At 46.9% G+C, this 69,580-nt stretch overlaps 4 protein-coding genes across 5 annotated transcripts; 1 reads left to right on the top strand and 3 right to left on the bottom strand.

Annotated features, from left to right (window-relative positions):
• Nucleotides 1-13,282: 13,282 nt before the first annotated feature.
• Nucleotides 13,283-19,999, bottom strand: Cd320 (CD320 molecule). The gene is made up of 5 exons (XM_051173006.1): nt 19,851-19,999; nt 16,809-16,959; nt 15,340-15,573; nt 14,908-15,069; nt 13,283-14,771 (listed from the first exon to the last, which is right to left on the bottom strand). The coding sequence occupies exons 1-5, from the start codon at nt 19,944-19,946 to the stop codon at nt 14,629-14,631; spliced, it is 786 nt and encodes a 261-aa protein (XP_051028963.1). The 5' UTR covers nt 19,947-19,999; the 3' UTR covers nt 13,283-14,628.
• Nucleotides 20,000-22,923: 2,924 nt separating this feature from the next.
• Nucleotides 22,924-33,166, bottom strand: Ndufa7 (NADH:ubiquinone oxidoreductase subunit A7). The gene is made up of 4 exons (XM_051173004.1): nt 33,081-33,166; nt 32,280-32,329; nt 27,242-27,391; nt 22,924-23,132 (listed from the first exon to the last, which is right to left on the bottom strand). The coding sequence occupies exons 1-4, from the start codon at nt 33,129-33,131 to the stop codon at nt 23,042-23,044; spliced, it is 342 nt and encodes a 113-aa protein (XP_051028961.1). The 5' UTR covers nt 33,132-33,166; the 3' UTR covers nt 22,924-23,041.
• A 91-nt stretch (nt 33,167-33,257) lies between these two features.
• Rps28 (ribosomal protein S28) lies at nt 33,258-35,137 on the top strand. The gene is made up of 4 exons (XM_051173005.1): nt 33,258-33,327; nt 33,419-33,466; nt 34,851-34,984; nt 35,071-35,137. Exons 1-3 carry the CDS (start codon nt 33,289-33,291, stop codon nt 34,971-34,973), a joined length of 210 nt encoding a protein of 69 aa, XP_051028962.1. The 5' UTR covers nt 33,258-33,288; the 3' UTR covers nt 34,974-34,984; nt 35,071-35,137.
• Nucleotides 35,138-36,105: 968 nt separating this feature from the next.
• Kank3 (KN motif and ankyrin repeat domains 3) lies at nt 36,106-49,823 on the bottom strand. 2 transcript variants are annotated; one of them, XM_051172999.1, is made up of 10 exons: nt 49,765-49,823; nt 42,419-42,492; nt 40,489-41,739; nt 40,308-40,407; nt 39,898-40,098; nt 39,717-39,801; nt 38,937-39,153; nt 36,617-36,762; nt 36,330-36,530; nt 36,106-36,249 (listed from the first exon to the last, which is right to left on the bottom strand). In XM_051172999.1, the coding sequence occupies exons 2-10, from the start codon at nt 42,450-42,452 to the stop codon at nt 36,130-36,132; spliced, it is 2,355 nt and encodes a 784-aa protein (XP_051028956.1). In that variant the 5' UTR covers nt 42,453-42,492; nt 49,765-49,823; the 3' UTR covers nt 36,106-36,129. The 2 variants fall into 2 exon arrangements, with proteins under 2 accessions (XP_051028956.1, XP_051028957.1); XM_051173000.1 differs by lacking the exon at nt 49,765-49,823 and adding an exon at nt 49,274-49,699.
• Nucleotides 49,824-69,580: the final 19,757 nt, after the last annotated feature.

The following is a 69,580-nucleotide window of genomic DNA, read 5'->3' as shown; positions in this document are numbered from 1 at the left end:
TGAATTCTGTAAACCTAGTCAAAAGCCCATCCCTAGGTGGTGGGAATGAGTTGGAGAGATGGCTCTGTGGTTCAGAATACATACTGCTCTTACAAAGGACTCACGTTCAGCTGGAGGTTGGGCACACACCTTTAATCCCAGCACTCAGAAGGCAGAGGTAAGTAGATCTCTGTGACTGTTCTACATAGCAAGTTCCAGGCCAACCCAAGGTTATATAGCAAGACCATGTCCAGAAGAAGGAGGAAGAGGAGGGAGGAAGGAAGAGGAAGAAGAAAAGGAAGAAGAAAAAGAAAAAGAATAGAAGGAAGAGAGAAAGAGGAGGAGGAGGAAGAGGAGTAAAAAAGAGGACACAGAGGAGGAAGAAGAGAAGGAAAAAAACAAACTACCCAAGTTCAGTTCCCAGAAATGTCAGGCAGCTCACAACAGCTGTAACTCCAGCTCCAAGGCTTGCATACATATGCACTCACATGCACAAACCCACACAAATATATGTGTATATATATATATATATAATTATGTATGTATATATATATATATATATATACACATAATTAAACATAAAACAATTGGTTGAGCATGGTGGTGAATGTCTTTAATCTCGGCACTTGGAAAGCAGAGGTAGGAAGATGTTCAAGGCCTTGCTGATCTACATAGTGAGTTTCAGAACAACCAAGGGCTACACAGTGACATAGTAAGATCCTGTCTGCAAATAAAACAAAAGATCTTTTTATTTTTTTTTCAAGACCATGACGAGGAAGATCATATTATTGCGGTGGGTTTTTGTTGTTTGCTAAATGAAAATGGTGTCAAAGTGCCTTCTAAATATTCATGTTTATGCCAGATTCGTGTTTTGCTCAATCTTCGTCAGAAAAGCTTCTTTTAGAAGTGGGTACAGCCGGGCGTGGTGGCGCACACCTTTAATCCCAGCACTCAGGAGGCAGAGGCAGGTGGATCACTGTGAGCTTGAGGCCAGCCTGGTCTACAAAGCAAGTCCAGGACAGCCAAGGCTACACAGAAAGACCCTGTCTCGAAAAAAAAAAAAATAGAAGTGGGTACAGTTAATGTGGAGATTCATGGCTGTTCAGTGAGATGAAAATAAGCAACTGTTAAATGCTCAACCTAAATGAGGCATCTATATGTACTTTTCCAAGACTCTAGGAATATCATCAAAGAAGGGGTGAGAAGAATATAATAATAGCCAGATATGGATGCTATAAAATGCTATCCTCATCCTGGGCAGTGGTGGCGCACGCCTTTAATTCCAGCACTCAGGTGGCAGAGGCAGGAGGATCTTTGAAGAGTTAGAGGTCAGTCTAGTCTACAAAGTGATTCTGTGACAGCCACAGCTACACAGAAAAACCATGTCTTGGGAAAAAATGCTGTCTGTCCTATAGGTACTGTAAAGATGGTTCAGTGGTTAAGAGCACTGGCTGCTCTTGCTGAGGATCTAGGTTCAATACCCAGCACCACCATGGCAGCTTACAATCATCTATGACTCCAGTTCCAGGAATTAAAAGCCCTCTTCTGACCTACAAGTAGAACATTATGATAGGCAGATTTGGGCCCAAGGGTCCCGCTCAAACTAAGGCACCAGCCAAGGACAGTACAGGCGGTAAACTTTAAACCCCTACCCAGATCTAGCCAATAGACAGGACATTCTCCATAGTTGAGTGGAGAGTGGGGTATGACTTTCACACGAACTCTGGTGCCTCACATTTGACCATGTCCCCTGGAGGGGGAGACCTGGTGGCACTCAGAAGAAGGACAGCAGGTTACCAAGAAGAGACTTGATCCCCTATGAGCATATACAGGGGGAGGTAATCCCCCTCAGGAACAGTCATAGGGGAGGGGAATAAGGGGAAAATGGGAGGGAGGGAAGAATGGGAGGATACAAAGGATGGGATAACCATTGAGATGCAACAAGAATAAATTAATAAAAAAAATTTTTTTTAAACCAAAATAGAAAATAATCAGAAAAAAAAAGCCCTCTTCTGGTCTCTGAGGGCATTTACTGGAGGTGATGCATATGCATACATGCAGGTGAACACTCACACACATAAAATAAATCTTTTTTTTTTTAATTATGTCTTCTGGATATGACATGGCCATTGTATCATGAACTCACAGCAGCTGTAGTTGTGGGAGCAAGGCCTAAACAAGATGGAGCCTTGTAAACATTCCACAGTGGGTAAGGGAAGGGGTTTATGAGGCCCTCCCCCCTACCAGAGATGACTTCTTGGAGGGAAAACTCATTTTCTTCAGTGGTATAACACTGTTTCTGTTGCCCCTATTTGAATAAACCAACCCCCACTCAAGCTCATGCAAACAACGCTAATTAAACTAAATTGTCATTACAGCTGGTGATAGTGGTACACACCTGTAATCTCAGCACTCAGAGAGCAGGGACAGGTAATCTCAATGAGTTTGAGGCCAGCTTGGTCTACATAGTTAGCTCCAGAACAGCCAGGGTTATGTAGAGAGACCCTGTCTTTAGGGGGGCAGGAAGTGGGTCACACACAGAAAACATGCTCTGGTAAAGGCACTCACTGCCATACCTGATAATCTGAATTCAATCCCTGTCACCCATATTCAAGAAGAGAATTGATTACAGCAAGTTGTCCTTTGATCTTTTTACAAGTTCTGTGACACTCATGTCCACATATACATATTTCACAAAATGAATAAAATATAATTTTTTTTAAAAACAGGTGAAAATAAGGAAGAGGACTTGTTACCAGGAAGAAAGGAAGAAAGGACTCAATCAAAGTGTGAGGTCTGAGGACAAGACAAGCTGCATTTTGAAAAAGAAACTCCACTTTGTGTTAAACTTGGCCAAGGGTTGAACCCAGATTCCAAGAAAAAACATAAAGTAGTCTAAACAGAAAAAAATTCCCTAGCACCACAATCAGCTCACCTTGGGAAAGTCCAAATATACTCTCAGTAGTCTGGCATATAGCAACAACCAATTAGGAGAAGCCAGGCCAAAGTTTTGTTTTGTTTGTTGTTGTTTGTTTGTTTGTTTGTTTGTTTTTCGAGACAGGGTTTCTCTTTGTAGCCTTGGCTGTCCTGGGCTCACTTTGTAGACCAGGTTGGCCTCGAACTCACAGCAACCCACCTGCCTCTGCCTCCCTAGTACTGGGATTAAAGGCGTGCGCCAGCACCACCTGGCTCAGGCCAAAGTTTCTAAGGCCCGCCCCCATGAGTGCTTCAACCAATCTTTTCTATAGCCCAACTTGCCCCACCTATTACCCAACCATGAAATGCCAACACTTGTAACTCCCTGCTTGCAGCTTTTCTGCCCAAATGCCATCCAATCATATACTGTAAAACCCATTTCTATGTCTAAAACCTATTAAAACCCTCTCAATTGAGACTCGGGGCTACTTCCCTGCATCCGCTGTGTCAGCGCACTGGAGGGGTGGCCTGGGCTCAAACCTGCAGTAAAGGCTTCCTTTCGATTGCATCTGGACTCTTGGGTTATCTGTTCGGGGAGTCTTTCGGAATTTGGGCATAACAGAGTGAGTGAGAGATCGTAATAGGGGATGAAGATGACTAAAGTTTGTTAAATACATGTATAAAATTGTCAAAGAATAATTAATGAAAACAGTAAGTTAATAAAGCAAAGACAAAAACAGTAAGGGGGCCAGGTATAGCAATACATACCTTTAATCTCAGCTCTTAGCAGGCGGAGGCAGGAACTTCTGTGATGTCAAACCCAGCCTAGTCTGCATAGTAAGTTCCAGGACAGTTGGAGGCGAATAGTAATACCCAGTCTCAAAAAAAAAAAAAAAAAAAAAACAGAGGAAACAAGAAAGCAAGTGGCAGTAACTTTTGGCAAGGAAGAAAGAGTTAACTTATTCGGTATTAGAGTATAAACTAGTACAACCATTACGAAAGTTAGTATGGAGGTTTCTCAAGAAATTTAAAAAGAAAACTACCATATGACCCAGTTACACTTTTCCTGTGAGAGCACCAAGAGAAAGTTGCACAACTGTGTTCATTGCTGCTCTACTCACAATAGTCTTCATGCCCATTAGGAGATGAACTGATAACGAAAATATGATACCTAGACACAATGGAATTTTATTCAACTGCAAAGAAAAATGACGTTATGAACCGGTACCCACTGCTGTAGCCTCAGCAATAGAAGCCAGTTTGAACATGCTGGCTAGCACAGGCAATCTTCAGTCCAACTTGGTGGCTCCTTCTCTATCTAATGCCTACAAAAACTGCAGAGTGGCTGAATTTCCGCCTCAAAATAAATCTCAGAACCCACCGTCCAGGCTCTGCATCCACCACAGCCACCCACTGATGCTCCGGCCACAACCAGTTCACACCTGCAGCTGGAACTATATTTACCCCTACCCACCCGCCATAACTGTTGCATTAATTACTTTTCTAATTTTGTGATTTTAAAAAAAAAACCATAACTGAGGAAACTTAGAAAAGGATTTGGGCTTATGGTCCCAGAGGGCTGGAGTTAGCAGCACATTAGCTGACTGCTCAATACCTCCAAAAGCAAGTAGGAGGCGTAGAGAAACCAACTCAAGTCTTCTGAAGACTCAAAGCCTGACCCTAGTGGCATACTCCCTCCAACAAGGCCATACCTCCTAATCCTTCCCCAGCAGTTCCAACTGGGTACCAAGCATCCAAGTGGTATGGGTCTATAGGAGCCACTGTCATTTAAACCATCAAAATAGTGCAAGCCTCCACAGAGCCCAACTGGACTTTACCAGCAGCTGTCTCCATGACTGGTGAAGACCTGATCATTTTAGAGTGAACCCTCCACTAACGAAAAACAAACACTGGGCGAAGTCCTCAGCAGGCTAAGTGCCAAGAAAGGGGCTAAACAACTGCAGCTGGAGACATGAGTTAAGGGGCAAAGAGCACTTTCTGTCTGGTTCCCAGGACCCATATCAGGTGGCTTACAACCTCCTGTAACTCTAGCTGTGGAGATCCAACACCCTCTTCTGGCCTCTGAGGACATTGCACATACACAGCATGCATCGCCCATACATGTAAATAAAATAAATAACGAAAAAGCTGAGACTAAGAAATCTGGGTGGGAATCCACCAAACAGAAAAACAACCCTCTCTCTCTCTCTCTCTCCACTGGGAGGTATTACAAAGGAGTACAGCTATGCCAAAACCAGCACTCAGCCAGCACACTGAAAGGTTCTCCGGTGAATGGGTCTACCACATCTCTTCAAAGGTGCCCTGTGGGAAACTGATTCCCATTCTAAAAGGCAGCAGGTGGACAAGAAAGCAAGGGTATCCTGACCAGGAAAGTCTAATAGGAAGAAGACTATGTCTATGTAAGTCCTCAGTGAAAGGACCCCGGCAAGATTAATTTAAACAGTCGACTCAGTCTAACAGGCCTCTCCCCTAAAAGGGTAAAGGGTGGCGTGGAAGAAACAGGAGAATCAAGAGCAGAAGAAACGTGAGACCAGACATCTGATGAGGTAGCTACACGAACTCCTACCGACGACCTCCTGCTCTCTCTACACCACGCTCTCTACTCTCTACCCTCCCTCCTCCCCTCCCTCCCCTCCCCTCCCTCAATCGCACCTCCCCTCACTACCGCCCTCTCTCTCCCCCCACCATCTCTCTCCCTCCCTCTCTCTCTCTCTTCCTCCCCCCCTCCCTCCCTCCCTCCCCTCCCTCTCCCTCCCCCTCCCTCCATCCCCTCCTCTCCCTCCCCCCTCCCTCCCTCCCCTCCCTCTCCCTCCCCCCTCCCTCCCTCCCCCTCCCTCCCTTCCTCTCTCTCTCTCTCTCTCCCCCTGCTCCCCTCCCTCCCTCTCCCTCCCTCCCTCCCTCTCTCTGTCTCTCTCTCTCTGTTTCTCTTTTTCTTGGTTTCTATGTATATTTTGGCTATGTAGAGCTGGGGAGGGTATTACATTTATTTGTATGTGTGTGCACATGTATGTAGACATGTCACCGCACACTTGTAGAGGGCAGAGGACAACTCCTGGAAGTCAGTTCTTTTCTTCTACCACTCACGCTTCGAAGGAGGGGTATAGCATTTCTGAGAATGGTGACAGATGCTGTCCCTGGGCCTCCACATGTATATACATACCACTCATAAACACACATGCATACATGCACAGAAACAGAGCTGCAGATACGGAGGTAACGGTCTCACAACAATGTGATATGCTTAATGCCAAAGAACTACACACACAAAAATATTTGTGTGGCTAAGATGTGTATTTTGTATATTTCATTGTAATATTTTGGTTCTTAATTGTTGTTTATTTTTAGCCATGTCTCAGAGAGTCCAGGCTGGCCTCAAACTCATTATGTAGCTAAGGATGACCTTGACCTCCTAAATCCCCCTGTGCATTCTCTGGGTGCTAGATGGCAGGCATGGGCCACAAAGATCAGTTTAGATGGTGATAGGATTGATGCGTGATACCCAGCACTCTACAGCTGAGATGCCTCCCTAGATCCTGTTTTCCATTTTCATGTTGTCCTGGTTTGTACATCTCACTTTATGTCCCAGGCTAGCCTCCAGTTCATTACATGGCCTAGGGAGACCTTAAACTCCAAATCCTTCTGCCTTTGCCTCCTAAATAGCTGGGATTCCAAGAAGAGACTATGACCATAGACAGGGGGAGGAGGTCCCCTTCAGTCACAGTCATAGGGGAGGGGAGTAAAGGAGAAATGGGAGGGAGGGAGGAATGGGAGGATACAAGGGATGGGATAACAATTGAGATGTAATAGGAATAAATTAATAAAATATGTTATTAAAAAATAAAAATGGATGCAAAGCAAAAAAATTATTTTAAAAATTAGCTGGGATTACAGGTGTACACTACCATGCCAGGCTCCCTTCTGTGTTTATGAATGGGATAAAACAGCTGAACTCATGAATGCACAGGGAAGATGCCTGTTGAGACACTCAATAAAGCCACACACGATAGGCTTGCCTGCCCCAGAATCACTACAAGTCCATAAGTAGGTGCTGCATTGTGACATGGACTCTTTGGTGTCACTAGAATAGGAAACTCATTCAGTGCTAGGCATAGCACTCAGGTCCCCCTGTGTGCCATGTAAGCATTCTGTGACTGAACCACCAGGTACTCCTTTTGAGGGCTAATCTTAGATGTCAGCTTAACTGTAATCAAGCTGGAATTGAAGCTGCTAAGTGCTCCTGTGAGGGATTTTCTTGATCACAGTATTTGAAGCAGAAATGCCCACCCTAAAACTGGGTGGCACTTTCTGGTGTCAGCCCAGACAAAAGGGCACGAAAGAAAAACTGCTTTTTGCCTGCTTGCCCTTCCAGTCTTACTGGAAAGTACATCGGCTTTACTTCAACAATATTAGAACTTCTTTGGATTCCAAAGTGGACTCAAGTCTTCCACTTTCCTTGAATCCTCTAGGCTTTTAGTGTAGATTGAGGCTGCTCAGACATTCAACGTCCCAGACTGAGCAACTGCTGGGTAGTTGGACTACGCAGACCACATCCTGTAAGATAATCTAATAAATCCCCTATATATACATTCTATCTTCCAACATATCTTCTTTTTTCCTTTGTTTTTTTGTTTGTTTGTTTGTTTGTTTGCTTTTTGTTGGTGGTGGTTTTGTCTTGGAAACAGGGTCTCCTGTATCCCACACTGGCCTCAAACTTGCTATAAACCCTCAGAATGGCCCTGAGCTCCTGGACCCTCCCGCCTCCATCTCCGCAATGCTGGGACCATAGATGTGTGCCAGTGTCCATGGTTTTAAGCAGTGCAGAGAACTGAACCCGGGGCTTTCAGCATGCTAAGCAAGCACTCCACCAACTGAGCCATATCCTCAGCTCCATTATACTTAGTGACCCCACACACAGGCCTTGCCTATGCAAGTTGGACTACTGTTGGTGGCAACTACAAAAACTATCTTCCTGATATCTACTTGCTTGACGATGCTGCCTGTCCTGCTACAGGCTTAGGTAGGCAAAGATGAATGCTGTCAGTATTATCAGGAGAGAGTAGTGCTTCCCCTCCCCAGCCCTTTAGAACACGGTGCAATGCAGTAAAAGGAAGCTAGATGGCACTCTTTCCTCTTTTAGGGTGTTAGTTGACTGGGTTCAGATTGTCCACTTGGCCTCTTTGGCCACATCTATCCCTCCAGCTTTATTTATTTGTCTTTATTTATGTGCCTTATGTATTTAAACCTTTCCCGCCTATTTCTGACAAGATTTTTCAGCTTTGTGCTTCTTTAATTGTAGAATAGACATATACATAAATATTATGCAGTAGTCATGTACCAAATAAGGACATTGGTTCCAATGGGTGACTGCATATGTGACTTGATTCACGACTGCAAGGAAATGAAACCAGTGTAGATGTCCATTAACAAAGAAAAGGACAATAAAAATTAGGTAAAGCATGGTGGCAAAAGCTTTTTATTCTAGCACTCAGGAGGCTGACGCATGCAGATCTCTGTGAGTTCAAGGCCAGCCTGGTCTACATAGCAAGTTCCGTGACAGCCAGGGCTACAGTGAAACACAGTATCAATCAATCAACAAACAAACAAACAAAACAAAAATCAGGAGTGTAAAACACACAATGGATTTTAATGCAGCTGTAAAGAAAAAATAATCATGGAATGTGCAGGAAAACTCACTATTGCTCTCAACAATATCAAGCAAAGTAATTCAAACTCAGACAAAAATCAATAGTCTCATGTACACAACCAAACATAGCTGGGCGCGGTGGTGCACGCCTTTAATCCCAGCACTCAGGAGGCAGAGGCAGGTGGATCGCTGTGAGTTCGAGGCCAGCCTGATCTACAAATCAAGTCCAGGACAGCCAAGATAACATAGAGAAACCCTGTCTCGGGAGAAACAAAAAAACAACCAAACATATACATGTGTCCATTAGCGAGGCTTAGTGTTGGTAGAGGCTATGAAACCAGAAAGGAGGTCACCATGGGGAAAGAAGCATTAAGGCATCAGGGAGGGCAGTGACCACCTGCGACGTGCAATCAGAAGGACGGTTCTGAGAGTAAGAAGGCACATTCAGGGCTTGGGGCAATGAGGGAAGACATGTGAACAGGATCAATAAAACAAACTTTGTTTGAAATGTCAAAATGAAGCTATGCTAATTTAAATTGTTTAACCAAAAAAATAAAAATTTAAAACTAAGCAAAGCAAGCTGGGGTGTAGCTGTTAGTAGAGCATTTGCCCAGCAATACACAAAGTCCTGAGCTCCATCCCCAGCACCACATAACCCAAGTATGGTGGTGCACCCTGCTATCTCAGCACCAGAGAAATGGAAACAAGAGGACCAAGAGTTCAAGGTTACGGTGGGAGAGATGGCTCAGAGGTTAAGAACACTGGTCCCAAATACCTCAAAGGTCCCGAGTTCAATCCCCAGCAACCACATGGTGGCTCACAACCATCTTTAGTGAGATCTGCTGCCTTCTTCTGGCACACAGGCACGTGTGCAGGCAGGACACTGTATAAATAATAAATAAATAAATCTTAAGAGTTCAAGGTTACACTCTGCTCTAATACCTTGCATCAACAAGGTCAGGAGGACATCCTGTCTCAACCTGACTATTACCTGAGTCAAAAGGTCTGTGGTGCCAGCCATGTGTACCCTGGGTTTTGAGGGCTCCACCCTGCCTCACAGGGGTACAGTTTTCCAGATTGCCATGAGTAGACTCTTCAAGTTCAAACCCCCAGTTTAGAGCTGGGTGTGATGGCAAACGCCTCTAATCCTACCACTTGGGAGGCCAAAAAGGAAAAACACAAGTCAGGTAATAGCAAAAAGACTCAAAAATAAGAGCAAGTGGAGCTGGGGAGATGGCTCAGAAGTTAAGAGCACAGGCTGCTCTTCCACAAGACCCAGGTTTGATTGCCTGCACCCGAGCGGCAGCTCACAACCATTTGTAATTCCAGTCCCAGGAGACCTGACGCCATCTTCTGGACTGCATGAGCACCAGGCACACATGTGGTACATGGATATACATGCAGACAAAACAGAAATATACATAAAACAAATGTTTCTAAGAAAAGGCTGGAAGACGGCTCACTTGAAGTGTTCGCCTTATAAGCCTGCAGACCTGAGTTCCATCCCCAGAGCTCACGTGAAAGAGCCAGGCATGACAGCACACTTGTAATCCCAGCAACCTGAGTTCAGGGCAGTGAGAGACAGGTAGAATGCACCTGAGGAATGACACCCCACCCAAAGTTGTCCTTTGGCCTCACACACACACACACACACACACACACACACACACACACACACACGCACGCACACACACATCCATCACACATAGAAACTAGTGAAAACTCATAACATGCAAACAAGCCCTTAACTTGAGAAGGTAAGGACTGCTGAGAGTTCAAGGCCAGCATAGGCTGCACAGTAAATTCTAGGTTCATGGAATTCCAAGCTATAGAATGATAGATACCCTGTGCTCAAAAGGAGAAATATAGATATAGGTATATAGATCTCAACTCAGATACTATGTGGTGTGTGTGTGTGGGAACTCCAGATGAGGAACATCCATAGAGACAAAGCGATTAGCTGCCTCGGGTGGGGGCTGTGGAAGAAAAGAAGGGATGCGGAGTAACTGCTACTGGGAACAGGATTTCTTTCTGCTGGTGGTGGTGGTAACTGCTGTTGTTGTTGTGTTGAGGAGAAAAGGTGTATAAAATCCAGGCTCTCCAGCCTCATCTTCCCAAGTCCTAGGATTACAGGAGTACACCACGAAGTCCCATGGGATTGGGGTTTCTTAGGGGTGATGAAGGCTTCTCAAAATTATACAGTGAGGTGGCGACCACACCACACTGTGAATGTGCTAAATGCAATCAGATGGTTCATGGTTAATTTTTTTTTTTTTTTTTTTTTTTAAGTTTTTCAAGACAGGGTCTCTGTGTGCAGCCTTGGCTGTCCCAGACTCACTCTGTAGACCAGGCTGGCCTTGAACTCACAGTGATCCGCCTGCCTCTGCCTCCCAAGTGCTGGGATTAAAGGCGTGCGCCACCACACCCGGTTCACGGTTAATTTTAAGTTACCTGAATTTTCCTCTTTAACAAAAAAAGGAAAAAATGGGCAGAACAGAACAAGCATCCTCAACCTCCCCTCCTTGCCCTCCCCCAAGGACCTGGCACACCCCTTCTGGGCAACCCTGACACCACTTAGAATTTACTGAGCCTTCACTCACCACATCAGCCTCCCCTTGATCTGTCCCTGAATGTCAAAGTCCATGGCTGGGATGGGAATGGCACTCTGGTTGCCTAGGAGTCCTTCCTGTTTGCCAAAGTAGGGCTACCCTTTCTCCTAAGCACAAATAATAAGAGTAAAGGAGAAAAAAAGATGTGGCTGGAGACACAGTTCAGTTGGTAGAGTATCTGCATATACAAAGTGTAATCTGTATTGGAACTTAAGGTAATCCTCCTGCCTCAACTCACTTTTTTGTTTGTTTTGTTTTTAATTAAACATTTTTCTATTTTTTACATATCAACTCACTCTTTTAATCACACCGCGTGTAATAGCTGGGATCACAAGAATGAGCAACTACACCTGGCTATATGCATACACCGGGCATACACAAAGCCCTGGGTTCCATCCCCAGCACCCCATAAAACCAGGCATGGTAGTACATACCTATAATCCTAGCACTGGGGATGGGGAGGCAAGCAGAAACAATAGCACAAAGTCATCCTCAGCTATATAAGGAGTTCAAGACCACCAATGGTTAGAGGAGACTCTGCTTCCAAGTGAGAGATCCTAACTGAACTACTCCTCCTTTGCACCTTGGGACTCCCAATGTCTTGAGGAAAACCTACAACCGGTTAAGTCCAGTAGGCACATGGAAGAGCCCAACTTTCACATACCAATAAAAGGTATTCCCACATGTTGACATAAAGCCAGCCCTACCCCGGAGGATGGCAGCTGACACCACCTGGGACAACCACACATTGCAGAACCACAGTAAGATAGAATACCATGGAGGACCAGGTGTGGTGGGACACAAGAGTAACCCCAACAGTGGGGAAACTGAGCCAGAAATATCAGGAGTTTGAGGCTAGCCTGTACTACACAGTGACACTCTGTTCATAAGAAATAAAAGAGCACCACCCACCAAGTATTTATTGGGCAGTTTGCCCCAGAGAGAACCCAAACACCCCAGATAACCTGATACACACAATCTCGGCCAAATGTGGCCTGTGGCTGACAAGCATAGCGCAATGGTAAAGATAAAAGAAAAACCTTTCTCCCCTAACTAGCCTAAAAGCAAAAATCATAATCTTCCTAATCTCAGATGGATGGATGGATGGATGGATGGATGGATGGATGGAGTCTCACTACGTGGTCCAAGCTGGTCTGTAGTTCAAAATCTTAATATCTCCTCTTCCCGCCCTTCCCCCTCTGCCTCTCTCCCCCTGCCCCCTCACCCCTCCCCCTCTGCCTCTCTCCCCCTCCCCCTCCCTTGCCCCTTCCCCTCTGCCTCTCTCCCCCTCTCCCTGCCTATGCATCCAGCATCACATTATCCGTGACCAAGTCACTGCCTGCCAGGCATCAGAGCTCCTCAGAGGAATTCTTTTTGTTGAGATTTGTGTTGGGCACAGTGATTCATGCCTGTAATCCCAGCACTCAGGAGACAGAGGCAGGTGGATCTCTTGTGAGTTCTGGGCCATCATGGTCTACTAAGTAAGCCCAGGCCAACCAAGGCTACACAGAAAAACCCTCTCTTGGAAAAAAAGAAGAGATTTGTGTGTGTGTGTGTGTGTGTGTGTGTGTGTGTGTATGAGTGTGTGTGAGAGAACGTGTGTGTGTGTGTGTACTGGGATGTGATCTTATATTTGTGTGTTTTTGTATGTGTGTATCTACAATTGTACATGCAGGTACATATGTGAAGATGTGTATGTATACACATGTATATTGATTGAAGCCAGAGGTGTGTGGTATGGTGGGGTGGGGGGCTGGGGGGATATATATGCACTGGAGGAGGGTTCACATGCACATTTATACATGCATGTCTATATGGACACCTGCGATGATGACAGGAATCATCCTGGCATTGTTGTTCCACCATTTTCAATGAGGTAGGATCTCACTACTAAGCTTGCTCTGAGTGTCCTGCCTTAGCTTCCTGAGGCTGGAATTAGCGGCAGCCCTCCACACCCACGCAGCATTTACATGGATTTGGGGTATCCAATCCATGCCTCCATGCTTGTCCAATGAGTGCTTTAATCGCTGAGGCATATCCCTAGGCCCTCCTTTTTATGTTTTTAAATTAATTTTTATTATGTGTACAATGCATATGTGCCCGCATGCCAGAAGAGGGCACCAGCTCTCATTATAGATGGTTGTGAGCCACCATGTGGTTGCTGGGACTTGAACTCAGGACCTTTGGAAGAGCAGGCAGTGTTCTTAACCTCTGAGCCACCTCTCCAGCCCTCCTCTTTATTTTTAAGACAGGGTGTTTCATTGAATCTCAAGTTCTCAGGCTACACTATCAGGCTCTGGGATCCCCCTATCCTCATACCCACCCTCAGTAATAAGATTATAGGCAAATCCTGCTTTTTACATGGGTACTGGGGATCTGAACTCAGGTCCTGTTACTTGCACAGCTTCAGAGCTCCAATCCTCATCATGGGACCCCAGGTTAATAGGAGCCACCAAAGATGCCAGTGAGGGGACTCCAACAGTTCTCACCATTTGCTTAGGAATTTAAGGGCTAAGAGTCTGAGAAGAGTTTTGCCTTGTTACTCAGAAGCCAAGTTGCATGGTTAACTGTATTTTCTTGTTTTCTTTATTGCTCATGCTCAGGCATCTGGGACGTCAGTTACCACCTGGGGACAGCCCTTCCCTCCCAGGGCCAACTCATTGCTAGACAGTAAACAACCTGCCAGCCTCGAACACAACTGTCTCATAAAACATGGACCAACTGCATCTGGAGAAGAAAGGACACAAGGTCTGCCTGCATAGCCCAGACATTCCTTGACCTCCAGCTCCTCATGCCTCACCCTCCTCAGTGCTAGAATTACAGGTATGCACAATCAAGCCTAGTACTTCTACTCTCCTACTTCCCCTTCCCAAGCAGACGCCATGACAGTAGAATCCCCACTGAGGAGACATCACCTCAGCTCTCCTCGTCTTCTACTAACCCACTGTTAACACACGTAGACTCAACACCCAGCCCCACCTTCTGAAGGAGGCAGAGTAGCAGAGGGCACGTCCAGGACACATCTCCATGTTCTCTTGTCCGAAGGCTCCTTCTTAGAGGGCAGAAGGGGACCCAGAGGAGACGCTGGGCTGCCCAGGCCAAGGGAAACAGAGGCTAGAGGCAGCAGAGGAGCTGAAGGAACTTTAATGGCCACCCATCAACGTGAGCAGCAGGAGTGTCTAAACCTGGGTTGTTAGCCCCATTTCTTGGGAGCACGCTGGCGCCAGGCCCTCAGTCCTGAGTATGGCAATTCTCCATCCAAGTGGTCCACATACAAAGGGGGTGTCTGAGAACCTCCAGTCTGTAGGACCACATCTGTAGAAGCTTAAAATCGAAGTTCTCTGTGGCTAAAAGAGGCCAGGTCTTGAAGCTGAGAAGCCAGCAGCAGCTGCCTGCAAGTCCCACTGTGGCTTGGCCCTGGTCTGACTGCACTCAGGGCCAGGTGGTGAGCGTGAGTTCTCAGATAAGTGAGGTTTTCCTTTCTGACAGCAGCAGGGACTCCTTCACAGCCACCAACAGGCCGGGCGGGGGCAGGTAACCCCGACCCCAGAGTCGTAACAATATGAGGAGTATTGCAGAAATCAGGATGGCACTCAACACCCCTATAGGGGACAGACAGACGGTCAGAGGAGTAGGGTAAGAAGGATAGAGGAAGATACCACATCCTAACACACGGATAGTCTTCCGGGTCCTCCCTCCAATCACCCCAAGCTGCTTGCATGGGAAGGCCTATCTTACCAGCAGCGGCAATAACCCCATAGGCATTTGGGCTTCGGGATGGGTCCCCAGCAGAGGCAACTGTGTCATTCCTGAAAGAGGTCACATTCTCTAGGGTCATAGAAGTCGTTGTAGTTGTGGTATTCTCCTCCTGGAAGATCTTGTCAGTTTCTGTGTCCGTGTCTGCAATAAGCCCAGGCATCAGTAGTTGAGAGGCACCCAAGGCTTAGCAATGAGGTACAGAAGGTCACCCGGTCTCCTGATCTAAGACTGAGTAGAGTTGGTGAGAAATCACTACTCCTGATGATGTCTTGTCCACCACCACAAGGAGAAAGGCCTAGGAGATGTGTCCACGTCCTCAATCTAGTCACACATGGGAAGATAACAAATGTCCCTACCTAACTGCTTGCCCTCCCCACCCACACAGGTATGCTAAGATCCCAAAGCACGCACCACAGCTGAGCTCATCACTGGAGTCAGGGCAGTCTGAGTGGCCATCACAGCGCCACGTGTGTGGTATGCAGACATCACCCAGAATGCAATGCAGCTCGCCCTCCTGACAGGGCTGGCGGCTGCAGTTGAGAAGGTTCTTGTCAGAGTCAGGAGGGCAACCACTGATGTGATCACAGGAGCAAGGAAGGGCAGCAATCGATTGGCACTGTCCATTCTGAGCACAGGGCTCAATCCCTGAAACGTAAGGTCAGTCAGGCTCCAAACAAGCATGGGACAAAGTGCAGTACGCCAGGTATGATGGTGCACACCTTTCATCCCAGCACTCGGGGAAGCAGAGGAAGGCAAATCTCTTAATGTAAGGCCAGCCTAGACTACATAATGAGTTCTAGAACAGCCAGGGCTATGTAGAGAAACCTTCTCAACAACAACAAAAACAAAAAAAAAAAAAAAAAGTGGGGGGGGGGGGCCCAGTACTCCAGTTCGCCAGTTCCCTCTAAATCCTAGCTTCTAAAAGCAGCTGACTGAGCTGAGAATGGCGTCTCACTATGTTAGCTACTCTAATCCTAGTACTCGGGAGGCAGAAGCAGGTGGCTCTCTATGAGATTAAAGCTGGCCTGGTCTACACAAAGAGTTTCAGGCCAGCCAAAAATATACAGCATAATCATATAACATAATATAATTAAAATATAAGATAAAATAAAATGAACTCCTCCAGGACTGGGTAGATAATTCAATGGATAAAGTACTTGCTACACAAGCGTGTGGACTGAGTTTGATCCCCAGTGCCCATGTACACCAGGGACAGCAGCGCAGATACCTGACCATGATGCTGAGAGTGCAGATGGGGGGCGGGGGGGAGTTGGGCCAGCCAGTTTAGCTGAAAACTGGAAGTTCCAATTTTAGTGAAAGACAGTCTCAAAACGTAAGGTGGAAAGCAACAGAGGATAACACCAATGTCAACCTCTAGCCTACACACACACACACACAACCATGCTGGCAAACACGTACCCAGATACACACTAAATAAATAAAATAAAAACAGCTGAGCCTGTGTGTAAAGGCTTGCCCTGTGTAGTCTCTACCTACTGCTCTTGTCGATTCCACCTTCCAGTATCTAGCCTTCCCTTCAGGTTCCTCCCTTACTTATATAACCTCCCTACAAGCCTGCCTAGACTCCAGCTCTTTTGTTTTTGTTTTTTGAGACAAGGTCTCACTATATAGCTCTGGTCAGCCTGGAACTCAATATGTACTGCTGGCCTCAAACGTACATAGACCTACCTGCCTCTGCCTCCAGAGTGCTGGGATTAAAGGCAATCCCAACCTTCTAGACCCATAGACGCCACCTTGCCTGCTTTGCCAGCCCCACTCACCCAGCCCTAGAACCATAGCATTTTCCTAATCCCCACCTCTATAACTGGCACCAGCCCAAACATGCGTTCTGAAGCCCCTCTCCAGGGATGGCCACTTACGACAATTTTCCTCATCACTGCCATCAGAGCAGTCCTGGTCCCCATCGCAGCGCCAGGAAAAGGGCACACAGTAGCCAGTGACAAGACACTGGAAGCTGTCTGTCGGGCACGAGCCAGCTCTGGGACCTGAGAGATGAACATTAAGTGAGCTCTTGAGGTGGCAGGGGTTGGGGTTGGGGGGGGGGCGGGGGTGTCCAAATCTAGAACATTCTCCAAGAGGATGGTTGTGAGTTCCAATCAGCTGGGATCAAGTCATGTCCCAGGGTGCAGAAACTATACTGGCAGTCACCATCCTACAAAGCACTGTGTGTGCTGTTCATAGATGCTGCTTGGTAGACAGTCTCCAGTCTACCAAAACACTATGATCGCACAGAGATGGTGACAGTAAGAGACTACTAGGCTCCAAATGACCAGATAGTCTACACTGGAGACCTCCAAACTCCATGGTTAAATAGGTTGGGGGAGAAGCTGTTCCCCAACTTGCTCTGTAAGAGGCTCATGATCAAAGTCAGTGGGACTTATTCTAGCCCACCTGTTTAGTAAAGGGGAAACTGAAAGCCTAGGCAGTAAACCTGCTCAAAAGCCAAGCATGACAGTGTATAGCTATAATCTCAGCACTCAGAAGGTTGGAGGCAGAAGGGTCCTGAGTTCCAGGCCAGCTAGGGCTACACAGGAAGACCTTGTCTTAAAACGAGAGAACATGCTTAGTCACCAAGCCTGTTGCCTCATCTCCTAAACATGTCACCTCTGAACTGGACCCCTGGTACCTAATCTTCACCAGGACAGAGCATCACAGTTCTCTCAAGTTACCCACTCCTATCCCCCACTATCCTCTGACACCCAGACCCTCTCAAAACGGAATCTAAATCTCTCCCCTCTCCATCAAACTCCTCCTATCCAGGCCTCCTCCTTGTAGCTCATCCAAAAGAGATTTGGCTTACTTTTAGCACAGGGCCTTTGCATGGAGCTTCCACAGCCTAAAGACCCTTCTTCAACTTCGTATTGGGGGGGGGGGGCTGGTATCTAGACCTTTTTGCAAATCAGACAAATAATCTACCACTGAGCTATACCCCAGTTATAGCCCAGCCTATCTTTCCATGCTACATCTGCGATCCTTCTGCAGCCTTCAGATCAGCTTACATCGTGGACAATGTCTCATACACCCCCCAGGAAGTTCTGCCTCCCACAAATACCAACAGCCCATAACTAATAACATCCATCCACCTATTGACTGGACACCCTCAGTGAAAGTCAGGGGCATGGCCTCATGACCCTGGCCAGGTCAGTGCTTGACAGCGTGTGAGCAACAGGTCGTGTGAGGGTCTACATTGAGTCCGAAAGAAATGTAAGCCTTTCCTGGACTCTGAACTGGAAGGGCTAGGGCTTGTTTGCTTATCTAGAGAGGCAAGCAGTGAAGGGACCTGGTACTTGAATCAGCAGGAAGGAAGAAGCAGAGACGGGAGGGGGCCTTTAGAGCTTCCCACCTCACACACAGAGCCAGAGCCACCACCAGCCCTCCCTCCCTCCCTCTCCCTGCAGTTAAATACAATTACACCTGCATACCACACAGTCCAGGAGCTTGGTAGAGCTGAAGAACTGAGGGCAAGCTCTGGCCACCTTCATTGCCTCCAGGCATAGCCCCCTCTCCACACTTAACAACTCAGTCCTCTCGTCTGTCTTCCAATTCAGACCTCCTGTGCCTGACTTTCTGGATTTTTTTGGAGTGGGCCCAGAGCAAAGCAGACCCTGCCTCATGGGACAATTAATCAGACAGGAGTCAGGATGATCCATGATTTCTCCTCCCTCTCCCCACCCCCAGTCTTCATCTGTAAAGGGGGGTACTAAGGCCAGGCATGTTGGCGCTCATCTGTAACCCCCCAGCTTTTGGGAAACTGGGACAAGAGGACTGCTTGGAGCTATATAAAACTGTGGGTGGTACTTTTCACATCCATAAAACTGCCAGATAAAGTGGCCCATGCCTATAATCCCCTGTGCTGGGGAAACTAAGGCAAGAGTCACAAGGTCCCGTCCAGCCTGTTACACAGTGAGACTCTATCCCAAAAATGTGAGCCAGTAGAGGCTGGAGAGAGATGGCTCTGTGGTTAAGAGCACTAATTTTTCCAGAGGACCTGGGTTCAATTCCGAGCACTCACATGGCAGCTCATAACTGTCTGTAACTCCAATTCCAGGGGAACAGATACCCTTACACAGACATAAAACACCAATACATATTAAAGGGGGGAAAGTGAGCCAGTGCCTGCCTTTAATCGCAACATTCTGGAGACAGAGCCAGGTGGATCTCTGGGAGTCCAAGGCCAGCCTGGTCTACATAACAAGTTCCAGGCCAGGCAGAGATACAAAGTGAGACTGTCTTAAAAAAACTAAAAGCAACATAATAAAACCCTAAAAAGGGTAATTCAAAACTGTAAGATCTACTCTCCTGTGGAGTGGAAGATCGGTGGTGGCCAGCGGTCACAATCGGGACCTTCTGTTCCCGCCCAGTGCAGTCGCCTGACCATGTTTGGGGTTCACAAGTGAAATAAACTCCAACGCTCGTGCTTCCACTCTTCCTTCAATTCACTGAGGCAGGAATCCAAGGAGAAACGGAAGCTCTAGGTGCTCAGAGAGCAGCCACAGAAGTTCAGGCTCAGGACGGAGGGTTCTAGGAAGGCATACCTGCTTGCAGGAAGGTGCCAGGTGACCAGCTCTGCGCGGTGAGAGGTCAAACAAAATCAGAAGCATAAGCCTACCAGCCTGCGCTGGGCTGAAGGACGGCTTGGAGGTGACTTTGGCCAGGGCAGAGAAAGGGAAAGCAGAAGACAGGGGGAGGCACCCACGTGGAGGTCCCCTCTGTAGGCACAGAGGAACCGGCTCTCCCTAGGCTAAGTCCAAACCCCGCGTGCTGAGGGGGAGTGTCTGGCGGCACAGCCAATAGTGAGGCGATGCCAGCGCGCGAGGGCGGGCAGAAAGCGGTGCAGTAAGGGGAGTTTGTGGGGGGTGGAATCACTCACCGGAGATCTGGTCCTGGTCCTGGATCGGAGCCGGAGCCGGGGCGACCTCTAGGCCTAGTCCGAGACCAAGGAGCAGCCGCAGTGCCAGGCCCAGGGCCGCTGCCCGCCCAGCTCCGCCCCGCGCCATTCAACCGCTAGTCGGTACCGCTCCAGCCGCCGCCGCCAGCAGCCAGAAAGGTGCGCTCTGATTCTCGCGCACGCGCACACAAAGACAGGGGGAGTGGCGCCTGCGAGCCTGAAACCGTAAGTACCAGAATACAAGGAACCTAGAATTTACGGCTCCTCCGGGCTTTTTTCCAGCAGCAAAGTATGATGGGTTTGGGGACCTAGGCCTCCCAAGTATACTCCCAGATGTATTCTCAGATACTCTACAGACTGAGGAAGAGGATCAAAATACCAAACCCAACCAAAACTATTAAAAGAGACCCTCAGAATAAAAATCACCAAAACAGGTCAGGAACAGGGGTTCCTGTGGTTCAGTGGTAGAGCACTTGCCTAGTAATCGGGAGGCTCTAGGTTTAATTCCCCAGTACCAAGAAAATAAGAACCACATCAATTTGAAATAATAAACTTCCACAGCTATAAAGGAATTGACCAACGTTGGCCTAAACTTCACAAGCGTACTACCCAATAGTCCCAATGAATACAGCAGCCACACCCTGTGGACACTCCTGCTGTGGTCTCTCCTGCTGCTTTGGTGCCACCTTCAGATTTTATAATTTATTTACTTTAGCTTTATTGCCTGATTACCCACTAGAACGGCAGCTGCAGGTGGATCATGATGTTGGGTCGATGACGGCTATGTCCTTGATGCAAGGCACAAGCAGTGAAAGATTGAAGTCATCAAGAAACGAGTGAAGTTACTGCCTTCCAAACTGCACTGTCCCGTCCACTTGAATTCCATCCCAACCTCATGTCCTCTAGTTCTCACAGACTGAGACATTTTATTCTGACATTCTCATCATCGGGGGTAGGAGATGGATACGCAATTGGCAGCCTTTCGGTTTTCTCATCCTACTTAAAATGCTCTCTGATGTAGTGATTTTGTGGTGTTAGTGTTCTGTAGGTCTGCCATGTGTTCTCAATACATAACCTAAGCTGGCCTGGAACAGGTGATCCTCCTGCTTTGGTCTCCTAAGTATTGGGGTTACCACCGCAGTGTTTTCTTCTTCACATTATGTCTTCCATAGTTCTACCTTCTGAATCTGTGACATTACCTCCCAGAAAGGCTGGAGACAAGCACTGTCCCTCAGTGGGCAAGTTTCTGAGAATATAGACCAGAAGGCTACATTTAACTGCAGACTTTTACACAAGTGTTTCTATTTGCAGATGGACGGACTATCTGACCACTGTGAAACGTTAGAGGCTACAGCTTCTTTTGGAGTGTACTCTGTTAAGTCTCACCAACTTGTGGAGACGGTAATGGTGTTCACGTGCAAAGAGGGATATAGAGGTAAACAGGGACAGCCCAGGGAGGGGAGGATCTTGGTGGAGGAGGTTATCTGGAGTGGTGAGCTGACCCTGGATTTACAGAGCGATGAAATTCACTTACTTACCAAATGCCTAGAGTTCACAGCCAGTTATCAACGAGAGTGCATGGTCTCCCAAGATGGCCTCCCAAACAGAGGTAAAGAGCTAACACCTATATCCTCAGAACTTGGAAGGCTGAGGCAGACAGACTTTGGTAACTTCAAGGTCAGCCTGGGCTATTGAGTAAGTTCCAAGTTAGCCTAAGCTAGAGTGGGACCTGCCTCAAAAACCAAAAGGAATGAACATGGAACTCAGTTGCTAGTGCTTGCCTGGCATGCACCAAGTCCTGCATTCCATTCCCAGTATCCTATAAACCAATGGTGGGACACACTAGCAATCCTAGCACTGAGAAAGGTTATCCTCAAATATAAAGAACTTGAGACCAGCTTGGGAATACATGAGACTGTCTCAAAAAAAAAAAAAAAAAAAAAAAGGAAGGAAGGAAAAAGAAAAGGTATCTATCTGGGCATGATGGCATAGGCCTTTAATCCCAGCACTTGGGCCGGTTGCTGTGAGTTCGAGGCCAGCCTGCTCTACAAAGTGAATCCAGGACAGTCAAGGCTACACAGAGAAACCCTGGCTGGGGAGAGGGGGTAAGGGAGGAGGCAAGCAGACAGGCTGGCCCAGACCTCTTTCCCATACCAGTCCTGCAGTTTCAGTACAAAAATCACAGCGTTTTTCAGTGCCACATATTGCCTGAGGCCTCTGTACACTATGACCACTGTTCCTCTCTTTTGACCTTCTTTCTCCATCTAGCTTGTCCCTTTCCTCAAACCCAAATCCAGACTCCTTAGTGAAACCTATAGCTGTAGCATCTGCAACCCCCACTCTGGGGCACTGACACCTTCTGGTCAGGGCTGTCACCTTTCTCCCCTTGCTCTCACCTTCCAGAGGGCTCCAGTTTCAACACGCTTACGGAACCTTTCTCAGGGTGGCAGTGTTCTGTTTGTTAGTCTGAGATAGGTTCCTATCTATAAACCCAAGCTGGCCTCAAACTGACAATCCTCCTGCCTCAGCCGCCTAAGTACTGAGGTGAGAGACATGCACCACAAGACTCGGCTTGGTGTTTTATTCACATTTTCCACAGTTCTACCTTCAGAATCCACAGACCTACTTAAGAGCTACAAGGTCACTCCATGGGACAATGACACTCACGTATAGCTTATTGGGTGCACAGATTATAGGCATACAACCAACGGTACCCACCAAGACCTTATCTTCATTTTAAAAAAAAAAAAAAGTGGACTAGCAAGATGGCTCACAAGTAAAAGTGCTAGCCTCAAAAGGCTGAGACCTGAGTTCCATCCTCAGAACCAAAAAGTATGCGGTGGCTCAAATATGTAATCCCAACAATCCCACAGAAGGCTAGGAGACAAAGATGGCAGCAGCACCCAGAAACTCTTGGGCCAGCTAGCGTGGAGTACACAGCGTGGCAAGAGCAAGGTGGAAGGAGAAAAGCCATTCCCAAAGTTGTCTTCTCACCTCCACAAGCATGGCAGTGTGTATACACACACCCCGCACACACAATAACGGACCAAACCAAATCAATAAATACGAAGACAAGGCAGAATGGAAGCACTGTGGCACTATGTGTATTTGTAATAAATTAGGTCACACTCTCCCCAGAGGGAATCCAAGGAGGAAAATCAGTCATGTGGCCCTGGGGACAAGGCGAGGTAGCCTAGGGCAGGGTCACAGGTATGGCTGGTCCTTCGACAGCTCCCACCTCTTTAAGGGAGGAGCCGGTGTCACTGCCTTTTTCTCGGTGGCTTTAAGAGCAGAGCTGCAAGAAAAAGACAAAGTCCAGTTAGAGCCAGGTCTACAAAGAACAGTGGGAAAGGATCTTTTTGTTTATTTGTTGTTTTTGGTTTTTTTTATTGAAAATAAATTTTTCAGCTGAGCATGATGGCATGTGCCTTTAAACTCAGGCAGAGGCAGGTGAGTTCGAGGCCAGACTGGTCTACAAAGGGAGTCCAGCGCAACCAAGGCTACAAAGAAAAACCAAACTTGTCTTGAAAAACCAGACAAGCAAGCAAACAAACAAATAACTAAAATTTCCATATAACATATTCTGATCAGTCTCCCCTCTCTCATCTCCTCCCAGACCCTCCCCGCTACTCCCACCTATCCAACTCCATGTCTTCTTTCTCTTTATAAAACTGGCAAATAAAAACAAAGTAAATAATTTAAAAAATCAAACAAGAACAACCAAAAACACTTAAAAAAAAAAAAGAAAGAAAAAACACATGTACTCTCACTCTCTCTCACACACAAACAAAACCCATAAAAACACAAACTTGGAAAATATATATATGTGCAAAAGACCTGTACATAAAAGAATGCCAAAGCACTAAGACAAAACATCTCCAAAATTACCAATGTTTGTTTTGTGTTGGCCATCTACTGCTGTGCTGAAGGCTAGGGAGATGGTTTAGTGGGCAAATGACTGCTGTGCAAGCCTGACAAACTAACTCGATCCTGAGAGCCCACATAAAAAGCTGTGTGGGGTAGTGTGCGGCTGTAATCCCGACACTCGTACAGAGACAGGAGTCAGGCTGCTCCTAGGCCAGCTAGCTTCAGTGCAGCACAGCAGGAGAAGAGAAACCTTGCCTGAACGAGGTGAAAGCAGAGAACCAATTACCAAAACACAAGCAAGCCTCTTCCTCCTCATACGCATACTTGCACTACACACAAAACAAACTTTCTTTTTAATGTGAAAAAGGCCAAGAGCTGGAGAAATGGCTCAGCAGTAAGTGAGCTTATATCCTTAACAGAACACCTGAGTTCAGATGCCAATACACACATCAGATGGCTCACAAGAACCTGTAACTCTGCAGGGAGATCTAATGCCTCTAGCCTCCCAGGGCACACGCATCAACATGCACAGACCTATATGTAGACATGTATTTAAAAGTAATAAAAATAAATCTTGGGACGAGAGCAATAGCTCAGCATGGGCTGCTCTTCCAGAAGACCCAGGTTTAGTTTGTAGCACTCAAATGGCAGCTCACAACTATCTATAATTCCAGTTTTAGGGGTCCAGATGGCCTCTTTCGGCCTCTGCAGGTGCCAGGCAGTGACTGCTCTTCCAAAGGCCCTGAGTTCAATTCCCAGCAACCACATAATGGCTCATAGCCATCTATAATGAGATCTGGTGCACTCTTCTGGAGTGCAGGTGTATATGTAGGCAAAACACTGTATACATAATAATTTTTTTTAAAAAAACAAACATCCATATACATAAAATACAAGTAAATATGTATTTTTTAAATGTAACCCTATTTTGGGGCTTTTTTTAAATTTGGGAAGTTTGGTTTAGTTTTTTTCAAAACAAGGTTTTTCTATGTAGCCTTGGCTGTCCTGAAACTCACTCTGTAGACCAAGCTGGACTGCCTTTGCCGCCTTAAGTACTGGAAATAAAGGTGTGAGCCACCACGCCCAGTTGGTCTGTTTTTTGAGACAGGGTTTTTCTGTGTAGGGTTGGCTGTTCTGTAACTTGGCTGCTTCTGCCTCCCAAGTGCTGGGTTTAAAGGAGTAAGCTACCACAACCAGCAAAAGCTCTTGAATCAAAAGAAAAGACTAAGATACACCGCACCTCGCCGTGAACTGGCTGTATGGCCTAGGCTCCTTTGCCTCTCTAGGCATCCGTTTTCTATTTTGCAAGAGTTATCAGGAACCAAGTACAGCATGAACACTATTCATCAGCTCATTAAGGGAGATTCATGGTCAATATCATATACTTACTCTAACTTTAATTGGTTTCTCTTTGTGATTCCAGAATTGGCCATACTTCTTTGTGAAGGTATTGTGTGGGTGTGTGTGTGTGTGTGTGTGTGTGTGTGTGTGTGTGTGTGTGTGTGTGTGTGTGTGTGTGTGTAAGTCAGAGGAAAACCTTGAGTGTCATTCCTCAAGCAGCATCCACCTTTTCTTTGAGTCAGAGTCCTTGTTAGGTCTAGAACTTTCCTAGGCTGGGTGGGCAGCAGGTCCAGGGATCCACTTATCTCTGCCACCACAATATTGAAATTTAAAGTGTGCACTAGGAAGCTCAGCTTTTTCCACCCATAGATTCCAGGGTTGAAAAGCAAGTTCTATAAGAACTTTACCAACTAAGCCATCACCTCAGCATCTTTGTTTTTTAAATATCGTAAGCTGGGGATGGGAGCATTCGTCTTTAATCCCAACGCTATCGAGGCAGAGGCAGGCAGATCTTGGCGAGTTTGCGGCCAGCCTGGCCTACAGAGGGAGTTCCAGGACAGCCAAGGCTACACAGAGAAACCCGGTCATGAATGAATGAATGGGTGGATGGATGATGGGCAGATGGGCATGCAGGTGGGCAGGCAGGTGGGTGGGTAGACAGCATGTAAGGGGGGTGAGAAGGTGGCGTGTTTGAGTACATGTACTTATGAGATCTAGAAGAGAGTACTGGATGCCCTCAAGCTGCAGTTACAGGTTGTTAGTCAGTCTACATAGGTGCTGAGAACAGAACTCTGTTCCTCTGCAAGAGCATGGCACAATTTTAACCACCATGCCATCTCTCCAGCCTTTTTTGTTGGTTTGTTTGATTTTGGTTGTTTGAGACAGGATCTTACTGTGTACCCCTGGCTTGCCTGGAGCTCGTTATACAGACCGGGCTGGCCTCCAACTGTAGCCATCCTCCAGCTCTGCCAGTGAGAACTGGGATGCAAGGCACATACCACTGCACCTAGGCTCAGTGCCTCACTCTGGTTTTTTTTTTTTCTACACGTATGTGTATGGCTATGTCTGTGTGATGGGTAATTTGCCAACTAGTATGTATGTGTATCACTTGCGTGTTTAGTACCTATAGAGACAGAACAGGGAATCAAATCCCCAGGAATTGGAGTTAAGGAAAGCTATAAGCCACCATGTAGGTGCTGGGAACCCTACCCACGTCCTCTGCAAGGTCAGTAAGTGCCCTTAAATGCTGCAGTATCACCAGACTTCACACCTCACTGTATAAAGCAGGATGAGAGTGATTTGTAGACCAGAGGAGGTGGGCTTTATAGAGAGGAAAGGGCTGAAAGAAGCAGAAGCCTAACCAAGGCTAAGCCCGAAGGGACTGCATCATCGCACCAGCTAAAGCTGCTCTGCCATGGGACTGCCTACGATCTTTTACCTGGTTTCTCAGAAGGCTGAGATAACAACTAAGCTCACTCAGTGGTTCAGACTTCCACATAAATGCCAATTCTGTCTCTGTCTGCTGGATCTAATTCAAAACCTCATTGCAGACGACAGCCTCCTATGAACCTCATGAAATTCTATGCCATCCTCGTTTAAGGAAAGGCACCTGAGGACAGGGACCAGATAGGTAGGTTTCTTTCTCTGGGGTTCCCTTGAGGTTCTTTTATCATTATCATTTTTGGAATAACTTACTGGGCCTGCGGGCATGCCATGGCACAGGTGTGGAAGTCAGAATACAGGTTGCAGGCACTGAGTCTCCACTTCCACCACATGGATCAATCTCAGGTCAGCAAGTGCCTTAGCCACTAAGCCATGTTACTGCCCTTAACTAGATCACCCAGGCTGGCCTGGAACTAGCCAACGTCCTGCCTCAGCCTGCCTTAACCTCCCAAACACAAGGATTTCAAGTGTACTACCAGACCTCGCTTTTCAAATATGGGCTCTGGGATCAAACTCAGGTTACAACAATTACGAGACATGTAGCTTACAAAATAAGCTATTCTCTCAGCCCCGGTGTGAACTCCTAATTCTCTTGCCTTAGCCTTCTGAGTACAGCGATCACAGGTCTGTCCCACCACACCCAACTGATAAAATGAGATTGCGGAAAAGCGCTTTTCCACTAGCCAGAAAGGGAAAGCCAGCAGCAAAAGGGAATGTTGCAGAGTTCTAGGCGAGGAAATCGAGGGTCCTCACCTCTCAGCTGTCTTGCCTGACACCAAGGCCTTTTGTGAAGACATGATGATTGAAGGAGGCACAACTTCCCGCCGGCCATCACGAGTACAGTAGTAATTGTTGGACAGCTTGTGACTGGGGCCCACAGGGAGCTTAGGAGGTGGCTGGGTCCTGAGGATAAAAACACTGGCATTAAAACAAACTGACAGCCCCTCTCATGGCCACAACTCATCTACAAGACTGAATTTTGGGTGCTACAAAGAAGGCTACAGGCCAGAGGCATGCCTTGATACATTATCACAGTGTACGCCTGGGTCTGGAACCAGAAACCAAGCATCAGACAGTAATCTACGTGTTAAGTCTTCAGGCCAGGCTGAGGAAATATGTTCTACCCCAGTCACCCTAAGTCTCACATATGGTTAGCTATAGAGGACCCTTCCTGAAGTGCCCAAGCCAAGGGGAGACCTACACAACACAACACAAAGCTAAGCTCCCCAACACAAGGCTAAGCTTGGCAGCAGCCTTCCGTCTACCTAAACGCGTTCAGGAAATCAGGTCAGAGTGGCAAGTTGTGACCACTCCTCATCCAGCAATTATAGTCCATAACACTGAGCCAAAGCCCCAGATAATGCATTTGAAGTGCCCGCCCCCCCCCAACCCCAAAGACCAGGCTTGGGAACTTGTGAGTTCCCTGTTATCTGAGGAACTCTTTGAAGAACCCTGCTGGGATAAAAGCTTACTACTCAGAGAACACCTTGCCCTGGGAACTTGTCCAAGTCTCTGCACTTCCTGCCACTGTGTGGTCTCCTGCCAACATTCAACAGTGCCTGTAGAGGGTTATATAGAACAAAGCTCAGTCGGGCCTTAGGTTAAATCCTGGCCTGGCCAAGAAACCTAAAGCCTTCAAAATAAAACACTGAACTTCAAACAAGAGGAATTTCTCAGGGACAAGGGGGGGTTGGGGGTAAGCACGCGCGCACGCACACACACACACACACACACACACACACACACACACAGTTTTTATTTTGGCCACATTGTCAAAGAGCATTTTTACCTGGCAATTTTAAGTTCTCCTTAAAATCTTGAAAGCTTTTTTTTTCTTTTTTCAAGACAAGGTTTCTCTTGTAGCCTTGGCTGTCCTGGACTCTCTTTGTAGACCAGATTGGTCTCGAACTCACAGAGCTCCTCCTGCCTCTGCCTCCTGAGTGCTGGGATTAAAGCCATTTTATTTTTTTAAATAAGAAATATCCAGCCTGGTCTACAAAGCGAGTCTAGAACAGCCAGGGCTACAAGAAAGAAACCCTGTCCCAGGGGGGGAAAAAAAAGGAAAGAAAGAAATATGTCCCAGGACTAGGAGGCAGAGGCAGGCAGTCTACAAAGTAAGTCCAGGACAGCCAAGATGACACACAGAAACCCTGTCTTGAAAAAAGAAACAAAAGAAGGAAAGAAAGAATGAAAGAAGAAAAGTCAACATATTTGAGAGGTGGAAGCAAGAGAATGAGTTTAAGGCCATTCTCAGCAACGGGAGTTCCAAGTCAGCATGGGCTACATGAGACTGTCTCAAGATACAAAAACAAGGGAGAGTGGCTCAGCCCTTAAGAGGACCTCCTGTACAATCACAATGAACAGAGTTCAGATCCCAGCACACCCACAGTAAGCAAAGCATCCCACAAATGCCTCTAACTCCAACCCTAAGGGATCCAACGCCTTCTCCTGGCCTCTGTATATAAGTAGGCACATCCTACACACATGCCCAGACACATACACATATAAATAAATGGGTTATTTTTTATTTTGCTGTTGTTGTTGTTTTTCTTTTTTTGAGACAGGATCTCTAATGTCCTAGAATTCTATACAGATCAGGCTGCTGGTCTCGAATTCACAGAGTTCCACCTGCCTCTTTATCTCAACCCTAGGATTTAAAGACCTGCAACCCATGCTTTAAATTTTTCTAAAATTATCCAGCAGTATTAGAACAAGCCTTTAATCCCAGCACTCGGGAGGCAGAGGCAGGTGACAAGAGGATCTCTTGTGAGTTTCAGACCAGCCAGGTCGACAACGCAAATTCCAGGACAGCCACAGCTACACAGAGAAACTTTTGTCTTGAAAAACCTAAAATAAGCCAGGCATGGTGGTGCACACCTTTAATCCCAGTACTCAGGAGGCAGAGGCAGGTGGACTGCTGTGAGTTCGAGGCCAGCCTGGTCTACAAAGCAAGTCTAGGACATCAAGACTACACAGAGAAACCCTGTCTCAAAAAACAAAGAAAAAAAACAAAACAAAAAATAAAAAATTCCTAAATTAGCCAGTGCACACACCTTTAGTCCCAGTACTCCAAGAGACAGTGGAAGGCAGATCTCTAAATTCAAGACCATCCAGGTCTACAAAGCAAGTTTCAGGATAGCATAGCAAGGGCTACAGAGAAACCCTACCTCCAAAAACACCAACCATAAATAAATAAATAAAATCTTAAAAGTAAAAAAGAAGCTAAGCTGGGCGTGGTGGCACACGCCTTTAATCTTAGGACTTGGGAGGCAGAGGCAGGCGGATCTCTGTGAATTCAAGGCCAGCCTGGTCTACAGAGCAAGTTCCAGGACAGCAAGAGAGCTACACAGAGAAACCCTGTCTAAAAAAACCAGGAGAAAAAAAAAAAAAAAAGAAGATAAAATGAAGCAAAGAATGGTGGCACACGTCTTTAATCCCAACACTAGGGGAGGCAAAGCGGAGCCAGTTCCAGGCCAGTCTGGTGTACAAATCAAGTTCAGAACAGCCAAGGCTATAAGAGAAAAACCCTGTCTTGAAAACAAAAAACAAAACAACAACAAAAAGATAAAATGAGAAATATGGCTGTGTTCTGGATGCATCACTGTAGTTCCCGGTACTCAAAAGACTTAAGCAGGAAAGCAAGAGAGGGGTGCAGAGTTCAGTTCCAGGACAGCCTGACCTACATAGTGATACCCAGTCTTCTGAAGAAAACAATAGGGAAGGCTTGGGAGAGAGCACAATGCGAGCACTTCTTGCAGAAGACCCAGGTTCATTTCCTAGTATCTACATGGTGGCTCACAACTGTAACTCCAGTCCCAAAAGATCAAACACCTTCTGGCCTCCAAGACATTGCATGCATGTAGTGCACAGCCATACATACACATAAAACACACACAAAATAAGAAAAGGGTTGTTTTGTTTTGTTTTGTTTTAAAAAAAAAAAGAAAGCAAAGCAATGGCTAGCCAAAATGCACAGGGAGAAAAGGTGCCTGCCATCAAGCCTGACCACCTAAATTCAATCTCCAGGACCTGAAAAAAGAACTATTCCCACAAGTTTTCCTCTAACCTACATACAAACCACACACACAATAAATGCAGTGACTTGCTGGGCACAGTGGGGCACACCAGTAATCCCCAGCACTTGAGAGGCAGAGGCTGCAGATCACTTTGAGTTCAAGGGCAGCCTGGTCTACAAAGTGAGTCCAGGACAGCTAAAGCTACACAGAGAAACCCTGGGGGCGGGGGCAGATTTTAGAAATGAAAAGCAATCATAAAGTTCTAAAATGACAAACAATATGTGAAATTTAGAATTTGACCGAACATATATGCTAAGCCATAGCTTTTATCATCTGCACACAGCAAAAAGAATCATTTGTCTAATGCCAAGACCCATATGAATCACTAGAGGGCGCCCTTAGCCTAAAGAAGCTGCTAGCACTTGCCTGTAATCCCAGCCTCAGTGCAACCCTTTTCCTAGGATCTCACTGAGTCCAAGGCCAACCTGGGCTATATAAGTGAGTTCCAAGCAGACTAGGACTAGTGTAAGACCTTGCCTCTCAACAGGTGTAGTAATGCATGTGCAGTAAACTCAGCCCAGGAGACAAGAGATCAGAGTTAGAGACCAACTCAGGCTAACTTTATATGCCTGGTCTACAAAGCCAGTCCAGGACAGCCAAGGCTACACAGAGAAACCCTGCTCAAAAAACAAAAACAAAAAAAGAAAAAAGGTGAGGCTAAGAATTTAAACTGAGCCAGGCATGGTGGCGCACACCTTTAATCACAGCACTTGGGAGGCAGAGGCAGGCAGATCGAGGCCTGCCTGTTCTATAAAGCGAGTCCAGGATAGTCAAGGCTACACAGAGTAACCCTGTCTTGAAAAACCAAAAACTAAAAAATAAATAAACTAGCTGAGCATGGTAGCACACACCTTTAATCCCAGCACTTGGGAGGAAGAGGCAGGCAGATAGATCTCTAGGTCTACAGAGTGGGTCCAAGATAGCCAAGGCTACAGAGAGAAACCCTGCCTCCAAAAAAAGAATTGAAGCTGAGGGAATACAGTTGAGATGATAAAGTGTTTAGCATGTATAAAACTGTCCCCAGTACCACATAAAGCTGGTATGGAGGTATCCCAGCACTTGAGAGGCAGAAGTAGGATTGTAGGTGTAAGGCCACGCTGTGGCTGCATGACATTTGTGAGGCCAGATTGGGTACTGTTTCAGATGCTCCCCTTGGCTCCTGCTAGGTTCTCACAAAGGGGCTTATTCTGAACCCAGGCTGGCCGGCCTATAAGTGACTTTAAGCAATGACTTAGCATACCTCGGTCTCACCCCACCCACCCCCACCGCCATCAGTTGCTTGAGAATTTATCACTTACAGTGTGGGGTCACAATGAGAACTACAAATCTACCCAAAACGCCAACAAATGATTCCAAGATAGTCCAAATGAAATTAAAAGTAAATTTCTGCTTCCATAGTCTGACAAGAAAGATCTTTGTTCAGTGCCCCAAAGAAAGTTTGGAGGTTGTTTTGAGGTGTTTGCTTTTGTTTTTCGTTTTGTTTTGTTCTTTCCCCTCCTTTCATTTGTTTGTATTTCAGACAAGGTCTAACTATGTAGCTCTCTGGCTTGCCTGGAACTCACCATGTTGATCAAATGGGCCTTGAACTCACAGAAATGAGCCTGCCTGTTTCCCGAGTGCTGAGATTAAAGGGTGTACCACCATGAGCAGCCTTGGATTTAGGCTCAGTGGAAAGATGAAGGGGCTGGGGTTGGCAGCAAGCAGGGCTCGCTCACCGCTTGGCGATCTCCTGGTAGCGCAGCTGCAGCTTCCCCTGCAGGTCTTGCTGTGGGAGGAGAAGAGAAGTCAGACTGTAGGGAACTCCAGGATTGGGTCAGTGAACGGATACGGGTCCTCACATGAAGAAGAAAAGAGGGGACAATGACTTACAGAGTTCTACTGCTAAGTTTGCGAGCCTTTCCAAGATCTAACGTTATAAGCCTCCCTTTTTTCTTTACTCCCTTTATCTTCTTTTGATATGGCTCAGTATACTAAGCATGCTTGCCTTAACATTATGAAAACTCTCACTCTCTGAAGATCCACCCACCCAAACAGTTGCTTGCTGAGCTCCGGTGCTGAGTATAGCGTCTTTCTTGGACCCTTAAATCAAAAGGCATAGATAGCTCTCTCTCTCTCTCTTCCTCTTGTCCTTCCCCAACCTCCCACCTCCCAGGAACTGCAGAAATCTACAGCTTCCCTGACCTTTTAGTTTTCTTCCAAAAGCCTAAAAATTGCTCCTCGACCTTCCAAAAATAGAAAGCTGGAGGAGTCACAAGATTCAAAGTTAAGATACGGGGGCGAGGAAACTCAAGGACTGAGTGGGACCGGAGAGGCAAGGCAGGAGAAAGCAAAAGTTAGGCACAAGGGAATCCCAGGAAGCCAGCGAAAACATTTAGGACCTTGAGTCCATAACTAATGAAGGCACAAATCAAGGATCCTGGATCCCACAGTGAACTAAGGGGATGTGAAGCGGGAAAAGATTCGGGGAAACACAGAACCTAAATCCTTCCCGGCCCGGATCGCAACTGCACACGCACCCCAGACGCCCAGTTCCGCAGCTTCTGAATTATGCGAGTCGCGGACGCCATGTTTCTTCCGTTCCGAAGGACGCCGGTGATGACTCTGCCCCGAAGATTGCTGGGTAGTGCATAAAGTCTCGCGAGAGCGGGAATGGGGCGTGGTCGGCGTATGCTATAAAGCGAGTCCCCTGCTCACGTGACCCCTCTCCGCCAGATCGCCGCCATCATGGACACGAGCCGCGTGCAGCCCATAAAGCTGGCTAGGGTGAGATGACTGCGGGTTTATTGAAACCTGGGTAAAGGGAGAAAGAAGAAAGCTAGGCCTGTCGGGTCTAATTGCCCCTTCTTTCCTGTAGGTAACCAAAGTGCTGGGCAGGACCGGTTCGCAGGGACAGTGCACGCAGGTAAGCGGCTGGGGACAGTCCTATGACTTCCTGGGGTCGGAACCCTCCTACATACAGGTTTATAGCTGGATTCGGTGGCCTTCAGTTCGGAACCCTCCTATATACCAGATTTATAGCTGGATTCGGTGGCCTTCAGTTCGGAACCCTCCTATATACCAGATTTATAGCTGGATTTGGTGGCCTTTAAATCGGAACCCTCCTATATACAGGTTTACAGCTGGATTTGGTGGCCTTTAGTTCTTCTAGGCTCAGTGACGATATGACTTTGTAACAAAGATAGATACCTTAGTGAGACTTTAAAAACTTTTTTAAAAGGTGGAGTTGATTGGACCTGTCAGACTTGCTTACCATACAAAAATCCCCAAAGACACAGTACTGCGTTCACATTAAAACACTCGAATGGTAACCCAAGCTAATAATTCCAAGCATCTAAGGACGATCACTGGGAGTTCCAGGCAGGCTTAGACTACAGAATGTGTGAGATTTGGTCCTGGGGTAAAAAAAAAGAAAGGCTGGGACATGTTTGGTAAAGTGTGGGAGTTCCAGGCAGGCTTAGACTACAGAATGTGTGAGATTTGGTCCTGGGGTAAAAAAAAAAAAAGGCTGGGACATGTTTGGTAAAGTGCTTGCCTGCCATGCAGGTCCTCTGCCCCACATAAACCAAGAATGGTGAGGCGTGCCTTACATCTCACTACTCCATGAGACTAGGGCAGCCTGGGCTAAGAGGCCTTGACCCAACCCCACTGATGTCTCTACCCAGGTCTTCCATCAAAGCTACTGAGGACAATAAGGTTGGGGGGTCTCTAGTTCTGGGCCTGCCTGGAATAGTCTTAAATTGGAGGCACAGAGAGTGGGATGGTGTTGGAATTCCAGAAGGATCAAGGGAATTTAGGGCCCACAGAGTGAGAGCCAATCTTGTGGGTGACTTAATGACTTTGATCTCAGCATAGCAGCTAACCTGGGGTGTGAGGTTTTTTGTTTTGTTTTGTTTTTTTTTTTTTTTAAGACACGCCCCTTTTGTGTTCTTTTAGCTGGGTTCTCCCAGACCTCAACAAGACCTTCCAGCAATGTATATGTGTAGCAGGTTTTCTTGGGCTCTGGTGTAAAACCTTTCGCTGTTACAGGTTCCTGGGGTAGGGGTGTTTCCACTTTATATGTGTACACCACTCTGTACCATGTCCAAAGGTCAGAAGAGGGGGTCAGATGCCCTGGAACTAGAATTAACAGGTGGTTAGCCCCTATGTGGGTGCTGAGGAACGCTCATGTCTGCTGAGCCATCTCGCAAGTGCCTGTCCCAAGCTTTATCTCTGTATGTTCTCTGATCCATGTTACCTTTATTACCCACTATAAGGAACAGTGCCTAATTCTTGTTATGGGCCTGCAGGTGCGTGTGGAATTCATGGATGACACCAGCCGCTCTATCATCCGAAACGTCAAAGGCCCCGTTCGAGAGGGTGATGTGCTCACCCTGTTGGAGTCAGAAAGAGAGGCTCGGAGGTTGCGCTGACCCTGCTGCTGGTGGGTACAATGGCAGCCCTTGGGAGGGCCCCTCACTTGCTGGGAGGTGGGGAAAGAAAGGCTCTAATGTTTGCCTCTGTTTACAGGGTCCTAGATATCCACCACTTAACCCATGGAATGACCTGCAACTGTTAAATAAAGCATTTGTATTTTAACTCTTGTCTAGGTTGTCTGGTTAGATGGTGGTAGGGTGTTTTTTGTTTGTTTGTTTGTTTTGTTTTCATTTCTCTTGTAGCCTAGGCTGGCCTTGAACTTGGAATCCTGGATCCGAGCAGTGTCTTTGCTTTATAAATAAAGTTCTAGCTGGGTGTGATCACTCACTCTTTGTGCTCTGAAAGCCATTCATAGGTATGTCTTAACATGGAAGTTTGTGTCCCTGCTGCTGACCCCCACAAAAAGTACAAAGTAGAAATGGCTTTATTGGGATGTTTTGTGAACTGAGTAGGCTGAGGGCTATAACATTGCTCAGGCTCTTCCTTTGGCACCTAACTGAAGCCGGGGCCGGTGCGGGGGGGATATCTGCACAAGGTGCCCTGCTGTGATTTGGAAGCTCAGACAGGAGAGGGAAGATTCTCGTGTAGTCCAGATGTACACAGCAGCTCACAGAGGTTGAGTCCCCTTGTTGTCACTGCATCTCTTCCCTGGATGTGGCTGTGGGAGACCTTGGAGGTGACTGGCCCTAAAACAAAAGGGTCCAGTAGACAGAAGCTGCTGAGTTTCAGCCACTGGGGGGGCAGGGACCCTTGGGGACATGGAAGTAGGAAGCATTCCTACCTCTACATCAGGGTAAGTGTGGGATGAGTAGGCCCAGTTAGATGAGCTAGTCATAAAATACCAGTGTCCTACCCTACATACTATGTGTCTTCTCCCACACTTAACCTGCTGGGGCAAACTTTGACCAAGCCTCCAGACTTGGAGCTCTGGAATATAATAGTTACACCTCTTCTCTCTAAAGCAAATGGCTCCTTTTCCTCTGAACAGGAAAACATTCCCAAACCAGGTAGCTAGGGTGTACCTTTCATGTGTCTGATCCTGGTTGGTTTTCTTAAGGCCTTGGTCTCCTCACCTGAAGGTATTTTTTACCTTAGGGTTTAGTTAAGCATCAAATAGCTTAACAGAAGAATTCCAGATAGGTTCTGCATTTGTTACTGGGGACCACACTTTACCTGGGATCCATGGTGGTTTGATGTCAGGTGGGCATGGAGCAATGCAGCCACCTCATCCTGTTCAGCCTCCAGTGCAATGGCCAGGGCGCTTGTGCCCTCCTAGAAATGATAGGACATTAGGTCCCTGGGCTACAGAGGCTCACACCACCACTGCTCTGAACCCTTGCTTAGTGCCTCACATTGTCTAAGATGGTTAGGTCGCAGCCTGGCTGGGCCAACAGCAACTGAACTGTATCAAGGCGTCCGTACTCGCTGGCACACATGAGTGCTGTAGCCCCATCAGCATCCTGTATATTAACATCAGCTCCACATTCCAGCAAGGCAGCCACCATATCCTGGTGGCCATGGCTGATAGCCAGCATGAGAGCTGTCTGTCCCGTCTGGAAAAGGAAAGGGACTCTGAGGTTTTCAAAGTAGAAAGTAACACCACCTTACCCACCCACCAGGACTGAGAGTGTCTATGCACCTGGCTAGCCTTGGCATTAACATCACCCATGCTGAAAAGTCTCCGGACAACAGCCATATCTTCCTCCTCCTGCCCTACAGAAGTGAGTGCAGCCAACATGAGTGCAGAATAGCCGGCTCTATTCTGGTGATTGACATCACAGACCCCTGAGAAGAAGAAAAAGTCAGTCACTTCATGTAAGCCTTGAATGCTGATTTGTTCAAGGACAGTATTGAGTCTACTGTATCACAGATGGTGGGTGCGTATCTGTTAACCAAATTCTTCATTTTTTGAGACAGATCTCTTGTGTCCTGGGCTGACCACAAAGGACAGGCAATGAATTTGTAGTGCTGATTCCACCTACCCAGCACTGAGACTGCTGGGCAAGAACTCTACCAGCTAAATTACACCCCTACTCCCTAAGCCAATTGCATCCGTGCACTAGCAAATTGTGAGTGTAAGATCTGTAAATAGTGGCCAGGTGGTGGTGGCTCATGTCTTTAATCCCAGCACTTGGGAGGCAGAGGAGCAGGCAGATTGCTGTAAGTTCAAAGCTACACAAAGAAACCCTGCCTTGAAAAAGAAAGAAAAAGATTTGTAAATAGAGATCAGGGAGACCTGAGTGTTCCCCATCTATCAACTAGACTGGCAGTGAGGCCCTGCAGTGCACCACCCATAGCCCCAGAGGTACACCACATCGAGATGCATAGTTCCAGTCCTACTCAGGAAAACAAACACCCAAAAGAGGGTTTGGATTTTTTTGGATTGTTTTGTTTTGTTTTTTTAATTGAAAAGAAAAAAAATTTTTTTTTACTTGGCCAGGTGGTGGCGCACACCGTAGACCTTAAGAGCAGGCAGAGGTCAGCATTGTACAGAGCAGCCAGAGCTACACAATGAAGCAGGGGAGAGGGGACCTACTGGGTCATGCTGATGTAAAGGTGAAATGAGACAAGCAACTAGAGAGTTGAAGGGCCCAACAAACAGTAATAAAGTTAGTTGTCGGGGGCTGGAGAGATGGCTCAGAGGGTAACTTTTTTTTTAAGTTAATGGGATAGTCATTGGTCTATGCCTCTCTATCCCTTCTACCACTGTTGCATAGGCAAAACACTTACGAGCGGCCACTCTAGGACTCTATCCAGGTGAGTGTATTTGTGTCAGTGGGAGGGTAAGACGAGGCAGGGTTGAGCAAGCAGGAGGCAGGTGAACAGTGCTCCAGCTTGATGGTAGTCACAAACTTAACCAGTGAGTAACCACCCCAGAGAGTAGACAGTGGAGCCCAAGAAGTCAGGAAACGGGCATAGACACACGCCTTTAAAACCAGCAGAGATAGGGGCGTCTTTTGTGAGCTCCAGGCCAGCCAGAACTGTGTGGACCCTGTCTCAGGGTAAGCGGGGAGGAGGTGTGATGATCACAATGGTCGACACTTTTAATCGCAGCCCTCGGGGAGGCAGGCCAGTCTCTGTGAGTTCCAGGCCAGCCTGGTCTACAGAACAAGTCCAGGACAGCCAGTGCTATACAGAGAAAGGTCTCTGGTGGGGGTAGTGTGAGGCCTGGAGACTGAAGAATGTGGTATACCAATGGAGGGAGGTGCGAAATTGAGGTCTCTAATCAAAGCTGGGTGTTAGCTGTGAGGGGTAGGGGGGCTAATTTAGGACTCTGGAAGATAATAGGACAAAAGGCCTTTGCACCCCTGTAATTTCAGTGTTTGGAAGGCAGAGGCAGCAAGATCAAATTTGAGACCAGACAAGGGCTACATACTACATAGCAAGGTTTTGTGTCTGGGTGCTCAGGGGGGTTAGCACATCCAACAGTGCCAGCTTAAGGACCAGACCTAGATCCCCAGCATTCACAAAAAGGCTAAGCACCATGACACGTGTCTGTAACCCCAAGGCTGGGGAGATAAAGACAGGTGGGATTGGCTGGCCAATCAGCTCCAAGTTCTATGGGAAGTTCTGTTTCAAAAAACAAAGTAGGGGGCTGGAGAGATGGCTCAGAGGTTAAGAGCACTGTCTGCTCTTCCAGAGGTCCTGAGTTCAATTCCCAGCAACCACATAGTGGCTCACAACCATCTATAATGAGATACAGTGCCCTCTTCTGGTGTGCAGGTGTACATGCAGGCAGAACACTGTATATAAATAGATAAATCTTAAGAAAAGTAGGGAGTCACTGAGGAGAACACCCAGTGTTGACTTCTGGCCAAGTAAACAATGATCCACTCACCAAAAATAACCTGAGAGAAGCCCAACGGGACCCTCTGCCACTCGGCATTTTCCTGCGCCGCTCAACAACCCTAGCTTCCACCTACCCTGGCCCTCTTCTCCACAACCCCTGATAGTCTAACCTGTATCCAGTAGCAGGCTGGAAATGGCCAGATTCCCATGAGACACACTGTAATGCAGGGCTGTGTTTCCATTGCCATCAGACAGGTTCACCACATGAGCCAGCAGCTCAGGCCCCAGGCTCTTCACTCCTCGAAGCACCCCAGCCACAGGCTCAGCCTGAGAGCGCTTTTGGCTGGACACTCGAAACCACTCCTGGGCCACAAGGCGGGCTGCACTCTGGCAGGACAGGGGCAAAGAAGGCATCAATGCTGATAAAATACGGGTGGGGGGGTGTGGGTAACTTTGGTGATCCTGTAAAGCCGAGACTACCCTCTACAAGAAGAAATAGTGAGGTGCATTTAACAAGAAAATAAGGGGGCTGGAGATGTGGCTCAGTGGTTAAGAGCATTGTCTGCTCTTCCAAAGGACCCAGGTTCAATTCCCAGCACCCATATGGCAGCTCACACCTGTCTGTAACTCCAGTTCCAATTAAATAATTTTTAAAAAAAAAAAGAAAATAAGACTACATGATGGGCAAATAGGAGTAAGAGTGAATGTAGCAGTGAGTACCACTTGTTCTTGAAGTGTCATGGAGTGGGTCTGCGGCTCTGATCTTTACTTGGGGGTGTAGGTGGGTGGGCAGTCCCAAGAAAAGGTCAGAGCTGTCCTAGGGGCAGGTATCTTAGGAAGAGGTTAAGATCAAAAGTCTCTGTAAGAGGGGACCAAACTTGGTACTCCTGCTCTAGGAAACGCTGCACTCTTCCCTAAGGGGATGTCTGTGAATAGTGCCCACAACTCACGCCATCTCTGGTGACTCCACGGGGCCGGATCAGCTGCCTATTCAGAGCAATGCATGCCTCCCTCAAACGCGGGTTCAGTTCACACCTGCCAGAGAGCCCAATCTAAACTCAGGGTCTTGGGTAACGACAACCAGGAGGAAATAGAGTATTCTATTCACTCAGACCTTTGGGAAATGCTCACCTCCCTTCTGTCCCTGCCTTCGGTTCTGACCGTGCCTCATGCTCGGAGTCCCTGGCGACTTGATCATTGGTAGTCCCAGGAGTTCCTGCGTCAGATCCCCCACTGCTGTCCTCTGACCCGGAAGAGCTACTCCTGGGGAGTTCAGCAACACCATCTTCGTTGTCACTGCCGCTGGCATCCTCGCTGGAGGAGCTCTCATACCTGTAAACAGGATGGGAGGTATCTGCTAAGCCTCCCCTGTGGGCTCATTCAAGAGGACTGTGAGGTGAGGGTGGCATTTTGAAGATGATGAAATTGAGGACTGGCAAAGCCATGAACAAAGGGATTGAGCTAGAATTAATAGTCTGTGTCCCTCCCACCCCTCACTCCCCCCATGGTTGCTATGGTGGGCAAGGGGAGAAAGCGCTCACTCTCCGTTGAGGACCCCAACAAACTGCAGGCTCTTTGGTCCCTGACTGGATTGGGCACCTGGAGTACCATCTTTCTTCTTCATGATGGATTTGAGGATGCCTGGCAGGGAATCACATGAGGGCACTGAGTTCGACTTCAGCGATCTAGCAGGACAAGTTTCAAGGAGAAGTGTAGACTCACCAGCAGGAGCCACCTCGTCTCCAGCCATAGGTGTGGACTGGTTCTCCACTGGGAGCTCGGTCTGCGTGGTCTTCTCAGTGCAACCCAATGTGGTCTGAATGGCTACCTCACGAGACTCGGGTCTGGTCACTGCAGCCTCATAGGCTTCCTCTAGCTCCCTCAATCGGCCCCTCAAGAGTTCGCTCACCCCTCGCTGATGCTCCAAGCTGGTGCGGAGCAGCTCCAGCTCACGCTCCGCAGCCTCGGGCAGCCCCAACAGCGCCTCGGTCACCCACGTGTCCACCTCAACAGTCTCAGGGACCACCTCCACCCCAGCCTCCCCTGTCTTGGGTACTGCCTGGGCATCTGCCTCTCGGGTCTCGGGCACGACTTCGGCGCTCGCCTCCCGAGTCTGGGGTTCCCCATCGGGTGTCCTAGACGCCGGGTCGAGGACCTGCAGCGCTCCTTCGCTGCGCCTAGCAGCCAACCCGTCGGGATCGTCAGCCCGGAGGCTGGCCCTAGAGCGGACTCCGCGATCTGAGGTGGCCAGACGCTCGGTGAGACGCCGAAGTTGGGCGAGTTTGTCTGGGCGCGCCTCGGTTTCTACTTCTTGCTCCGGCTGCACGCGCCCGGCCAGTAGCCGCGCCTTCTCTGCACGCAGCGTGCGCACCTGCTCCTGCAGCTCGGGCAGCGCCCGCGCCTGGTCCTCGAGCTCACGCAGACGCCGCAGCGCCGCGGCCATCTGCTCCCTCACCAGCTGCAGCTGAGCAGGGCCGGGTGAAGCAAGGGCAGGATTCGGGGCGGGGCTGCTGCGGCCAGAGCCGCGCGGACTCTGCGTGACCACACGGGCCGGGCTGAGCGCGCGCTCGCGGGCCTGCGCCTGCTCCAGTCGTCTGCTGGTCTCCAGGAGCATATGCTCGACGCGCGGGTTACGCGAGAAGGAGCGCGGCGACAGTGGAGGTAGCAGGAGCCCCGGGGACGCCCCGGGAGAGAGAGCGCCCGAGACTCCGCCATCATCACTGGCCAGAGATTCACTGGAGGTCCAGGCGCCTGGGCTTCGCGCACCTGCGAGGCCCGTTCGGGACGCGCGTGGGCGGCGCGTGGGCGGGGGTATTGGGGCTCGGCGAGAGGCAGGGCCACGCTCCAGTTCTTCCACGTACTTGAGGAAGTCCAGGTCCAGGTGGAAGCCATAAGGTGTCTCTACCGAGTAAGGAGAACTAGGGCTCCGGGCACTCCCGGTGGGGCCTGGGTACAGGTGAGGGCCGCCCAGGTCTGTGGGATAACAAGGGCGTTGAGAAGGAAGAGGGTCAAACCAAAAAGTTGCGAAGAGAGTGTCCCCCGCCCCCTTGCCCGTGATGCATCTGTACCGCTGCCAGGGATCAACGACCACACCTAAAGTTTTCAGGACTATCTGCACACAAATGGACATGCAATCATGTTTATTGAGCGCCCACTATGTGACAAACACATAAACTTGGGACACTATACTAAGAAAGCCACAAATAGACACAATCATTTCAAATGACTTCGAAGGCAAAAATACACGGGGATCTCATATCAGGAAAGATTTCCTGTTTCGGGAACGCTAAAACGTGAGCCCTTCTTAATAATGTGGAAGCAGCTGCAGGGGCAGAAGGTTCCAAGAAAAAGAAAGAAAGAAAGAAAGACACTGGAAGGTCTGAAGAGTAACAGACAGATGTTAGTCAGGTGTCTCCAAAATGATGAAAGAAGGTGGGAGGGGGAGGAGAGCTAAGGGATGGGCAGAGAGTACCCTGGTGGGGGCGTCTTTTAGGCAGCCGTGGGGAGCTGGGGCGTTATTTATTGCAGGGGGGATCATGAAAGAGTTTTAAACAAAGCCAATGTGACCACTGCTGTGCTGTGTCTATATATACACCCAAGCACCCAATGTGGATCCGTGTAAACACATCTACCTCATTTTGTACACACTCACCAGGAAGGTTCTGATTCAGGACGAACTTAGCCATGTTTCCAGTAGTAGCCACCAGAAAGCCTGGAATATGTCCCCTAGAAAAATAAGGGTACAAATCCAGTTCTGTCCCTTGGTTTGAACCTGACGTTAGCTACACCGCCATTGAAACTTTGAGCAAACAGACCCGAGAGCATTTTTTCCACTTGACCCCCCCCCCCCAGACTCTCCTCCTCCCTGAGGACCCTTGGAACTGCTATGCCACAGATGGAACCCAAGACTTTGTGAATGCTACCTAAGTGTTCTACCATATTTGCTTTAAGACAAGCTCTTGCTTGAGGCTAAGACTGGCCTCAAAATCATCCTGCCTCAGCCACCCAAGTTCTAGGATAACAAGTGTGTGCCACTACGTTTAGCTGAATTTTGAAGTGAACAAGGTATGAACACCCAAGTTACAAACCTGGGGAGGAGAAAGCAAGAAAGACATCAGAGAAAAATAAGAAAGCAGGAGTAGGGGGCTGGAGAGATAGCTCAGAGGTTAGGAGCACTGTCTGTTCTTCCAAAGGTCCTGAGTTCAATTCCCAGCAACCACAAGGTGGCTCACAATAATCTATAATGAGATCTGGTGTTCTTCTGGCATGCAGGCATACATGGCGGGTGGCAGACGCCTTTAATCCCAGCACTCGGGAGGCAGAGACAGGTGGATTGCTGTGAGTTCGAGGCCAGCCTGGTCTACAAAACGAGTCCAGGACAGCCAAGGCTACACAGAGAAACCCTGTAGAAGGAGGAGGAGGAGGAGAGAAGGAGGAAGAGGAGAAGGAGGAGGAGGAGAAATAAATAATAAATCTAAAAACTAAATGAAGAAGGAAAGCAGTACTCTCGATTTAGGAAGCTGACACTAGATCACAATTAAGAGTCGATGTAGTGGTGCATGCTTTTTTTTTTTTTCCTTCTTTCTTTCTTTTTCTTTTCTTGAGACATAGTTTCTCTGGGTAGCTCTTAGCTCTGGCTATCCTGGTACCCAGCATGGTGGAGCACGCCTTTAATCCCACCACTTGGAAAGTGGATCTCTGTGAGTTTGAGGCCAGCCTGGTCTAAATAGTGAGTTCCAGCACATCCAGAGCTATATAGTGAGAGCCTGTCTTTAAAAAAAAAAAAAAAAAGCCGGGCGTGGTGGCGCACGCCTTTAATCCCAGTAACTCGGGAGGCAGAGGCAGGCAGATCACTGTGAGTTCGAGGCCAGCCTGGTCTACAAAGTGAGTCCAGGATGGCCAAGGCTACACAGAGAAACCCTGTCTCGAAAAACCAAAAAAATTAAAAATAATTAATTAATTAATTAATTTTTTTTAAAAAACAGGAACAAGAGTAGCCTAGGCAACTTAGACAGATCCTGTTTCAAAAGTGAAAACAGAGCTGAGGATATAGTTCTTTGGCTTAATGCTGACCTATCATTCTCCAGGTCTAGGTTCAACCCCCAGTAACACACAAATTTCTTGCGTTTTTCTTAGAGAAATGCTAAGATTTAATTTCATATTGGGATTTTGACCAAAGCTACTTGCCCCCTTCTAGGAACCGTGGGTAGAAAGAATAAGTCTAGATAGCTCAGTGATACAACCTGTCTCTCTGCAATGTCTCGAGCACAGGGCTACAGAGCTCTGTCCCTGGCTTGTGAGGCTTTATAATGAGAACAGAAGCACCAAAGAAGGCAAAGCTGTGATTATCCCTGAGCAGTTCAGGGAGTATTGCTACTCTTCAGGTGACATGATGGGCGGTAAGGAAGTGAGGGTCCAGAACTGAGGGTTTGGCTCATTGGTATGGCACTTGCCTAGCATACACAAGGACATGAATTTGACCTGGGGCAGCACCAAAAAAGCAAATGACAGAATGAATCCAAGGCTGGAGATGTAGTTCACTTGGCAGAATGCTTGTCTATCCTGTGTGGTGCTCTGGGTTACTGACTAGTGGCACATGCCTATCGCTCCAGCACTCAGAAGGTAGAAGCAGGAGGCTCAGGGGTTCAAGGTCATTCTTGGCTATGCAGAGTTTGAGGCCACCCCGGAATACATATGACCCTATCTCAGAAAAGTGTCTCAGCAGTTCAGAGCACTTGCTTTTGGGGGGGGGGGGTTGTTTTGTTTTGTTTTGGTTTTGTTTTGTTTTGTTTTGTTGAGACAGGGTTTCTGCGTGTTAGCCTTGGCAGTCCTGGACTCGCTTTGTAGCCCAGGCTGGCCTCGAACTCACATCAACCCCCCTGCTCTGCCTCCTGAGTGCTGGGATTAAAGGTGTATGCCTCCACGCCCGGATGCACTTGCTATTCTCTCAAAGGTCCCAGGTTCAGTTCCCAGCACCCACACAGTCCACAACCACTTGTAATTTCAGTTCCAGGGGATCCAACAGTCTTCTGGGCTCTGAGAACACTTGTATGCTCATGGTTCACATACGTGTACTCAGATGCATACACATAAAAAGATTTTAAAGGAAGGAAGGAGCTGGAGAGTTGAGTGTTTGTTACACTTTTCCAGAGGACCCAAGTTTGCTTCACAGCTCCCAGCTTCCTATAACTCCAGTTCCAATGGAGCCACGCCCTCTTCTAGCCTCCTCAGACACCAGGCACACAGATGGAGTACATACATAAATGCAGTAAAAACACTTATATGCATAAAATAATTTTTTAAGGAAGGGAGGAATAAAAGAAAGAAAAATTCAGAATGGTAGTGCACACTGTAATCCTCCCACTCACAAAGCTAAGATAAGACAGTGGGTGAGAGCAGTCTGGGCCACAAGCAAGGCTGAGACCAGCCTAAGCTGTACAGTGACATAATTTCAGAAAGAGGAAGAGCAGGTAGAATGAAAAGAAGGGATCTAGCCAGGTGTCGTGGCGCACACTTTCAATCTCAGCACCTAGGAGGCAGGGGCAGGAGGATCTTTGTAAGTTCCAGACCAGCCTGGTCTAACAAAGTGAGTCCAGGACAGCCAAGACTACACAGAGAAACCCTGTCTCAGGAAAAAATAATAATAATAATAATCTAATCACATGTAATGGGATAGTTAAGATAAACTATTAAATCCAGAACTTTAGTCGCAGCACTGAGAAGCAAGCAGGAGGATATCTGAATTCTAGGACAACCAGAGGTACCTAGAGAAACCTCATCTCAAAAGACAAAAGCAATGGAGGATAGGGACAGGGGTGTGGCTTCAAGGCACTGCAGTGGCCTAGCACAAGGACCTGGGCTCTCTCCTTAGTCCCCAGAATACACATACACACACACACACACACACACACACACACACACACACACACACGGACAAGAAGGGAGTAATAGGGTGGGACTTTGGAGAACCCACATGAAAAGCTTTCAAGGAGCAGAAAGGGGCTCAGATTTACTGCCTACTGTATACTCTTTCCTAATTAGCTCTCAGGAAATTTTACAAAGCAACTAAGTCCATTGCCTATGTGAAATCGCTTTCAGATTTGGCTCTGCCCACCTTCTGAGAAGCCACTGCTTGTAGGGCCCAGTCAAGCCTGTGTAGCCTGTGTAGCTTTCCACTCCAACCAACTAAAAAACCCAGCCACTCTTCCCTGCTTCTCGAATTCTGGGTGGCCATCTGAGTGCCAGACTTTAGGAGCTGTTCAGCACCCACAGCCTGCCTAACATATCACTCCACCGCTAGGAGGATCCCCTTCTGCTCTCTAACCCCGCCCCCCTCCCATCCTACTCCCCCCCCCCCTGCCACTTCCCTCCCCCTCCCATCCAACCTGAGGCTCTGAAGTCTCCCTCCCCACCCCAAGCAGCTGTTTCCTGTTCCTCACACCAGCTGCAAGGGGGCAGGCCAGCAGGGCAGCGGGTCACCTTGGAGAACAGCCAGTCCCTCTCACAGCTTGTTTTCAGGAAATTGTCAGGGACGAACTGGACTTTGGAAAAAGCCTAGACCAGGGCTCAGGGGTCTAGAACTGCCTTTCACACAGCTGGAGTCAATCTGCCCCCTTCTCCATCAACCTGGTCATATCCAAATCCAAAGCTATGGGACAGAGAAAGCGGCTGCAAGTCGTTTCTAAGCCCCAGAACAGCTGGAAGCAGCCAGGCCCAAAGGCCAAGCTGAAACATGACAATAAATTGGTTGGTTGGTTGGTTGATTTTGGTTTCTGTTCTCCATTTTTGGTTTTTTGAGACAGGGTTTCTCTGTGTAGCCTTGGCTGTCCTGGACTCATTTTGTAGACCAGGCTGGCCTCGAACTCACAACAATCAACCTTCCTCTGCCTCCCTAAATGCTGGGACTACAGGTGTGCGCCACCTCGCCTGGCTGCTGTTCGTTTTTAATTTGGATTTTTTGTTTGTTTGTTTGTTTTTTGTTTCTCGAGACCGGGTTTCTCTGTGTAGCCTTGGCTGTCCTGGACTCACTTTGTAGACCAGGCTGGCCTCGAACTCACAGCGATCCGCCTGTCTCTGCCTCCCGAGTGCTGGGATTAAAGGCGTGCGCCACCACCGTCCGGCTGGATTTTTTTTTCTTTTTTCTTTTAAGGCTTTTGAATTTTCTTTTGTCTCTGTGTTTCCCCATGCTGTGGCCAAAAAGCTAGAGCTCCCCTGGAGCTGGAGACACAGGTGTGAGCTACACAATTAGCTGCTGGGTATCAAACTGTAAGAGCAGTACTCCATCTCAACCATTGAGCCACCTTTCCAGCCCTCTAGTTTTGTTCTGAGACAGGGTCTCAGGAAGTCTAGATTAGCCTCCAACTGTAATTGAGGGGGACCGTGAACTCGACTCTCCCATCTCCACCTCCTGAGTGCTGGCATGACAGGAGGGCTTTCCCACACCTGGTTTGTGCAATACTGGAGACGGATCACGAGGTTTCATGCATGCTAAGCAAACACTTCAATAGCTGAGCCACGGACACGGCCTCCTTTTGTTCCCCTTTTACCTGTGGGTCAACTTCTAAGCGGTTTGTGCTAATCATCCTGAAACTTCTACCGTTGGTCTGCATATTAGCACTGACCACACCCAGCAGTGCGGATGGAGAAGCAATGACGGTACAGGGCAATTAAGCTGAGTGGGCAGCGTGGACCAGCACTCGGGAGGCAGAGGCAGGCGGCTTGCTGTGAGATCCACGCCAGCCTGGTCTACAAATCAAGTCAGGGACAGCTAAGATAACATAGAGAAACCCTGTCTCAGAGAAAGAAAAAAAAAAAAGAGCAATTAAGCTCTATATGCCACATGCAGGGGTTGTGTCCATGTGGCTTGCTCAGATCCCTATATTAGCCACTGTGTTTGACTATATTTTTTTTTTGTTTTACTTGTTTGTTTTTACACTTATTTTTCGTGTGTATGTGTGTGCATGTGCATGCCTCAGCACTCGTGTGAAGATTGGAGGGCAAAGTTGAGAGTGAGAGTCAGTTATCTCTACGGTGTGAATACCGAGGACTGAACTCAGACTTACTGGCAACAGGCATCTATCTCACCAATCCATTTTGTTTATTTTTACATTTTGTTTGTTTGTTTGGGGAATTCGGGGTTGTGTGTGTGTGTAGTGTGTGTGTGTGTGTGTGTGTGTGTGTGTGTGTGTGTGCGCGCGCGCGCGCGCGCATGTGTTTGCCAGGGGTTTTTTGAACTTTTTTGTCCTGTTTTGTGTCTGAGATGAAGTCTCCCTGTGTAGCTAGGCTAGGCTGGCCTTGAACTCAGAGCTTGTCCTGTCTCTCCCCTCCTGTTTGTTTTTTATGTACTTAAGACAGGGTCTAACTTTGCCTCGCTAGCTAGCCTGAAGTTTGCTATGTAAGAAGTCAGGATGGCCTCACACTAACAGAGACTCACCTGCCTCTGCTTCTGGACTCCTGGGATTTCAGGCATGCACCACCGCGCCCTAAAGAATGCTTTTCTTTCTTTCTTTCTTTCTTTCTTTTTTTCTTTTTCATTCCCTCTCTGCCCCCAATCCTTCCTCCCACGCTGAGGATGAAACCTAGCGCCTCATACGCTAGGTGAGTTTCTCTACTGCTGAACTACATCACTAGCCCTTTTTTTAAAAAATTACATTTTATTTATTTTATATGGGAGGAAGGTAAGTGCAAGCATGCTTTTGGACGAGAGTGGAGGTCGGAGGGCAACTCTGTGGAATCAGTTCTCTCCTTCCATCACGTAGGTTCCAGGTATCCAAGACAAGATGTCAGAGATGGCATCAAGCACCTTTACTGGCCAGTCCACCTCACTGACCCCTAAACCTCTTTTCTACGTTTTTCCAAGCAGGCCTTGAATTCACTCTGTAGCCCAAGGCAAGCCTTGAACTCACTCTGTAGCCCAAGGCAGGCCTTCAACTTTCAATCCTCCTACCTCTCACCTCTCAGGAATCTGGGTTATAGGCACTTTGGGAAAGATTACCTTTCCCTCCCCAGAAATGGTCGGGAACGTGGGCCATTTATCGATCCACCCTCCCAGCAAGCGACCGGCGGTCCTTGCCTTGGGTCCTTGATTAGGGAGTAAAGAGCGTGGCGAGGTAAGCCCACACCTATACGGCTCCACAAACCAATGCCTCTAGGAATGGGGCGTGTAGCTGCCCTCATCTCTCCCACTCTGCCTGGCTGTCAAAGCTAAATCCGGATCCCCTGCCTGAGACCCCCTCATTAGGCCGTCAGAGCTGAAGCCACACGCCCCCACACCCGCCCCTGGGACTATTTTGGGACACAGAGCTATGATCAGGAAACCTGAAGGATGGGGGACAGAGCACACAGTGTGCACTCAGGGTTCATATGTCTTGGTAGTGGCACCCCCTTAATGTTGGGACCAGATTCCCAGACTCATGATGTGGGGCGAGGGGAGGGGGGGTTAGACGACGGTAGGACAGAGATCCTCGGTTCATCTCACACGCACCCCACCTCTCCAAAGATACACAACCAGGTCAGCTTCGAGAAGACAGGGCAGTTTCCTACAGGAAAAGCTGCTGGGCGGTTCCATCCGCTACTATTGTCTGTAGGTCCGGGGGGCCATCCGTCCCTCCCTCCAACACCGTTTCCGTATCAGCCGCCCCCTCCACCATCCTGCAAGAAGCCCATCCAGAAAGCCCATCCCAGATCCCCAAGCGAACTCTGGGGAAGGGTCCCATAGACTTCTGGGAGACTACGGTGCGCACAAGCGCCCCCAGTTGGGTCCTGGCTGGCCATCTGGCAGCGATCTGCTCAAATCTAGTGTTCCCCTCCCCAGTCGGTTCTAACCCACCTGGGGCTCCCAGCATCCGAATGGTAACCATTACAGGACACGGTGGCCACCCCGTCGCAGAACACAGAGCTCATAGAAAGAGGCTAAAAGCACCCGCCCCTCCCAGACACTTATGTCCTCAGTTTCCCCTCTAGGACCCCCATGGGTATCCCGGCAAGCTAGAACTTTACCTGAATCCGAAGCCCCGGCCGCGCCCGCACCGCACCCGAGCCCGCCCCCTCGAAGCTGGGGACGGGTTATCAATGCTTTCATCCCTAACTGACGGCTATTTCAGCCAACCAGAACTCGAATCTGACCAAACTAACCAATTGTAAGGCAGAATGAGTTACCTGGGCGGGGTTTGGGGTTGGGACGCGCCTGAGGGCGGGGTATACAGTAGCGATCTGAGAAAATGAGAGCTGTAGAGTGGGGTGCTGCCCAGCCACGGCTTATTCCTGCATGATCCGATGGGGTTTCATTCACAAGACACTAGAGGGTTGCAGGAGGAATCTAAGCAAACTATTCCAATGGGGTTTATATGACTAGTTTAATTCCTAAGTGTCTGGTTGAAGTCCTAAGAGCCTGTATCTTGCCCACCGCAGGACCTTTGCATATATTGTGCCAAGTTTCCAGAAATATTCTCGCCAGGCATGGTGGCACACACCTTTAATCCCAGCACTTGGGAGGCAGAGGCAGGCGGATCGCTGTGAGTTCGAGGCCGGCCTGAACTACAACGCGAGCCCAGGACAGCCAAGGCTACACAGAGAGACCCCGTCTCGAAAAAATATTCTCTGTATGTGAGTGGTGACTTTCCCCTATTTCCAGGTGTTCAATCTGTGTGTCCCTGCTCCCGCTCCAGCCTTAACATAACCTCTTCCTAGGCATTGTCATGGCCACTAACTATGGTTTATTAACTAAATGGCAACTTTCATGAGGAGAAAGGCAAGGTTATTGCCACCAACGACACTAAACATTTTAGGATTGGGGAACTTTTGATATACTGCTTCAGGCGTACACTAGGTACTTAACGTTTGTTCTGCTTAACGTCAGTGGTACACAGTTTGTCTAATATATATCCTGGGTTAAATACTCAGCACCACAGTAGATAAGTAGGTATATAGTTGGATAGATGGATGGATGGATAGATAGATAGATAATAGGCAGACACATACATATATACATACAAACATACATAGATGATAGATAAAAAAATTATCACAAAAATTACTTAAAACCATATATAAGGTCACTGAGATGGCTTAGCATGTAGAAGTGCTTGCTGATAAGGCTCATTACACAACATGGGTTTGATCCCCAGAACCAAGTAATGGAAAAGGGGAAAGCAGCTCGCACAAATTGTCTTCAGACTTCCACTCTGTGCCGTGCATCCATACACAGAGAGAGAGAGAGAGAGAGAGAGAGAGAGAGAGAGAGAGAGAGAAATAATAAAAAAATAAGTACATTTAACTCTAACTCATTTAAAATATGTTATGATCAAAACCTACAAGTCAGACATGGTGGCACACACCTGTAATCCCAGCACTCAGGAAGGCAGAGGCAGGCAGATCTCTGTGAGTTCAAAGCCAGCCTGGTCTACAAAGTGAGTCCAGGACAACCAAGGCTACACAGAGGAAACCTGTTTTTTTTTTTTTTTTAAACCTACTACACCTTCTTTCTTTGTTTGTTTGTTTGTTTGTTTTCCTGTTAACATAGCATTGACTGATTGTGTGCCAGGCTAGTGAATCTCTTAGGGGACAGGATCTCTGCTGCCTTGTGCCTTTTAAGCCAAAGTTCATGTAAAAAAGTGAGGAATATTCTGAAAAAGAGAAAAAGAAATGCAAGACTTTCATCTGTAGTGAATGGAGAATTTAGGATTTAGGGAAAAGGTTCTGGAGGGCAGCTTTTAAGGTTACCCTTAAAGGAGGACACTCCAGGCAAGGATAAGAAATATAGCCATGTGCGAGATGGCTCAGAGCTTAAGAGCACTGACTGTTTATCCAGAGGTCCTGAGTTCAATTCCCAGCAACCACATGGTGGCTCACAACCATCTATAATATGATCTGATGCCCCCTACTAGCCTGTACGTGTACATGCAGACAGAGCACTGTATATATAATAATAAATAAATATTTTTTAAAATCAAGTACACTTTTTAAAAAGATGTATAAAGCTCCCCCATGGGGACCTTAAACTGGGTTTGTCAGCAAAAAATGAGTTGGCGTGACAGCAGGGGTTTCTGTTTGCTCAAGGTTGGGGGTAAGGGGTTGGGGGGTGGTTGTTGTTGTTGTTGGCTTTAGTTTTTTGTTTGTATTATGCTTTTCTTGACTCTTGATTTCTTTTGTGCTTTGACTTGGTTGTGGTCAGAGATGACCCTGACCTTCTGCTCCTTCAGCCTCTACCTCCCAAGTAATGTATATTTGGCTTCTTGAAACAAGGTCTGACTACAGTTTGACAGATTTAAGCCAGCAGTGCCAGCTGAGTCTGTGATGGTGCAAGCCTGTAATGCCAGCATTTGGGCGGAGGTTGAAGGGAGGAGGATCAGGAGTTCAAAGGCAGCCTGAGCTACACAATTCCCCTGTCTTTCCCAATCTCATTGTTTGAATTACAGCAGCTATGACAGTGCTACAGTCAGAAATTCCACTAATATAGTTATACAATAGTGTGTGTGTGTGTGTGTGTGTGTGTGTGTGTGTTGTTTTGTAGCTGTGTAGTGTGATTGCGTGCATGGAGGTGATAGTCCATGTGGAAACTGGGGATGATGGCAGGTCTCCTACCTTGAGCGCGCTCCATTTTTATATTCTTGAGCTAGGGTCTCTCACTGAGGCTCACCAGTTTGCCTAACCTGACTGGCTAACAATCTTCAGGAACCCACCTGTCTCCATCACCCTATTTCTTATCTAAGGCTCTAAGGCTCGGGTTACAACCACATGTCACCATACCTGGCTACATTTATTCCTTCTTTTTTTTTTTTTTTTTTTTTTTTTTTTTTTTGGTTTTTGGAGACAGGGTTTCTCTGTGTAGCCTTGGCTGTCCTGGACTTGCTTTGTAGACCAGGCCGGCCTCGAACTCACAGAGATCCGCCTGCCTCTGCCTCCCGAGTGCTGGGATTAAAGGCGTGAGCTACCACGTCCGGCCATTTATTCCTTCTTAATGCCTGATTCTCTCCATTTAAAAAAGCTGATCTATTTTCATTGTTTGATCAGCTGAAGAAATATGCCCAGTTTGGCATGGAAAATTTGGAGATATATATATATATGTGTGTGTGTGTGTGTGTGTGTGTGTGTGTGTGTGTGTGTGTGTGTGTTATTATTGTTTGGTTTTTTTCAAGACAGGGTTTCTCTGTGTAGCCCTAACTGTCCTGGACTCACTTTCTATACGAGGCTGGCCTCGAACTCACAGACACCTCTGCTTCCGCAAGTGCTGGGATTACAGGTGTGTGTGTCACCACCTCCAGGTGTAAAAATATTTTTATTGCATAATAAGTAGAGCGTGTGTCTAACATGTACAAAGCCTGATTCAATCTCCAAAATGTTTAGCTGTAAAATGAAATACTTGGGGGTAGGGGGAGCAGGACACAGACATGGGGACAACACAGACATGACACACCAAATCAGTAATATGTAACTAAGGAGGAGGTCTCAACCACTGTGCTACTTAGGAACAATTTGAAATATCTAAAGCCTTTTTTTTTCTTCTTCTTCTTATTTTTAGTTTGGTTGGGTTTTCAAGACAGGTTTTCTCTGTGTATCCCTGGCTATCCTAGAACTTTCTCTGTAGACCAGGCTAGCCTTGAACTCAGAGATCTGCCTGCCTCTGCTGAAATTAAAGGTGTGCACTGCCTTTAATCTGTAGTACAGAAGTTTTTATTTCCCTCAGTGGTGGGAAGGGGACCCAAGACTTGTGGTACACAAATGGTAATCCAGTCCAAGAAGCAGGTTTTGTGTTGAGTTTTTATTTATTTATTTATTTATTTATTTTTGGGTTGTTTGACAGACACATTCTCACTGTGTAGAGCAGGCTGACTACATAATGACTGAAATGTGTGATTCTCCTGCCTAAGGCTTGGGAGGGATGTGATTACATTTTGCATCCCCATTCCTGGCTTTCCTAAAAGCATCTATGATTGCTGTGATTTGGAGAAGAGTGTGTGTCTTAGTCACTGTTCTATTGCTATGAAAAGAGACCGTAGCTGGGCGGTGGTGACACACGTTTAGTCCCAGTGAGAGGAGGTAGACAGATCTTTGTGAGTTCAAGGGCAGCCTGTCTACAAAGCAAGTCCAGGACAGGCAGAGATGTTACACAGAGAAACTTTGTCTCAAGAAGTGAGGGGGGGGGGGCTGGCTTTTGAAACCTCAAAGCTCAACCCCTCACCCAGTGACACACCTTCTCCAACAAGACCACACTCCATAATCCTTCCTAGACAGTTCACCAACTGAGGACTAAGCTCACAGACATATGAGCCTGTGAGCCTCATTTAAGCCACCACAGTGGTTTTTGGTCATTTAGTGAGCAGAACACAGAGATGCAGAAAGACGTTCTACACCACACAGGGCAGCTCTGCCACAACCAAGAATAAACTAGCCAGAACTGGCTGGTTATAAGAAACCCAGCTGTGGGGGGCTTGGGAGATGGCTCTGTTGAAAAAGTGCTTGCTACTATGTAAGCACAAGGGCCTGAGTTTAGCTCCCCACACTACACGTGGGGTGAGACACATTTGTGACTCAGACACTCTGTCTCTCTGTCTCTCTCTGTCTCTGTCTCTCTCTGTCTCTGTCTCTGTCTGTCTGTCTGTCTGTCTGTCTGTCTCTCTCTCTCTCACCCCATTTCCTTCTCCCCCTCCCCCATGCTCATATAATAAACTTTTCCATGTCGTTAAAAAAAACAACTAGGAAGACATTTGGTTTCTCTTCTCTTTCTGCCCTCCCACCACTGTCTTGTTTTTTTTTTTTGTTTGTTTGTTTGTTTGTTTTAGTGAAAGAAACATAGCTATATACTTGGAGGGGTGTTTGGGTGTTTTGTTTTGTTTTATGAGACAGGGTTTTACAATGTAGTCCTAGATATCCTGAAACTGACTATATAGGCAAGGCTAACGTCAGCCTCACAGAGATCTGCCTGTCTCTGCCTCTCAAGTACCGGGACTGAAGACTCGAGCCACCATATCAGGCTAAGAAACCTAGCTGAAAACAAGTATTATTACGGCCATATCCTGAATAATAAACATCAAATTGCTAGCCTCCACAGAACACCTTCCATGACGGTATCCCAAACTCAGTAGCCCACCTCATTCCCCAAGTGACCAAGGTTGTGACTTGGAGGTGGTTTTGTTTAGTTGAAATGGCACTTACCTGGCATGTGTTGGGTCCTGGGTTCGATGCCCAGTTACGTAAAAATTAAAAAGATTCCAGCCTAGCAGATTGTTGGAAAAACAGGACATGGAGAAGGGACGTTGAGTGCTGTGGGGAGCTGAGGTATTCTCAACTGGTAAAAAGCTGTTTCACGTCCGTAAAATCCTGGCTTTGACTCCCAGCACCACACAGAACTTAGTGTGGTGGCACAAGTGAGTTCAAGGTCAGTCCAGAATACATGGGGGGGGGGTGTTAAGAATAAGTAAATACCTAAATAAGATTTAAAATAAAAAGACTGGTGTGGTAGTGCATACTTTTGATCCCAGCACTCAGGAAGCAGAGGTTCAAGGCCAGCCTGGTCTACAAAGTGAATTTCAGGACAGCCAGGGCTACATAGAGACCATGTCTCAGAGGGGGGAGGAGCAAGGACAGAGACAGAGGCAGAGAGAATGTCTGAGCCTACAAATGGATCAGAGGATTAGTGAACTTACTATCAGATCTGAAGACCTAAATTTGGTCCCCAGAATCCATACAGGGGAAGGAAAAAGATGACTGTAACAAGTAGTTTCCTGACCTCCATACATATGCTGATGTGTGTGCATACACACAGAGAGTGAGAGACAGACAGGGGGAGAAAGAGAGAGAGAAAGAGAGAGAGAGAGAGAGAGAGAGAGAGAGAGAGAGAGAGAGGGGAGAATAAATGTGATTAAAAACTTTTTTTTAGGGCCAGGCGTGGTGGCGCACGCCTTTAATCCCAGCACTTGGGAGGCAGAGGCAAGCCTGGTCTACAAAGTGAGTCCAGGACAGCCAAGGCTACACAGAGAAATCCTGAAAGAAAAAACAAAAAACAAAATAATAAGTCTAATTGAAAAAGAAGCCTTGTGAGAAAGTGTCAATAATCTTAGAGCTTATTAATTACTATACACACACACACACACACACACACACACACACCATGGCTAACACCCTTCATGTTCATGGTAGAAAATGGAACTCTTTTCTCTTCCAGTCTCCAGAGAGAAGTGGGAGGGGGAAGCCAACTTCAGCCACTCTGGAGTGTACATGAAAGCCTTGGAAGCCACTTTGCGCTCCTTTGCCATTTCAAGGACCTTTGAGATACATGCCTTAGAGATACATGCCAAAGTATCCTCCACCCCTGCCTGGAATGCAACAGCCCCATAAGGGCTGTGTCTGACCCTTACATCCCAGCAGCATCTGGGCTGAGGACACAGATGGGGCTTTCTTTCTTTCTTTTCTTTTCTTTTCTTTTTTTTTTTTTTTTTTTCCTTTTCTTCTTCTTTTTTAGTCTTTCAAGACAAGGTTTTTCTGTGTAATAGCCCTGGCTATCCTGGAACTCTCCTTGTTTGAGGCTAGCCTCGAACTCACAAAGGTCCACCTGCCTCTGCCTCTCTGCCGGGATAGTAAAGGCATGCGCCACCATGCCCAGCACAGATGAGACTTTCAAAGAATACAGCCACCAACCAGTTCAGCCTCTAGGTCCACTGGGCACCTGCTCGCTCCCTTCCCTGGGCAAAGGTAGGTGGCCCACATCCAGCCCCTCCCCCAGAGAGTTCCTGAATTTATCCCTCTCCTGCAGAATGAAGGAGCACATCGTGTTCTCCTGATCTCTTCCCTAGCTTCGAGCAAGTTCAGTTATTGCACAGAGTCCTCCTAACTTAATGATTTGGAGATGCGGGGTATCCTTGAGTTGGACAGAAGCTTCCTGACCCCTAGTGGATTTTAAAACAGGCCTTAGGGAGCCAGGCGATGGTGGCCTCACACCTTTAATCCCAGCACTCAGGAGGCAGAGGCAGGTGGATCACTGTGAGTTCGAGGCCAGCCTGGTCTACAGAGTGAGTCCAGGACAGCCCAGGCTACACAGAGAAACCCTGTCTCGAAAACAATAAAACAAAACAAAACAGGCGTTAGGGTGATGGACTTTCATGGTCACACAAAATTTCCACTGAATTAGTGCCAGCCATGTTCTTATCTTATGAATTCAAAGAATGACATTCACTTACAGCATGGAAGGGTTCAAACAGGAGTTTTATTATAGGCTTGAAAGTAGGTGCTTAAGAGAAAGAACTGGAAGGAAAGGCAAGATGTCTCAGTAGGTAAGGACATTTGCTCCCAAGCCTGGAGTCCTAAGTTCAATCCCTGGAGTGGAATCAATCCCAGAGAGTGGAAGAAGAGAACCAGCCTGATTCAAGACTGAGTTCCAGTCTTCAGAACTCTTTTTTGTTTTGTTTTGTCTTTTCATGGATTTAGTGTCAAGTGGCTGTAATCCTGGCACGGCAAAAGCAGACACAAGGAGATGTCTGGGGCTCTCTGGCTGGCCAGCCTAGTCAACTTGGCAAGTTTCAGGCTAGTGGGAGACATCGAGTGAAAAAAAACCCAAAACCAAGAATAACACCTGAGGAGCAATGCCAAAGTTGTCCTCTGGCCTCCACACACATACACATGCACAACACACCTGCATCTGTGCAAACACATACATACCCACAAAATCAAGAACTGAGCAAGCTACTAAAAGCAATCAAACAGCCAGCCATGGCGGTTCATGCCTGTAATGGCAATACTCAGGAGGCTGAGGCAGGAAGAAAGCTTGGGCTACAGTGAGCTCCAGACCATTGAGGGGTTTTGAATAAGAGATTCTATCTAGCTATAAACAAACAAACACACAAAGCCAGTCTAAGTAATTGGTTCAGGCAAGAATCCACAGTAGATGAAAGTTCCAGAAACAAGTAGACGAAAGTTCCAGAAAAAAAAGGGGGGGAGGGGGGAGAGTTATAAAACCTCCATATATGTACCCTTAAAGATAGACTGAAGTGGAAGTTTTTGGTTTCTTTGAAGACTCAGTTGTGTCACATGATGTCTTTCTGGAAGAGATCTTGTGAGAAGGCACGTAATGTTTTGCAGGGCGCAGACACATGAGAGGGTGTGTGATGCTTGGAAGGGTATAAATAGAATCCTCCGGACAGTGGGAGAAGGCTTCTGCGTTGCTATCCCGGCATGCAATGCTTCGCTGGTCTTCGCTTCTCAGGGAGAAGTGTTCCAGAGAACTCCTTGCGGTGCGCTCTGGCTGATTCTGGCTGCTTCCACAGACTCGTGCCAATTTGGTGGGACCTTTTGGTTTCTTCTGGATTGTGCCACAACTACGTACGGATTCGTGTGCCTGTTTGGTGTTGGCTATTGGATGGGGCTGCTGGCATCTTGACAACGCAGAGTGGCATTAGCCCGAGGAACTACACGTAACAGGCCCACAATCCCTTTTTTACTATTAACATTCTTTCTCCCCTTCCTCTGGTCTGTAGGTTAGAAGTGAGGTTGAAGGGCTTAAGAACCTTAAATAAAGTAGGTGTAGAAAAACCTAAGCATAAAAAAAAAGAAAGAAAAAAAAAAGAAAAACCTAAGCATACAGTAGACAGAAATTACAAAAGACAGCAGCTAACACCTCACCAAGAAGGAAGGGACAGAAGTCTTCTTTCACCAAGGGATTATAGCTAAAATTACCAGTAGAGCTGGAGAGTGAGATTCGGTGGTTAAAAACACTGACTGCTCTTCTAGAGGATTCCCGGTAGCAATATGGTGGCTCACAGTTGTCTGTATTTTCAGTTCCAGGGGACCCATTGCCGCTGCCGCCTCCCCCCACTTGCCGCCCCCCCCCCACACACACACCCAGGGTTTCTTTGTGTAGCCTTGCCTGTCCTGGACTCGCTTTGTAGATCAGGCTGGCCTCGAAATCTGCCTCCCGAGTGCTGGGATTAAAGGCTTGTGCCACCATTGCCCTCTTTTTGTTTGTTCCAGCATGCTTGCTGCATGTACATGCAGGCAAAACATCAACACTCATTAAGGGGAGGGGGGGACCACTTACCACAATAGTGTGATATTTGTGAAGATATATCACATGACCCTAATCACCAAAAACAAAAAACCCTTACAAAAGGACTACCTATGGCTTTGAAACACCTGTGGATGTGTTGACCCACACCCTATTATCCTAGCACTTGAATGGTCTAAGCACAGCCTCCCCTATTTACATAACACGTTGACCTTGTCTTGGGGGCGGGGGAGAAAACAAAAACTCATAGCTTGTGGCAATCCTCCATCTGACCGCTAGGTGGCGAGAGTTCGTTATTTCTTCACTTAAACTTTAGCCTCCCAGAGACAAGCAGGAGGCAGGGGGCCTCACTAAAGAGAAGCAGCCTGAGTTCAAGCACCAGCACTCAAGTAGAGAAACGGAAGATCAACCTCCACAACTCGTTCTCTGATCTCCACACAGGCATTGTGCATGCACAGGCCCATATTCAAACACATGGGCACACATGCACTCAAAACTAATAAATATGTAATTTTAAACAATTTTGAGTATGGATTTTACCTGCATATATGCATGTATCATATATGTACACAGTGCCCAAGCTGACCAGAAAAGGGTGTTGGATTCCCTGGAGCTGGACTTACAGGTGTTTGTAAGCCACGAAGTGAGTGTTGGGAATCACACACACACACACCCCTTCCGAAAGAAAAGTCAGTGTTCCTAACTCCTGAGCCATTTCTCTAGCAATAGTAAAATGTAATTTTATAAATAAAAAATAAAAAAATAAAAAAGATCAGCTCAATATTATCCTCAGCTTCATAGTAAGGCAGGGCATGGTGCATTTATTTATTTATTTATTTATTTATTTTTGAGACAGGGTTTCTCTGTGTATTCTCTTTTTTTTTTTTTTTTTTTTTTTTTTCAAGACAAGGTTTCTCTGTGTAGCCCCGGCTGTCTTGGACTCACTTTGTAGACCAGGTTGGCCTCGAACTCACAGCCATCCACCTGCCTCTGCCTCCCGAGTGCTGGGATTAAAGGTGTGTGCCACCACACCCTGGCCGGCTGTATGGTGCCTTTAATCCCAGCACTAGGGAGGTAGAGGTAGGCAGATCTCTGTGCCTTCAAGGCTAGCCTGGTCTACAAAGTGAGTCCAGGATACTAAGGATACACAGAGAAACCCTGTTTCGAAAACCTCCAAAAAAAGGAAGACCCTCTCGCAAAAAAGAAAAAGGAGGCCAATGACTCTGACTCTGGGAGCAGAGGCAAGTGCATAAAGGCTTACCGCACCAGCCTAGGTAAAGGCTTACCATACCAGGGCTGGAGAGATGGCTCAGTGGTTAAGTGCCCTGTTTGCTCTTCGAAAGGTCCAGAGTTCAATTCCCAGCAACCACATGGTAGCTCAAAACCATCTATACTGAGATCTGGTGCCCTCTACTGGCGGGCAAGCTAACATGCAGGCAGAACACTGTATAAATAATAAATAAATAAATCTTTAAAAAAAAAAAAAAAAGCCGGCCCTGGATTGGACCAGTCTCAAAATGTAGTTCTAACAGTCCTTGAACACACTAGATAGACTATACTGAGCTCGAACTCACAGAGATTTTTCTTGCCTCTGCCTCCCAAGTGCTTCAAGTAAGGATTAAAGGTGTGTGCCACTATACCCAGACAGAAAAATGTAAAGCCTGTTGCTTTGCAATTTAATTTAAAATAGTAAAATGGCAGGCAGGCATCACGGTGCCAGCACTGAGAAGGCAGTGGCCGGTAGAGCTCTCCGTGTTCAAAGTCAGCCAGGTCCTGGACTGCCAGGGCTATATAGAGAGACCCTGTCTCAAAATAGATAAAAGGTTAAAATGGAGCTGGGAGTGGTTCGCACACCTGCAATCCCAGCACTCGGGAGGCAGAGGCAGGCAGATCTCTGTGAGTTCGAGGTCAGCCTGGTCTACAAAGAAAGTTCCACGACAGCCATGGCTATTAGAGAGAGAAACCTTGTCTCGAAAAACCAAAATCAAACAAACAAAACAAAACAAAAACCCTTATCTCAAAACACCATTTGAACAGTGAGAAGGAAGCGAGGACTCCAAATGATCTTGATGCTGATGGCACAGATATCAAAGAGGACGAGGTACCCGTTAATTGAGACATCTGCCTCTTGAGTGCTGGCATTAAAGGCATGCACCACCATGCCTGGCTTTGAGAGAAGGTTTTGTGTATTCCAAACCAGCTGGAACTCTATGTAGCCGAAAATGATCTTGATCATGTGTGTGTGTGTGTGTGTGTGTGTGTGTGTGTGTGTGTGTGTGTGTGTGTGTCTGTGTGTCTGTGTGTGTGTTTCTGGTCCTGGAAGTGGAACCCTGGGCTCAATGCATGCTAAGCAACCACCGTATCAACTGAGTTAGAGCCCTAACCATATCTGAACCCCATATTCCAATGATCAGCAAATTACACAGACTTTATTTTCAAAATCTATCCAGTATCCAGCCATGTCTCACCACCATTGTAGTTTCTATCCTCTTCCAGCCTGGGCTAACTTCTTTCATCATTTTCAATTCTGTGTGTGAGCCCACAAACCAGCTGGAGGGAGGCTCTTAGCATCTGAGTCTTGAATGCTCTTTGCATTGTCCCACACATAAATAAAAGATCAAGTCCCATAGCCAGATGTGGTGGTAAACACCTTTAATCCCATCACCAGGGAGTCGGAAGTAGTGAGTTCAAGTCCATCCTGGTCTACAAAATTGCAGAAGAGCCAGCACTATACAAGAAAGTCTGTTTTGATTGTTTGGGGTTTTTTGTTTGTTTGTTTGTTTTTTCGAGACAGGGTTTCTCTGTGTAGCCTTGGCTGTCCTGGACTCACTTTATAGACCAGGCTGGTCTTGAACTCACAGAGATCCGCCTGCCTCTGCCTCCCGAGTGCTGGGATTAAAGGCCTGCGCCACCATGCCCGGCTAGAAACCCTGTTTTGAAAACAAACAAACAGAACTATCAAGTCCTTTCCCCATGACCTTTAAGGATCTGACTCTGCCCTCCTGCCCCCCTTTTAAAAAATTACATTTTACTTATTTATATGTGCTGTTTATTTATACATGTGTGTGCAAGTGTACACGTGTGTGGATTCAACTGCATACACAAATAGAGGACATAGAATCTACAAAAGGCAATTCTTTCCCTCTATCATGCAGGTCCCAAGGTTTAAAATCAGGTCCATAGCGTTGGTGGGAAACACCTCCGCCCCCCCCAGCCCCCACCCCCCCACACCACCCCCCACACCCCCCAGCCATCTCAGCAGGAGACTTTTTCCTTCTCTGCAGCTCACTCCTGTGCTCCAGGCACATGGGCCTCCTTCCTGTCTACTCAATGATCGTGTGCATGCATGTCTGCCTCAGGACCTTTGCATTGGCAGCCTCTTCTTTCTGGAATAGTGTAAACCAGCTAATCCACATGGCTTGCTCTTTCACTTCCTAACTTCCCGCTCTTCTCACTGAGTCCATTTCTGACCACTCTATTTAAGATTGTTAACATCTCTCCCCCATTCTCTATGGGTTTTTTGTTTGTTTTGTTTTTTGTCTTTGCTTATTTTTTCCTCCTCAGATCTGTATACTTTCTCTTTTTTTTTTTGTTTTTGTTTTTTGTTTTTTGAGCCATTGTTTCTCTGTGTAACCTTGGCTGTCCTAGACTCCCTTTGTAGACCAGGCTGGCCTCGAACTCACAACAACAATCTGACTGCCTCTGCCTCCTGAGTGCTGGGATTAAAGGTGTGTGCCACCATGCCCGGCTACTTTCTCTTTTTCTAACATGTCTCACTGATTATGTCTTTCCTGGAGAGTAATTATGATGGTTGTGATATTAAAGGTCTTTGATGGAAGTGCTCAGAACAAAATGGGGTACAGAGCAGGTGCCCCACAAATGTTCGATAAATTCATAGGTAAACAGGACGGGAGCTGGTGAGATGGCTCAGTGGGTAACGGCACTTACCATCAAGACTGGGGAGCTCAGTTCAAACCACAGGATCCGCAGGATAGGAAGTGAGAACTGACTCCCACAAGCTGTCCTCTAACTATGCCTGCGCTAAGCAGCGCATACACCACACATATTTGCTTACCCAATTTGTTAATTAATCAATGAGATAGTCTGAAAGGGGGAAAAAAGGAAAGTAAGGGAAGAAAACTTACATAACCTCCCTATTTGACAGATTCTCTGGACTTGCTAATCATGCATCTTGACCAAGGTATGACTGCTAGGAGAGCTTAGCAACCCTTCCTCCTGCTGTTAGTAAGAGCTGCTCTTGAGTTAGCCACAGGGGGCGCTAGAGCCTAGCTTACAACCTCGAGAACCTTCAACCTGCCTAACATCTGCAGGGAGCAGTTTTCCTCCAAGGAAAAAAAACACAACAACGATGTCTTGCAGCAGCTTTGTCTTACTGCCATAAAAACAATTTCGGGACTTCTGAAATAATGAACACAGGTGATTAAGAAACTTAACTAAGGGGGCTGGAGAGATGGCTCAGAGACTAAGAGCACTGGCTGCTCTTCCATGGGTCCTGAGTTCAATTCCCAGCAACCACACGGTGCCTCACAACCATCTATAATGAGATCTGGTGCCCTCTTCTTGTGTGCAAGCATACATGCAGGCTGAACACTCTATATGTAATATGTAATAAATAAATCTTTTTTTTTTTTTTAAAGAAAAGAAACTTAATTAAGATTAAAAGGATTAACCGGGTGTGGTGGCGCACGCCTTTAATCCCAGCACTCAGGAGGCAGAAGCTGGTGGATTGCTGTGGGTTATAGGCTAACCTGGTCTACAAAGTGAGTCCAGGACAGCTAAGGCTACACAGAGAAACCCTGTCTCGAAAAACAAACAAACAAACAAACAAACAAACAAAACAACATTAAAAGGACTAAAGCACCTGGGCGAGGTGACGCATACCTTCAACTCTGTCACTTCAGAGGATCAATACTCTAAAGTCATCCTTGGCTAAGTTGTGAGTTTGAGGCCAGCCTGGGCTACATGAGATGCTGTTTTTGTTTTGGTTTGTTTGTTTGTTTGTTTGTTTGAAACTAGAGGTCCAGGGGGCTGGGGAAATGGCTCAGTGGTTAAGAGCACCTCCTGCTCTTCCAAAGGACCAGGGTTCAATTCCCAGCACCCACAGGGAAGCTCACAACTGTCTGTAACTCCAAGATCTGACACCCTAACACCAACACACATAAATTAAAATTAAAGTAAAGTATTAAAAAAAAAAAAGAAAATGGAGGTCCGTGAGATGGCTCAACAGGGAAAGACACTTGCTACCAAGCCAGAACAATTTGAGTTCAAGCCCAGAGACCCACACACTGCAGAGAACAACATCTACACGCTGTCTTCTGACTGCCACATATGAGCCATGGCATGTGCACGCTCACATACACACGACAAATAAATACAATTAATTTAAAAATTAATTATTCTATTATTTGGGGCTAGAGAAACAGCTCAGCAGTTCAGAGCACATGCCACTGTGCAGAGGACCTGATTTTATATCCCAGCATCCTGTGATGTGATGCCCTCTTCTGATGTCTGTGGGCTCCTGTCCACATGTAGTGTCTGTATGTTCACTCAGGCACACATATATACATGTATGCATGCATGCATGCACATAATAAACACCATTTTTAAAGAAAGAATGGGCAATTGTTTGAGTTGATATGAAATCATTTTTATTGTTTAGAAGTTCAATGTGCCATCCATTGTGCTATAGAGCCAGTAATGGTTTTAAATTTTTATATTATATTTGTTCTGTGTGTGCATGTGTGTGTGAAAGTGTATGTGGTCTTGAGAGAAAAAGAGAAGTGAGAGCACTGCGGTGAACGTGTAGGGACAGGAGAGCCTGTAAGAGTCAGCCCCTTCCTTCTACCCTGTGGGGCAAAGTCTCAAATTCATCTTATCATACTTGGCAGCAAAACCGTTCAGTCACTGAACCGTCTTGCCAGTCCCTTCAATCTTATGCCGGAGGTGGGGCTGGGGAGGAGAGAAAAAAAAAAAAAACTCTAGGAAGGTCGTACAAGTGGTTATTAAATATTTGGAAAGTTCATTTGCATTCCGATGAAAATGAAAACTGTGTGAGGTGTCACTTCCTACCTATCAGATTGGCAAATGACCAAACATTAATGAAATAATTTCTGAACAATAACAGGGGGAAATTAGTGAACAGTTATATAGAGTTGGCCTATGACAGCCTAATTCCCATGGAGAGTGATTTGGTAACATCTTCCTGAGTCATAAACATGTGTCACCTTTGACCCAGTATTTCAGTTTGAACAATTTACACTACAGGTAGAATATGTATACTTGTATATACACAAGCTAATGACCTGAAAGATTGTTCGTTCTTTCCTTGAAATTCCAGCATTTGGGGGTCAAAGGCAGGAAGATCTGGGATTTGAGGCTAGCCTCGAACATGCAGTGAGAGTCTAGGTCAAAATAAAAGAAAACAAAAAAAAGTGGTTCAGCAAGATGGCTCAGAGGTAATCCTAGTTTGCTATCTATTACTAAAATAACCACCACCAACGGTAATCCAGGGAGGTTACAGTCTGTCACCAAGCCGTGGCACGAACTGAAACAGAGCCCACACAGGAACACTGCTTACTGCCTTGTTCACCCTGGCTTGCAAAGCTGCTGGCTTGCTTGTTTTTGTTTTGTTTTGTTTGCTTTTGTTGCCTTTTCAAGATGGAGTTTCTCTGTGTAGCCTTGGCTGTCTTAGACTCACTCTGTAGACCAGGCTGGCCTTGAACTCACAGAGATTCGCCCCCTGCCTCTGCCTCCCAGAGTGCTGGGATTACAGGTGTGCGCCACAGCACGTGGATCTACTTGCTTGCTTTTTAAAATTTTCTCAAGACAGGGTTGCCCTGTGTCTCCCTGGCTGTCCTGGAACTCGTTTTGTAGACAAGGCTGGCCTCGAACTTAGAGATCTACCTGCCTCTCTCTGCCTTCAAATTCTGGGATTAAAAGTATATGCCACTAGCCTCACTCAGTCGCTTTATTATACACAACTCTTAGTGGGATGAGCATTCCAACATGAATTAGCAATTAAGAAAATGCCCCCTAGGGGCTGGAGGGATGACTCAATGGTTAAGAGCACAGGCTGCATGCATGTATATCTGTGGTAAAGTGTTGGAATTTCTGGAGCTGGAGTTACAGACAGTAGTGAGCGTTCCCACACCAATTAACAATTAAGAAAACGTCCTCCAAGAGCCAGAGAGATGGATGACTCAGGCGGTTAAGGGCACAGGCTGCTCTTCCAGAGGACCCAGGTTCAATTCCCAGCACCCATATGGCAGCTCACCACTATCTGCAACTCCAGCTCTAGAAGTTCCAACACTTTTGCACAGATATACATGCATGCTGAATACCGATGCACATAAAATAAAAATAAATAGTAATCAATTAATTAATTGCTAAAAGAAAAGAGAAAAGAAAACACCCTCCAGACAAACCAAGGGCCAATCCAATCTAGGCAATTCTTTCTTTCTTTCTTTCTTTCTTTCTTTCTTTCTTTCTCCGAGACAGGGTCTCTCTGTGTAGTCTTGGACACCCTGGACTCACTTTATAGAGCAGGCTGGCCTCCAACTCACAGCAGTTCACTTGCCTTTGCCTCTCGAGTGCTGGGATCAAAGGCGTGCACCACTATACCCGGCTTCTTGGCAATTCCTTAATTGAGGTTCTCCTCTTCCAATTGTGACAAGATGACAACAAAACTAACCAGGACAGGGTGTAAAGGCACTTGTCACCAAGCCTGATCCACCTGAGTTCATTTTTCAAGTCACACACACACACACACACACACACACACTTAAAAATAAAATGAACTCAATAGTTAAGAGCACTGGTTACTCTTCCAGAGGACCTGCTTTGATTCCCAGCACCCACATTGCCATCAGTAACTCCAGTCTCAGGTGATCCAGTGTCCTCTTTGGGCCTCTGAGGGTACCAGGTATGCAGGAGGAGGCTACCCTGGGATGTATATTATATATAAAGCTTGGGAGCATGTCTCAGGAGAAAAATAAAGGAAGAAAGGATTGAGATAGGCCAGGGTACATTCTTATAATCCCAACACTCAAGGAACAGAGACAGAAATATCAGAAGTTTGAGGTCATCCTTAGCTGCCTATTTAGTGAGTTCCAGGTTAGTCTGGGCCACATGAGACTCTGTCTCAGAACAAAGAAACAAAAAAAAAAAAAAAAAAAAAAAAAAAGGACTCTAGAGGTCTGACCTCTTTAAAGATATTAATGGTGGGGTTCAAACTCCAGTACTTCAAAACATTTGGGCCAGTGATATGATTCAGTACAAGAAGCCACTTGCTGCCCAGACCAATGACCTGATGTTATTTTATTTTATTTTTCATGGTTTTTCGATACACGGTTTCTCTGTGTAAACAACCCTGGCCATTCTGGGACTCTCTTGGTAGACCAGGTTGGCCTCAAACTCAAAAAGATCCGCTTGCCTCTGCCTCCCCCGAGTGCTGGGATTGAAGGTGTGTGCCACCACGGCCAGCTATGACCTGATTTTAGCCCCCAAGACTCACGTGATAAAAAGGTAAAAGAACTGACTCCCAGAAGTTGTCCTCTGACCATGACATAATTGCTGTGGTGTGCCTCTACCCCTAAATAGATTTTTTTTAAAAATTTGACACAGGGTCTCTATATATAGCCCTGGCTGTTCTGGAACTCACTGTGTAAACCAGGCTGGTCTGGAACTTAGAAAAATCTTTCTTCCTCTGCCAACTAAATCCCAGGATTAAACATGTGCACTATTATGCTTGGTGAAAAAAAAATGGCCTGCAAGTAGAAGAAAGACTACAGAGAAAGAGTAAAGGGATCAGTGGGACTGGGAGGAGGGCATGATAGAGTAATGGGGTGACTATGGCCATACACGTATATGAAAATGTCATAGTCAAACCCATTTATGGTCTACATAGTGAGTTCCAGGCCAACAAGGGCTATATAGTATATCATATCTCAGGGAGAGAGGAGCAGGGAGAGGGAGTGAAGTGGTTGAGGATGTGTTGCCACATCTGTAATTCTAGCATTAAGTACTAAGACTGGGGTTTAAGATCGGGACTCAGGGGCTGGAGAGATGGCTCAGAGGGTAAGAGCACTGACTGCCCTTCCAAAGGTCATGAGTTCAATTCCCAGCAACCACATGTTGGCTCACAACCATCTATAACAAAATCTGTATACATAATAAATAAATAAATCTTTAAAAAAAAAAAAAGATCGGGACTCTACGGCCAGCTGGACTTCGTGAGATCTCATCTCAGAATGCTTTAAGAATGGGCTGGAGAGATGTCTCAGTGATTAAGAGCAATTTACTGCTCTTCCAGAGCACCTGAATTCAATGCCCAGCATCTACAAGCAGGTGGCTCTCATGCATATTTTTGAAATCTTTAATAAAATGTAAAACAAAAATTACACCTTAAAAGTTAATTAGAGCAGAGTGTGGAACGCCAAGCATAGTGGCACACACAGTTTATCCCAACTTTGGTAGGCAGAGCCAGCCTAGTCTCTGTGCATTACAGGCCAGAATGGTCCTACATGGGGCTGGTGGGGGGAGTTCCAGGCCAGCTTGGGCTATACAGTGAGACCCTGTCTCAAAAAAAAAAAGAAATTGGCTAGCTTTTAAACACTCATAAGAGTGAGGTGAGTGCTGGAGAGATGGCTGAGAGGTTAAGAGCACTGGCTGTTCTTCCAGAGGTTCTAAGTTCAATTCCCAGCAATCACATGTCAAGACTGAGGATCTGAGTTCAAACCCAGGAATCCACTTGGTAAAGGAAGAGACCTGATTCCTTCAAGTCGTCCTCTGACTTCTAGATATGAACTGTGGTACAGGCACCTACACAAACATGCATATGTATGAAACAAATAAATAAGTGTGCTTAAATTATTACTATTGTTGTTGTTATTGTTTGGCTTCTTGAGACCAAAAATAGTTTCTCTGTGTAGCCCTGGCTGTCCTGGAACTCACTCTGTAGACCAGGCTGGCCTTAAACTCACAGAGCTTCATTCACCTGCCTCTCTCTCCTAAGTGCTGGGACTAAAGGTGTGCGCCACCACTGCCTGGAATTTAAATTACTTTTAACTTAGTTTTTAATTTAATTTAATTTAATTTTTAGACTTATTCATTTTATTTATTGTATACGAGTGCCTTATCTGCCGAAGAGGGCATCAGATCACATTATAGATGTCTGTGAGCCACCAGATGGTTGCAGGGAATTGAACTTAGGACCTTTGGAAGAGCAGGTGGTCCTCTTAACCTCTGAGCCATCTCTGCAGCCCCTTAGTTTAATTTTAAATACTGCCCTTCCACTAAAGAAGCTGTGTGCACAGGCTCACACTGTAATCCCAGCGCTCAGGAGAATAAGGCAGAAGGATCATGGTGAGTTTGAGGTGAGCCTGGCATAAGAAGTTATCCAAAGACTTGTACAGGACTAAGCAGAGGAGGAGGGGGACAGGCTCACGGGGCCCCACCCCAGCTAAGGAGCTATTGTCAGTTATTAGATGCTGGAGAAGAGGGAGCCATTTTTTCCCAGCGGTCAGCTGCCCACACTCCTATAAATGACTCCCTCACATGACCTATGCTTGTGCAAGCAACAGTAATTAAACAGTATGGGTCACCAGAAAAAAAAAGAAAAAAGACAGAAAAGTAGGAGACAGATTTGGAGGGAAGATCCAAAGGGATGGAGAGGAGATAAAACAGGGTAATAGAAGAGGAGAATATAACAAAATACATTGTGTGTGCATGCATGTGCGCGTGTGTGTGTGTGTGTGTGTGTTAATGAAGCTGTCAAGGAATAATGTAAAATATGTATTAAAA

The sequence above is a fragment of the Acomys russatus genome, chromosome 31 (assembly GCF_903995435.1).
Source record: "Acomys russatus chromosome 31, mAcoRus1.1, whole genome shotgun sequence".
NCBI lineage: Eukaryota > Metazoa > Chordata > Mammalia > Rodentia > Muridae > Acomys > Acomys russatus.
Note: the sequence above shows the minus strand (reverse complement) of the source record. Positions and strands in the feature narration are given on the sequence as shown.

Excerpts from the sequence above, each read along its gene's own strand:
- Rps28 (XM_051173005.1), top strand. The coding sequence starts at position 33,289 with ATGGACACGAGCCGCGTGCAGCCCATAAAGCTGGCTAGG. Across the intron at positions 33,328-33,418 it reads AGCCCATAAAGCTGGCTAGG|GTAACCAAAGTGCTGGGCAG; the intron begins GTGAGATGACTG and ends TCTTTCCTGTAG. Across the intron at positions 33,467-34,850 it reads CGCAGGGACAGTGCACGCAG|GTGCGTGTGGAATTCATGGA; the intron begins GTAAGCGGCTGG and ends ATGGGCCTGCAG.
- Ndufa7 (XM_051173004.1), bottom strand. The coding sequence starts at position 33,131 with ATGGCGTCCGCGACTCGCATAATTCAGAAGCTGCGGAACTGGGCGTCT. Across the intron at positions 27,392-32,279 it reads TACCAGGAGATCGCCAAGCG|GACCCAGCCACCTCCTAAGC; the intron begins GTGAGCGAGCCC and ends TTTTATCCTCAG. Across the intron at positions 23,133-27,241 it reads TCAGGCAAGACAGCTGAGAG|CTCTGCTCTTAAAGCCACCG; the intron begins GTGAGGACCCTC and ends TTTTTCTTGCAG.
- Cd320 (XM_051173006.1), bottom strand. The coding sequence starts at position 19,946 with ATGGCGCGGGGCGGAGCTGGGCGGGCAGCGGCCCTGGGCCTGGCACTG. Across the intron at positions 15,070-15,339 it reads CAGTGATGAGCTCAGCTGTG|ACACGGACACAGAAACTGAC; the intron begins GTGCGTGCTTTG and ends GGCTTATTGCAG. Across the intron at positions 14,772-14,907 it reads TGGGGTTATTGCCGCTGCTG|GGGTGTTGAGTGCCATCCTG; the intron begins GTAAGATAGGCC and ends TGTCCCCTATAG.
- Kank3 (XM_051172999.1), bottom strand. The coding sequence starts at position 42,452 with ATGGCTAAGTTCGTCCTGAATCAGAACCTTCCTG. Across the intron at positions 40,408-40,488 it reads AGACGAGGTGGCTCCTGCTG|GCATCCTCAAATCCATCATG; the intron begins GTGAGTCTACAC and ends ATTCCCTGCCAG. Across the intron at positions 40,099-40,307 it reads GTTGGGGTCCTCAACGGAGA|GTATGAGAGCTCCTCCAGCG; the intron begins GTGAGCGCTTTC and ends TCCTGTTTACAG.